At 33.4% G+C, this 56,718-nt stretch overlaps 2 protein-coding genes and 1 non-coding gene across 3 annotated transcripts in view; 2 read left to right on the forward strand and 1 right to left on the reverse strand.

Moving 5' to 3' along the window:
* Nucleotides 1-4,750, reverse strand: part of LOC111892218 (probable alpha-mannosidase At5g13980) — a 7,371-nt gene extending 2,621 nt beyond the window's left edge. The window contains exons 1-17 of the mRNA XM_023888287.3: nucleotides 4,166-4,750; nucleotides 3,944-4,027; nucleotides 3,761-3,849; nucleotides 3,442-3,616; nucleotides 2,382-2,501; nucleotides 2,213-2,296; nucleotides 2,049-2,120; nucleotides 1,835-1,948; nucleotides 1,658-1,758; nucleotides 1,484-1,577; nucleotides 1,243-1,410; nucleotides 1,050-1,133; nucleotides 888-953; nucleotides 738-794; nucleotides 415-634; nucleotides 182-321; nucleotides 28-93 (exon numbers count right to left, since the gene is read on the reverse strand). Of these exons, the coding sequence (XP_023744055.1) occupies nucleotides 28-93; nucleotides 182-321; nucleotides 415-634; nucleotides 738-794; nucleotides 888-953; nucleotides 1,050-1,133; nucleotides 1,243-1,410; nucleotides 1,484-1,577; nucleotides 1,658-1,758; nucleotides 1,835-1,948; nucleotides 2,049-2,120; nucleotides 2,213-2,296; nucleotides 2,382-2,501; nucleotides 3,442-3,616; nucleotides 3,761-3,849; nucleotides 3,944-4,027; nucleotides 4,166-4,369 (1,938 nt within the window). The 5' untranslated portion in view covers nucleotides 4,370-4,750. The remainder of the gene's footprint in view (nucleotides 1-27; nucleotides 94-181; nucleotides 322-414; nucleotides 635-737; nucleotides 795-887; nucleotides 954-1,049; nucleotides 1,134-1,242; nucleotides 1,411-1,483; nucleotides 1,578-1,657; nucleotides 1,759-1,834; nucleotides 1,949-2,048; nucleotides 2,121-2,212; nucleotides 2,297-2,381; nucleotides 2,502-3,441; nucleotides 3,617-3,760; nucleotides 3,850-3,943; nucleotides 4,028-4,165) is intronic.
* A 13,691-nt stretch (nucleotides 4,751-18,441) lies between these two features.
* On the forward strand, nucleotides 18,442-18,544 carry LOC111892344 (U6 spliceosomal RNA). Its single transcript, XR_002850511.1, has one exon. It is a non-coding gene; the product is annotated as a U6 spliceosomal RNA (small nuclear RNA).
* A 1,156-nt stretch (nucleotides 18,545-19,700) lies between these two features.
* Nucleotides 19,701-21,014, forward strand: LOC111892217 (magnesium protoporphyrin IX methyltransferase, chloroplastic). Its single transcript, XM_023888286.3, has 2 exons — nucleotides 19,701-20,328; nucleotides 20,411-21,014. The coding sequence occupies exons 1-2, from the start codon at nucleotides 19,786-19,788 to the stop codon at nucleotides 20,801-20,803; spliced, it is 936 nt and encodes a 311-aa protein (XP_023744054.1). The 5' UTR covers nucleotides 19,701-19,785; the 3' UTR covers nucleotides 20,804-21,014.
* The last annotated feature ends 35,704 nt before the right edge of the window (nucleotides 21,015-56,718 follow it).

Consider the following 56,718-nt stretch of genomic DNA (forward strand, 5'->3'; position numbering starts at 1 on the left):
TAAATGATATAAGGAAAATAAAGTTACCTGTTCTCCAGTAGTTCCATCAAATCCAGCATAAAAGCTATATGATTGCTTCATAGAGGCAGTGATCTTTCATAAACCAAAATAACACAGGTTAATGCACATTAAAAGAATAAAAAAATGTTAGTTTTAGTGACTTAATAATAAATATACTTACAGAGCTTCGACTGTTAACATATTGAGAAAGCTTTCCTTCACTTCCAGAATAGATTAACTTCAAATTTCCTGTCCCTACTTCTATCCAATCTTTTCCTGTTTCAGTATGCTTGTAAAATGCTTCATTTACAGAATTCGAAGCTGCAAAAAAATAAATTATATCACTAGATAAATTCTGTTCAAAATTCGAAAATCAATGTATATTATGTAAAATATAGTTAATTTTATTGTTACCTGGCTTTTTTGTGGTTGAAATGACGTATGTGGTAAATCCCAGAGGTGGAACAGATGCTGTAAATGCAAGTGAATACTTGGGAGTTGAGCTTGGTGATTTGCCTGTATATGCAGTGGTGTAGTAGTTTCTAAGGGCAATAGCGTCATTTACTATGGGGAGAAGTTGATACTCGATTTCTTTTCCATTGGAGTCATAGACAGCAATATTCTCGCTCACAACCTGTTAGATATTCACATATAATATGTATTTAATATTATCCCAAAAAAAAAGTGATTTAGATTTAGATGCAATCAAATATTCAAAAACCTAAAATGATACTCACTGGAAGTCTTATAACATCAGATCTCTTCCACCCCAGGGAATTGTAGACAACCACCACCTTACAACAAAAACAACAATATTCCATTCAAATTTATGTAAATATATTGTTGACTTTCATGGAGAAGATACAAATATTAAGCATCTGACTTACCAATTTTTTACCAGATGATAGATCCGTTTCAGTTGGAGGGCAATAGCTTATGTTCAGAAGTGGACACTGAAAATTGATGAAGAAAAAAAAAGAAATTATCAACCCCATTTAATCGTGTTGTGTGTGTGTAAAGACACATACTTGAGTTACATATATATATACCTGTTGAAAGTTGGTTGCTAAACTTCCACATCCAGGTGTCGATGACACCATACAAGCTATAGACTCTGCAACTACCACTTCAGTCTGCAAGAAATTAATACAATTTTATTTTTCATATATAACCAAATTAAAAAAACTCAAAACTTCTGATAAAATAAAAAAACACAAATAGTTTTCAGTTTTCAGTTTTCACCTCTTTTTGACCTATTGCCAAACGTTTTGAATAATCATTAGCCACATGTTGTTGTTCAGTTCCACTAACTCCATCATGATGTTGTGCAATCCCTAAAGCATCACCCAAAGAATCCGTAGTGGGCCCCGCTTTGTTCCTTCCCTTCATCACTTCCAATTGCCTTGCTGCCTAAATATTTATTTAAAAAAAAAATGAGACTTAAAAAACTTTAATGACTAGATTAAATCTCAAATTCACATACCAAGTAATAGCCACTTAACATTCTGACATACCCCTTCACACCTGGCCTACTAGTAAAATATCCTGTCCAGTAGGTATTTATATCGCTTGCATATCTAATAAAAAACATATACTCGTTGATTATTAAGAATTGAGATTATATTATAGAATGTAAGATTTTAAAAGTTATACTTACGGAAAATAATCATTTTCTTTAAGAGGCCATGAGTCTGTTTCAGCATATTTAGCATCGGTGTATATTGATGGAGTGGAATACAGAGCATTGACACGACCATCCTATAAGTCAAACCATAAAAATTATATAAATTTATTAAAGAAAATAATAATATTAAATTGATAAAGAGTAACTAACTTGATTCACATAATGAATTAATTTGTCCATATTTCGAAACCATGACTCTGCGTATTGATACTTGAAATCGGTCCCCATTGTCCACATTACGTGATTTGTACGTGTAATATTTGCCTGAAATTAATTATAACATAAATTTAATCTTAAAACTCAAACAGTTTGGAATTTCCTTGTAAAAAAAATTAATCAAATATAGAAGGGTTTCAAGTTCCACCTGAAACAAGGCTGCAGCCACAAAGTCATTAACACGCTCTTGGACGTTGTAGTCAAACAAGTTGATGTCATCCTTCAGTATTTAAAAATAAAAAATAAAGAAGCAATTATGTTATTTGTGTTAATAAAGATTCAAGAACCTTGAATGTTATTTTAGAAAGTTACCTGGACAATTGGGGAATCATCATTGACTTCAAAGTAGAAACCACTTGGAGGTTCATAATTTTCGGGAAAAGCACCTGCAAAAATCTGAAAACATTCATCATGTTAGAGGATAATTCTTTTTTTTTTTTTTGGTGAAAAAAGAAAAAAGAATAAAGAGTTTAAAAGTCACCTGTGAAGATGAACCAAGACTTTTAGAGGCCCTCCATATAACTTCAAGTTGTTTATCACCTTTTCGTTTAGCTCTATCTTGGTAATCAATTCGGCCAAAGAAAACAGAATCAAATCCAACCTAAATGACCATTTTACCCTTCTGTTTAGAAATGATGCTAAATAACAAATGACTCTTGATATTATGTAAATAACTAGGCGAATGCCCGCGCGTTGCGCAGAAACACCTATATAATTGAAGTCTTTACAAATATATGTTTTTTTTAATATAGCAATAACGTTGTTGTTAAATTTGATATAATAATTCATATACTAAATTGATATAATGTATTGATTATTTTGAATTATATGATAATATATACATCTATTATAACTGCATAATCTCAATCATTTGAATGACTTCTACCCGTGAGTTACACATGAATAAAATTAAATATAATATATGGTTTAATGTTATTTATAGTTGTTGTTATTGTTGATTAATTTTTTAAAATTTATTTGCTTAATATTTTAATTTCTATCATTATAATTATTTAAAACATTAAACATTGTTTTTTATTTTATTTTAAAGGTAACAATATAATCATTTATATAGACTTATTTTTAAACTAAAATTTATATTTAAGTTGACCTTATAATGTTATATTCAAATTAATAATTTAAGTATTTTATACAAATTGTTCCAAAAATGTATCTTTAAAATGATAATGGTTTACTCCCAACAATATATTAAAACTAATAAATTAAGTATAATATGTTAAAAGTTAAAAAAAATCACTTAATAAGTAGATATAAATATATTATTTTAATATTGAAATTTAGTTTATATATGATTACACTTTAGGTTTGATATTTATTTAACCTTATTAACTAACATATAATTATTATTAGAAAGAAATTGAAAAGTCATAAGAGTTTCAAATGAATGTGGTGAAAGGAAAAATGTTTCCTTTATAATATAGTATGATATGATATGATGATACAATCATATAAATGCAGTTATACTTCATCATAACATGATTGGTAGCTTAAATTCAACACAAAAGTTTTTAAAAAAATACCTCTGCCCCCAAAAGGTAAGCTTGAACTGCAGAATGTCCAAAAGGGTCAATTTGCCACCCAATTCTTGGTGTTACATTGAATTGTTGTTTGATAAATTTATGCCCAAGTGTAGTCTGATCTATCATGTCAATATAATGAGGTGCTGCTTCATCATGCATGCACCACCCCCCATTTCTGCCAAACAAAAAGCAAATTACTTATATACCCTCGTTACATCAGCCTCATAAATCCTTCACACAATATCATAAACATAAACAGACAACATGAAACACGAAACATATTCCTAGTATTAACAAAGAGTCGGCTTTTTCTGCTTACATCAACTCAAGTTGTCCTGAACTAACAAGGCGTTTCACTGTCTCTTGGATTGCCTCACTTTGGTCCCTCCACCACCGCTGGAAAAATGCCTGCAACATTCATATCAAACTCATTAATGGAAGCATATTTCTATGGTGTCTGTTTGACCTGAAAAGTCAAAATGCACAGTTTCGAATTCTTAACCTGTTCAACATAGATGAATTTCCGATTCTTGTCAACCAACAGAGATTGAACCATGGAATCAAGAACGTTTTGGACGCATGCCCCCTGTAGGATTGATAATTATACATACGAAAAAACACTTCAGATATCAAAAAATGAAACGTAATAGAAATTTGTGCGATTTCAGAAGATTAAATCAATGAAACATGATAGAAATTTGTGTGATTTGAAATGAATTGAGACCTGAATGGAGTTATTGGATCCAACATAGTATTGGTCAACGGTTTTCAACCAACCAACATCGTCGTGGGTATGGGGTACCATATGAACATTAAGCTTCCCCTTCACGACCCCCTGTGCAGTATCGTAAACCATATACTTCGATTCCACGCTCACAGCAATCGCACACAGTAGACTTAACACCACACACACTCGAAAATCCGCCATTGTCGAGGGCGAACTCAATCGCTCACAAGTCACAAACAACCCTCTTAATATATTCAATCAACAAACAAAAAACGGAATGTTTTGGATAGAAAATGCAATTAAAGGAGACCAAAATTATCCTTGTTTGACATTTAGTCGATTAAATAACATTGTAAGGTAAATGTGACAAACAAAGGTCGCTTTCATCAAAGTAGTGATACCGAAGAAGGGTTTATCATTTATGCGACGAACTTTTCGAAACGAAAGTGGGTTTTGGCTTTGTGTGTTGGAATAAAAAGATGAGGAAGAAGACGAAGACAACGTGCTTGACTCGATGGCAGTGACTGGACGGATCCTTTGCTTATCCAATAATGGAGCCTTTGGTACACCGATGCTTTTTATATACACACACTCACCTGTATATTTGCCACGTTTAAAAGACCAGATACGATGGGTGTTTAAAGACCTGGATATTCACCAAAGTGACAATAACTTTAAGATAAAGTGATGTAACAAAATATTTTTTTATATATATTTTTATTCAATGATCTTTGAGTTCGATTAAATAGAGTACTTCAAATCAATTTTCCTGTCAAAAGATATTTGAAATCTCGAACTATGTGCTGGCTTTAGATTTTTTTTATGTTATGTCGATTATTTAAAAAAGAATCCTCCTATACGCACTTGGTATTTGTGCCACGAAGTTTGAATATACAATATGACCCAATCTTATTATGTAAAGATCTCATTATATAAATTTTCGTTAAATCTTTTATATGATAATATGAATACACAATATTCATATTTAGGGTTGGGCTTTAGAAAGAACCAAACCGGATCGGAATCGAAATCTGAACCGGATTTTGCTATATTATAGGAACCGGTAATGAGAATAACAAACCCAATGATTTACTTATGAATCACCTCTGTAACCTTTCAAATCTTCACTTCATATCAGTTTAACGGCCTTCGACCACCTTCTATGTGTAATGACCTGAATTTCCCTTCATTAATGACGTTAGCTTCTGCTACTCAAATATTAATGGTTGTAAAGTTATTTTGATTCTAAATGTGTTAATTAAAATAAATTAAAAAGGATATATAAATTAATATCTAGAAGTAATTGATATTTAACAAGTATATAATTGAATTAACTGATTTTGTGGGTAAATTCGAGTAAATATAATTCAATAAAAGGTTAAAATGGAAATAAAGGGTTGAATTATCAATAAAGGAAACTTAATATGCTAATTTACCAAATGGTTAGGGTTGAAGGTGTTTAAGGCTGAAAGTAGAGGGACCAAAAATCAATTTTCGTCCATAACCCTAATAAGAAACTGATGGACGGGTTTTTCTTATTCTCATGTGTTTCTGTTGTTCAATGTTTCTTATTACGTGCGAACTATGATTCATGCTCTTCGACTGGGCTGCAACATCAACGACTGGAAGGACAAAAAAAAAGATACCATCGAGCAAGGGATGGGCGACGTGAAGCACCAAGGCAGAAGACGTGAGGAACGTAGTCGATTCCTTAGGAGATTTAAGTCCATTCAAGGTGAAGCCTTGAGAACTTTAAGTACGTTCAATACTTAAAGTGGAAAGAGTGTCTCATCAAGGCTAAAGGTGAGTTCATAGTCTTAACTCACTAAGGTGCATAATTGAAAAATGAAATATGTAAATGGTGATTTGATTCACAATAAGGTGGCCTTGTCATTACTTGTGCTTGATGATGATATTATGTTTGTGATGCAACCGTATGATATGTGTTATTACCATTTTATGAGTTATGCCCTGGAATCGGTTACTATGGCGTTATGCATGTTATGTGTTAGTTGTAATTACACGCAGTTATGATATTTAAAGAATTGGTAGTCACATGCTAATATATGTTGATAATATGATTATTTTTATTGCATGCTTCATTACTCGTTATGGTTGTATAAGTAATAGGTCTATGTTGATGTATGCTTGTTTTTGTAGGGTATAATGGTGGTATGGGTAGAACCTTGCAGGTCTAATCGGTTGAAAGAGCTTAATCCATATTGGTTGTGAGTTACACGGTCTTTCTAGATGGTCGTGTGGCACATGGTTCGCGTGCACCCCAGTGTACGAGAATTAGAGTGGTGCTAGCTTTATGGTGTGGTCGGATCAAGCATCATGTAGGACACGATAGGTGTATTGGTAGAATTGGCACTATTTGTATTGATCTTGAATGACACCATGACGTAGTTTTACTTTGCATGTCGGAGTAGCAAAATTGGAAGTCTTGGGGTTGGTGAACTCGAGTGGAAGTCATAAGCCACTTAGAGCACTAAACTGACTAAGCACACAAGTAGTAAACGAGGTTAAGTTGTTGGGTAGGTTGTCACTAAGACTCCCCGAAGTAGATAATCGGTTGAATTAAACAATATGTAATAATCGGTTGAATAAAGTTGGTGACTATGATTGGTTGAATATATAACAAAAGGTTGTTTATATAATTAAAGTTTGAATATATAATAAAAAGTTGGTTATATAATAAAAGGTTGGACATATAAAAAATGTTGGTAATTTAAATAAAGGTTGAACAAATAATGGAATGTTGTTTATAGGAAATGTGAATACTTATATGTTATGCGGTTGTGTATGTGGTAGAATTTTGGTTAAACACTTATGCATGTATGTGTTTGAACATGTTATTGAATGATTATGATATATGTTCGTTTTCTAAGTGGTATATGCTTCTTATTTTTATGCTTTATCGTAAAATGAATAATCGAGCCATTTGAGGTGTGTATGTTTTATATGCAACCTTTATGAACTCACTCATCGAGGCTGACACTTGTGTCTTTTCCCTTTTATGCCTTATGATTGGTGCAGACAACTTAGGAGTTTAGCCTTGTTGAGAAGGGTTACTTATAGGGTAGTTGGCCTAATTAAATGATACCATTTTGGACACGTTTGATGTTTTATCAAATTCAACATTTACTTTTGTACAATTTCCAGTCTCTCAAAACATGAACTGTATCTATTGAATGTTACTGTTTGTCAGATCATTAAATAAATGATGATTCATGGTAATGAGAGTGGGTTATATATATCTACGAAACTTTAACATAATTCATTTAGTATTTTTTATATTTAATTATTAATAAATAATACCCTTTTAGTTTCTAAAATCATTGATCATTAAAGTATATGATCCAAGTTGTAGAACAAATAAATGGTGACCTTTATCACATCGATTTGAATCCAAGTAGGTAAATATCGATTATTAATTATATTCCGTTATATAATTCATAGTTTTATGAGATTGCTAATAACAAAATTTAATGGACATGTTTGATCTCATCTATGCCACAGATATCTCTTGCTTAGGTGACCTTTATCACATAAGATTTCCGATCAAATCATCAAATTTGAAAAACTTCTCTAATCTGCCTATAACTTGATTATAAAAATCGTGAAAATACATCAGTCATCAAAAGATAACACCAACCAGTCACGTGAGCTTTATCACACTAGTGCATTCAAGAGACGTGTAGGTGTTCTTTAAAACGGAATGCATATATTTGAGGTTTATAAGGGCTCTTTTATGTTTTTATAACTCTAGCTTAAAAATCATATTATATCATGATTATTACATACATCCAATAAGCCAGAGTGTACTTTCAAAAAATCTTATTTGATGTAAAATCACATTTTAACAATGTTCTTTTATAAAACTCAGTTTTATATAATTGACGCGATCAAATTATAAAATTAATATATGTTATTAAGTTTTACTGCTTGAGCGCTTTAGAATATTTGTAAACCTATTAATAAAATTTCCTTTTATAAAATAAGGTTTTGAGTTTGATAAGTTTATAAAATCTCAATTTTAAACTAATATTATTTTAACGACAAAATTTACCGTTTGCTAGTTTTAAGAAATAATTTTTTTTTATTTTAAAACTATTTTACCATCTTATGTTAAAAGGTAGATTCCATTAAAACCAAGCTCCTTTATGATGTTATTTGTGTTCAAATATTATTTATCATTGAAAACTAATTTATCAACCATAACATAATAATATCAACATAAATTAAACAACACATACATGCTAAACATATGTGCATAAACCAACCATTTAGTGACAATTTTATGAATCATCACAAAAATGTCAAGTCCATTCCTAAAGAGACATTAAGGGACCAAAAAAACTTCTAGTGATATTGTTGTTGAAATTCTCACTTGCGAAAATATTCAATGTTTGCAAAAAAAAATATTGAAAACTTATTTGAAGGGTATTATTTCAGCAACATGCAATATTCCCCATAAAAGGTTCCTTAGGACCTACACCTTGTGGAATCTAATACAGTACTTCCCAACAACAACACTTAATGGTGTCCCCATAGGGGTTTCGAGACGGTGAGGCCTACTCCCGCCCCGCCCCCGAAATTAAAATGGGGGTTAACCTTGCCCCCACCCCCGTCCCCACCCCCGATTTTTTTAAAAAAAATTCCCCCAAACGGGACGGGGTCCCACGAGACTTTTTGGCATCCCTACTTCACTGGTTCATGTGAAAGGGGTGAAGGTTTGTTGGATCTCATACACACCAATGTGTGTGGACCCTTCAGATCCGCCACAAGGGATGCTAATCGCTTCTATGTGACTATCACCGATGATTACATAGGATATGGGTATATCTACTTAATCAAACATAAGTCAGAAACCTTTGAAAGGTTCAAAGAGTTTAAACAATAAGTGGAGAATCAGTTGGCAGGAAGATAAAGATGCTCTGATCCGATCGAGGTGGATAGTATCCTAGTATTGAGTTCCACGACTATCTTAAGGAATGTGGAATTATTTCACAATTGACGCCACCTAGGACACCGCAGCTTAATGGTGTGGCTAAGAGGCGCAATCGAACCTTGTTGGACATGGTTCGTTCGATGATGAGTCAAGTTTCATTAGCTATCTCATTATGGGGGTATGCCTTAGATACTGCCACCCATATCCTTAATATAGTCTCAACTAAAAAGGTTGCCAAAACACCTAACGGGATGTGGAAATGGAAGGTTCCCTCGTTAGCACATATCAAAGTTTGGGGTTGCGAGACTTTCGTAAGACGAGGGACTCACGACAAGCTCGAACCTCGAAGTGAGCGTTGTATTTTCATCGACTATCTACAAAAATCCTTTAGATGTCTCTTTTATAGATCGAGTGACAATGTTGTCTTCGTTGCGAGGAGAGGGGTTTTTCGGGAGAGAGGGAACTCATATTCCAAGAGGATAGCGAGAGGCAAATTGACCTTGAAGAGCTTTAAGAGTTAAGTAATGAATGAACCTCAAACACTAGTGTAACGCCCGTAGATCCGAGCTAGTCAATTTAGAGACGATAACCATCAAAAATGACTTTTTGATGGAAGATTATTTAGAAGGATTAATCTTAACCAAGTTGTAGTATATGTCACAAGGTTTCCGTGCATATAAAGAACGCCAAAATCCGAGTTATAACGAAGAAGTTATCACCTGTCGAAGTTTCGCGACAGAACCGACACGACCCAGCGCGACGTAAATAGTGAATTTACGTTAGAGCGATATTTATCCAAAACAATCTAAATGAGAATTGAAGATCTCATTGATATTAGTGCAACGACGGAAAGACAGACGAAAACGGAGTTCAGATGAAGGAGTTATTTCGAACGGAGTTTTCCTGTCCCGGCCTACTAAAGGTAATATATAAGTAGTATATTTATAATATATTAAAAATAAAGTCAAAATTAGCCAATGGAGCCTAAACGATAGTTGCAGAGCATAATCTCACCTACGTGTCGATATAAAGAACGTCGAAAACGGAGTTCGTATGCGAAAGTTATGAATTTCTGAAGTTCGGGGCGCGAAACCCCTAAACTGTCAGATACCACGACGTGGCAAGTCTTCTGACACCTCCGGGAGTCCCCCAGATGCAATTTGCGATGACGAATGCAGTGAGGACCAAGCCCACAACGTGGGAAAAGGTGCCACGACGTGGCAAGGGCCAGTTTTGCCCTATAAATAGATTTGAAGGGCCAACCGTTTAGGGTTGCTATTTTCTCTTCTCTCTCTCCCGTTTTACCTCGATTTACGTGCAAGAAATATCCCGAAGCCCCGAAGATCCCGAAGAGCGTTATTCCCGAGCCGAAGCTCTGCCCGCGAGGAGCCCGGTTTTTGTGAAGATCTTCCAGATCTACTGAAGAATACTACTTCTGCAAGTCATAGTGATGTCCGATCATCTTTTGATCAAGTGAGTGTATAGTCCCTTTCATAACATGATTTTAATACAAGTATTGTGTGAATGTATTAAGTATATGTTTTGGGTGAGTATGTGATCAATTTCTTCTAACATATATATATATTAAGTATTTGCTATGAAATACGTGCTATGTGTTTATATATTGTTGTTTATTTGAGATGAGTGTGGAATGGATGTTTTATATAGGTGTTAAATGAGTTAATCTGTATATGTATTTATATCTACAAATATGTTGGGTAGAACATGGGTAGATGAATTAGATGAGGTGAGATGATAATTAAGTGATGAGAAATAGGTGATGAGAGATAGGTGATGATAGAAAGGTGATGATAACTAGGTGATGATAGATAGATGATGATAAATAGGTGATGTGAGATGAAAGGAGATACCATAACCTTGACCGGCGATGTGGCAATTTGGCGATGTAGTCATCTACCAGAGTATAGATGGCGACCACGAACTATTCTAGATGACCCCGTGGAAACACCAGCAGGCTCATAACCTGTAAGTGATGAATTACGAGTTCAGGCGATGTTGTAACTACGTATTCATGCGATGATACTATAACCCTTACTATGAATTACGAGTCCAGGCAATGTTGTGGTTGCGTATTCATGCGATGATAGTCTAACCCTTACTATGAATTACTAGTCCAGACGATGTTATGACTACGTATTCATGCGATGATCCTTAGGAAAAATTCCTTAGGAACAAACATATAAGGAAATGTGATGTAAGGATATGAGAGGTAAATACGATGTAGGAGATGACCCTTAGGATAATTCATTAGGGAAGGTACTCAAGAATAAACAAAGATAATGGGGATGGGTAAATGGGTTGATTGTTTGATGATTATATATATATATATATATATATATATATATATATATATATATATATATATTATGGGTTGAAAACCCTATATGCTCACCAGGCTCCCAAGTCTGACCCACTCAGTTTTCTTTGCATTACAGGTAATGACACAAAAGTATAAGTCGGTGGACTTGACGAGAGATTTTGGAATATAGATCAGTAGTTATAAATAACTGTTGTAAGGTCTATTTTATACTGTTTATGCTTTTGGTCTGTATCGGAACATGACATCCTGAGGTTTTATTATTTAATGAAAATACGTTCTCTTTGAGAAACGTTTTGATAATTTTTTATCATATCTTGTTTTGGGAACAAATTCCGCAACCGTTTTCTTTAAACGAATACTCTGATTTATAAAACAAAGCATAAACAAATCGGTCTTTTCTGGCTGTGAAATCGGGGATGTCACAACTAGCGCTCAACCCGAGGAGGAGACTCCTGTTGAACCAGTTGACGAGTCCTTACCTCTGAGACGTTCTAATAGAGTTAGAATGACACCTGAGTTTTATGGTTTCCATATTATTACAGATGATGATACATTTATCAATGATAGCACACTGGTAATTTTGGATGAACCTAACAACTACAAGGAAGCCATGGCAGGCCCTGAGTCTACAAAATGGAAAAATGTGATAGACAACGAGATTCAGTCCATGTATGGCAATCAAGTTTGGAACTTGGTTGACAATATACCTGGTCGTAAGATGGTCGGGTGCAAATGGATCTTCAAGAAGAAGACCGACATGGATGGGAAAGTAGACATATATAAGGCGTGATTGGTTGCGAAGGGCTTTACTCAAACTCATGGAGTTGACTATGACAATACCTTCTCACAGTAGCGGAGATTAAATCTATAAGGGTTATGCTAGCCATAGTTGCATTTCATGATTATGAAATATGGAAAATAGATGTCAAAACCGCTTTCCTTAATGGGAAGTTGGCTGAAGATGTTTACATGAGTCGGCCAGAGGGTTTTGTTGATGCAAAGTACCCCAATAGAGTGTGTAAGCTTGAGAAATCCATTTATGGATTGAAACAAGCATCTCGCATATGGAATCTTTGTTTCGATGAGAAAGTCAAAGATTTTGGATTTTTGAGAAACGAGGATGAGTCATGTGTGTATGTCAAGGCTAGTGGGAGTATAGTTAGCTTTCCAGTGTTGTATTTAGATGTCATACTTCTCATAGGAAATGACATTCTAACCTTGCAGGAGGTTAAGTTCTGGCTTGGAAAGTGTTTCGCTATGAAGGACCTCAGAGAAGATGCTTACATTCTAGGGATAAGGATATTGACAGATAGGAGTAAAAGACTAATATGACGTGTTTGCTAGCCAAAACGGCGTGTTGGTTGGGGTTTTCCCGTCTGTGAGAATAAAGGAGAAACACGACATGGAAAAGGAGACACACGACGTGTTGGGTTAACATTGCTAGATTAGGTGTCTAAGCCCATAACTATAATTGGTATGTACTTGATCCGATAGTAGCATGGTCCTTTTAGGTTGCCTTCACCGGAGCAACTTGATAGGATGGATATTTGAGAAAGAGGTTATTTGTGATTTATTAATATATTATAAGTATAATATATTAATTGAAACATATTATTTAATTAGTATTGATCAATAATTAATTTGGAATTAATTTAGTGATCAAAAGAGACTGATTAAATTTGCGGGGACTGATTAAGAAAATCAGTAACACTTATAGTTTGGGCTAATAATCCATGTTGATTAGGGATGTACTAAACCTATATGAGAGTCCATGAAGGTTTAATCCAAAGGGCCTAAGAAATATGAAGATTCATGGTGAATTAGGGTTTGCATGGAAGAAACCCTAACAATGTCACACTATAAAAGTGGCCCTTTAACACCTAAAATCGGCTAAGGCATCCTAAAGGAGAACCATAACCGATTTTGTGCTTCCTAGCCTCTCTCTCATAAGCCTCGTCTTGCTTTTGGTGTTTGTGACACATTAGAGACATCACATTTAAGGTGCTAAGCTTTTGAAAGGCCAAGAACTACAAGCTACAAATAAGAGGTATTCTTCTAACTAGTTTTTATGTTGTATAACTCCAATTGCATGCTAGTTAGGGTATATGCTTTGGAAAATGAAATTGCATGTATAATTAGAGAAAATTTAGATCCAAAGCATCTAGGGTTGTATGCGCACCATATGAGTGTTATAGTACTTAAAACCCAACAAACACAAACCGTTGACCTTGACTTTTGACCCTTTCTGTTGACCAAGTTTGACCTAAAATGAGGTGTTGAGGTATTTTGAGTTGCATCTAAGGATTTGTTCTTATTAGGTGGCGGGTAGAGCTGATATTCGGAGTCGGGACCTATCTAACTATCGTACATATTCAGAGGTGAGTTTCATCACTGGGTTTAGTGGGTCTAAGGCACCAAAACTGACCCCTATTGATTATGATATGATGCTAGGAGTATGTGTGACCCTTTCAAGTGTTATGTGCTGCTATGTATACCGAGCGGGGCTCAATGTCGGGCGAGGCTCGATGACTGGTACATATGCTAGTGTTTATGATCATTATATGTGTTAGTATGATTACGTGATATATATATATATATATATATATATATATAGTTAGGTTATTTTGTTTTTACTAACTATTGTGTGCCAGAATGCACAGATCTGGACCATCGGATGGAATATAATCAAAGGTCATGATTTGAGGGTCTATGATAGTAGAATAGGATGACATGTACCATATAATCACACAAATTTCAGTATAAGGGCATTTTAGTCAATTAACCTATATTAAAAAAGGAAATTTTCGGATTTTTAGGGATGATTAATTCTTTTATTTTTTAAAAATCTGAATATTTTAAATTAATTCAAATTTAAAAATCCGATTTTATTCTGTCAGAATGATAGAATGCCAACCATAAACTAGTAAATATATTTTTTGATTTTATTATGTCATAATGATTGAATGTCAAACATAAACTAGTAAATACATTATGAAGAATACACAAATCAATTCTTGAACTAAATAATATAACAAATAATTACATTGTATGATTGTGACTCATTGAATAATAACAACATTCTGAAAAAAAAAAACAAAAAAAAACATCAAAATCTAACAAAAACACTAATCTATTCTGAAAGAATATTATTTTTAAGCAACACTTTATACATTATAGCATAACACATTATGGTATAATACACTCTTGTTCTATATGTTTTCTTCATTCTCAACATCAATGTTAGCCTCTTTAAAACCTGAATCCACAAAGAAAAGATAATCAAGTTTCAAAATTTAAACAATTCAATGCATTCTAATAGAATACAACAATAAAAATTCTTATAGATTAAACTATTCTTGCAGAATGGTTTTGAATATTCTTTACCTTCTTCATTCTGAAAGAATAGTAGCCTTCTTCAAACTAAAGCCCTCTTTATTCTAAAAGAATATTGCTCTCATTCTGAAAGAATTTTAGGTTAACATTCATTTGGTAAAGCAAACAAGTTATATTACTATAGGTGAAAATAAAAAATTATAAAGTTTGAAAACATTTAAAGCTAACGTTTGCAAACCTTTAAATATTATTCAATTAACTAAAACATTAAAAAAAAGCATGGAAGGGATTTGCTGCCATATCAGCCAAGCTAATGATGATATTCACATGCAAACAAACAATAAATCATCACAAATCAAGGAATGTGAATGGAAATATGGAATGGAGTCAGTCATTACCTTGAGAAGGTGCAGTAACATAATAAGCAAGACCACCAATTGGAACAGATTGACCAGAGTATTCAGATTCCTTCCATTTTCCCAACATAATAACCAAGAAATTCCCATTGTACTTTCTGTGCAACAACTAAAAAAGAACAACAACAACAATATAAGTAATTATTCAATTCAACAAGTAAAAAAATATATATAGAGAGAGAGCTATTGTGTGCATGATGATCATTAAATCAATGATGATCAATATCATTTGACATTACATATTTTCCCATTTAGATTCTATCATTTAATAATCTCGTATACCAAAAATTAAGAATGTTACATGTGTAAATCAAAAGGGAGGTGTGGGTGTCTTACTCGTGATACCTAATTAAAGATCTTTTAACAGCAAATACCTAGTATTCCTTTTGTGCACACAACAAAACTCAAATAAATTTATATCACATATATTGGAACTGGTAGATGAGGGTGTACGTGCGTATTTGGAGAAAACGGTGGTTATGAGGACTTTCGTGATTTAGGGTTTGATTCTTGATTGATCGATTGTAGAAGAAGAAGCAAAATCGGTGGATTAGAAAGGATGGTGAGTTCTATTTGGGGCTAATGTTCTAAATTTATCTTCGCAAGAATCAGGAATATTAATTATCTACCATAATTAACTATGCAAAGATTACAATAATACCCTTAAATGATTTATTTAATGATTTATTTTCTCCTAAATTCCTATATTCATGCACACAATAGTTGTTAGAAATATTTGAACCTATCTCTCTCTCTCTCTCTCTCTATATATATATATATATATATATATATATATATATTGTATATGTGTAGTGGGCGAGGCCTAGTGACAGGCGAGGCCTGAGGATAATAGATCTGTAAACCAGACGGGGCTCGATGTCGGACAGGGCCTGATGCCGTGCGAGGCCCGATGTAGGGAGGGGGCCCAATATGTGATTTTTTTATGTATGGTATGGGGTAATTTGGGGAACTCACTAAGCTTTACGCTTACGGTTTTCAGTTTATGTTTCAGGTACCTCCGATCCCAAGGGGAAGAGCTCGGGATGACTGCATTGCATACACCACATGGATTCCGCACTTGATATTTCACTCTGATTTTATTATATCTGATACACTTGTTTTATTTGAGATGTATGGTTGATGATTGGAATATTGTTTTACTTAAATTAAAAATGAAATTTTTGGACAATATTTTTGGGACGTTACAACACATGCAACAACACAAAGGTTCATGACTAGTTATGCAGACTAAAATGATGTATGTAAACTTCTAGTCATAAAAATAACAACTACAAAATATTTTAAAGTTTTCATAGAAAAAATGTATAAATTTTCTTGCAAAAAGAAAACCATAAATGTTTTCCAAAAACAAAGATAATATCAACTTATCAAATAATCTAACCAAGTTTGCAAAAATGGTCCTGATACCAATTGTTGGATTTTTTTTTTCAAAAATAGTCTAATTATGGTGACAAATTCGATGTAATTAGCAATGAGAACATTTTCAAATTTGAACAAATTAAAACCATTTTAACCCACCAATGATCATTTTGCAAAGCTTAGAAAGATTAAAACACAACCATAAGAAGGAAAAAATTTACAACCTTTGAAGACTTTGATTCTCATAGGTGATTGAAAGTTGACGAAGAATGTATAATAGAAATCCACGTTGGTTAGAAACACCAACAGTTCTTCAACTTGACAAGATACTAGTCTTCTTCTTGTAATAAAATAATCTCTTAATCTCTTAAGACAAAGAAACTAATTTGCCTTAAAAGAGAGTATTCAAGTATAATCTTCATAGTCATGTTCTTAACACTTTAAGAGGTAAAAACTAGAGAGAATATAAAGATGGGAAGCACCAAATTCCGTGGTTTTGTCTTATTAAAGGAAGGAAGAGATATAACTAGTTTATGTGCTCTTAACTTTATGTGATAGTTTTAACCTTTGAGACTCATGCTTTATCAAATCAACTAGTCATGCTTTCTAAGAGCATGGCGTGTTGAATAAATTAATCAAAAGCAAGTCTTCATTGTCCTCCATGCATGCTAGGCTTTAATGAATAAAAGAAATATATTTTTTATAAAAAATCTCTCATGCTTTTATAGGTTAAAATCCTTATCTAATTAGCTGAAAAACAAAAGTCATTTTAGTAAAAAAAAAAAAAAAAAGATGTACATGGCATAATGAATCATACCTTATGATATATTATGATACTTAACATTGAAAATTGATATTTACATGAAATAAATAATTTCCAATTAACTATAAGACATATATTTATTTATCAAGAATCAAATACCTATAAATAATATATTTGTATCAAGTTGTTGTTAGTGTGACCCTTTAGGATCATATATTATCCAATAATATCATTCTCTAATTTCTCTTGGGCATAACTTTTTTTTTTCAATTTTCACATCTATTTATAGACTCCAGTAGAAAATGCGTCAAGATAAGATATAATTCACGTCGTGACTAAATGGTTTGTTACGTGCCCTATGAGTCATTCTCGTCAGGGACAGTCACGTTTAGTAATGAAGCATACTCGCTTTTTAGTTTTCAGCATGCTCTTGTATCTTTTCATTCCAACTTCGTTTTTCCACCTTTTTGCTTCCTTTCGCTCCAACAACTTACAGTATCTGTAAAATCTCAAACCGTTCATCTTCAATTTGTAATCTTAATGACAAATTATAATCCATTTGATATAATTGTATTTTTTGTTTGATTTATGAAGTTTTCACATGTAAAATCACAAACTGGTCATCTTCAATTTGTAATCTTAATGACAAATTATTAATGACCACTATTTAGTGCATCCTACTTATACTTTGGTCCCCAAGTTTACGATATTGTTCACGAGATAATGACTTAGGAGGGTAATAAGGTTTCCAGCTTGTCCGTATTAGGTCACTAAGGTTTTTTTATGCGTATTAGACCAATATGGTTGCTATTACCGTTTAGAAATAGTCCTTTTACCGATTTTAACCGGTAAAAAGGACTATTTTTAAACGGTAATAACAACCATATTGGTCTAATACGCACAAAAAAAACCTTAGTGACCTAATACGGACAAACTGGAAACCTTATTACCCTCCTAAGTCATTAAGCCTAATTTTAAAGACATTGAGAATATATGACCATCAACAGTAAACTACTTCGTTTAGAACTCACGTCGTCCGATATAACCTGCTACTCCTCTATATGGTGAAGCTCTTCATCTATAGTCGTCCATTTGGGGACATCCGATAAAATTGGAACGATACAGAGAAGATTAGCATGGCCCTTGCGCAAGGATGACACACACAAATCGAGAAATGGTCCAAATTTTTTTTAACCCTTCGTCGTCTTCTCTGGAACCCTAATTCCCTTTTCAAACGCTAATAGAGTTCAATTGCAATTCTTACGTTTCAGTAGTTCATCTACTGAAGTCATAATCAAACAACATGTGGATTCTATGGTCAGATTGATCTTCTTGTTGATGTTTTCAACCATTTGTGGCAAGTAAGGGTGATCTTTCTTTCTATAAAGTCTCCTTTAAGTTTTTTACTTTTCATGTCATTAAGTTTCATGCGTTATAAACTTATGTTTATGTGTTGTATATAGTCTGTATGTGTTTGTTTATGTGCTGATTTTTTTATTCATTTTGCAACTTTAGTTTCTTAGTTCATGTTGTGGTTTTGCTTTTTATAAAATAATTGATAATAGACATCCTCTGCAACTCCCTGTTGGATTTACATTTCCATTCGTTATCAAATGTAGACAATGATGAGAGGTATCAAAGTGAGATTGTTTTTATACATATGGATGTGTTCATGTAAACATTTAAATGACAAAAAAGAAGTTATTGATAAAATGTTGCATATTTATATAATGAAGATCATCAATCATATGAGTTTTTGGACTTAGAAATTCTGGAAGGGTTGTGAGATAAGTTTAAATGGAAGCAATTATTTTCAGTCAAACAAATCAGTCACATTGATTAGTAAGCATGTTTTCTAAATAATTAGGGTTATGATTTAGGAGGGTAATAAGGTTTTCAATTTGTCCGTATTAGGTCACTAAGATTTTTTTTTGTGCGTATTAGACCAATATGGTTGTTATTACCGTTTAGAAATAGTCCTTTTTACCGGTTAAACCGGTAAAAATGACTATTTCTAAACGGTAATAACAACCATATTGGTCTAATATGCACAAAAAAAAACTTTAATGACCTAATACAAACAAACTGAAAACCTAATTACCCTCCTAAGTCATTATCCCTATTGTTCACACCCATTACGGTTTGATTAAATAAAAAAAAATTGTACGTAAACACATCAAACCAATAAATGTCAATTTACAAAAATAAAAATATTTTTTTAGAGATAAATAAGAACTTAAAAATAAAATACATATTTCACCAAATATTACACGTTAACATTTTTATTTTTCGACAAATCAAGGAGTCCACGTCACCAAGTGGCCTATCCTATCCTTTGTTTATGGATTGCGTTATCAACTCACCCACACATCCAACACTTCAGTCTTCACGTTGACTCAATTCTCCCGCCGGTCTATCGGAGTTACAAAAATGGCGTACTCCTCCGCCCTTTTCTCCCACAATGTCTCTTTCACCACCACCCAATTCTCCAATCCTAATCCTAAATCCTACAAACTAAACAATCGAAGAACCCTAACTGTATCCGCACTAGGAGCCGATACATTTGACGGAACAACACTGGCCGTCATCGGAGGCGGCTCAGTCGCAGCAATCGCCGCCGCAATTTCACTCGCAGACCCCGAGAAGCGCCGGCAGTTACAGGCGGAGGAGGTTGGCGGTGGTGATAAGGAAGTCGTGAGGGAGTATTTCACTAACGACGGGTTTCAGAGGTGGAAGAAGATATACGGAGACACCGATGATGTGAATAAGGTTCAATTAGATATACGAATTGGACACGCGAAGACGGTGGAAAATGTGATGAAAATGTTGACAGATGAAGGTTCGCTACGAGGCGTTTCTGTCTGCGATGCAGGATGTGGCACTGGATTGCTCTCTATTCCCTTGGCCAAAGAAGGCGCCATTGTTTCAGCTAGTGATATTTCATCTTCCATGGTTTCAGAAGCTCAGAAAAAGGTTAATTGCACTTCATCCTACTCAAACAACGAACTAATCTCTTAACTCCATGATTGATAATTGATACTAAATCATCCTCTAGGCAAAAGAAGAATTACAGGGGAAAGATGATCTACAGATGCCCAAATTTGAAGTGAGTGATTTGGAAAGCTTAAATGGGAAGTATGATACAGTAGTGTGTCTGGATGTATTAATCCATTACCCACAAAACAAGGCAGATGGGATGATTGCACACCTTGCATCACTTGCAGAAAACCGATTAATCCTCAGTTTTGCACCAAAAACATTGTATTATGATCTTCTGAAGAGAATTGGAGAGCTTTTTCCAGGACCTTCAAAGGCAACAAGAGCATATCTTCATTCAGAAGCTGATATAGAGCGTGCATTGCAAAAAGTTGGGTGGAAAATAAGAAAGAGGGGCCTCACTACCACACAGTTTTATTTTTCAAGGATTGTTGAAGCTGTTCCTGCTTAGTATGAAAAGAGGTACTCAGTTATGATTATGAACTCAACCTTGAAAATTGAAAATGAAATTCCAAGTTATTTTGTAATCTGCTCTCGTTTTGTTCATGTATTGTTTAACACAATGTACATTAGTGTAGATGATTGAGGAATGAGGATATCCTTATGCAACAACTCTAGAATTTGCAGTGAAAAGAGCATATGAATCTTTATGTTTATATTCATTCATAGTGAGATTTTATGTTATTTCATTTTACTAATTGCCCGCAAAATTGACGATGGATGTGTTGTAGAAATGCTATCTTTTACTTTATTTTCATGTTTTGCAAAAGATGGAACTAAGATGGACAAAACCACCTCTTGATCCCTTGCTTATGAAAAAGACATAAATGCCCTTTACATTCTTATCATCAAAAATAGTTGTAAAAACTTGTAATTTTTTTAATCTATGGTTGATCATGATCATAAAAAACAAGGTTTGATGACCTAAATCAAACTTGTTTGTGCAAAAGACCTAAATGCTATCAATATTCCATTTAAATGATACTAACTTGGGTTAGTGACTATGTATGTTAAAAGTTGATCTTGAGTTTTTGACAAGCATACGTAATAATCTTGTAGTTTGTCTGTAGAAATAATTCTTTTATTTATTATTATTGTTTATATTTTAATTTCAAATATATGCTTACAAATAAGATATAAAAGAGAAAAAGAAGTATTTATTTTAATAGTTTATGATTTGCCACAAAAGACAAAACTGCAAATTTGGTCCCTGTGGTATTCAAAAAACTTTGGATAGGGTCCAAAAAGTTTTCAACTTGCATGGGCCGTCCAAAATCAAGAATTTACTGTGATTTTGGTCCAAAATAATTTGAAAAGACGGTTTTGCCCTTTTATTTTCATTTTTGTATTTTTTATAATCATTCTAAGACTTTTTTATTTTAAAAATAAAGAGAAAAAAAGAATTACCCCCACCCCCACCGTTCTCTCTCTCTGCCCTCTCTCTCTCTCTCTTTCCCATCTTCCTCACCTCACTTCACCTGCAAATCGGAAATATCGACACCTCCTTCTTCGTCTTTTTTCTCTTCTCCCTTTCCCTCCGCCTTTTATTTGAAAAAACCCAGATTCTAGATATGAACACATAACTTTCTCAAAGTAACCTTCAAACGGATATGTAAAGTAAACACACACACACACACGTTGGGGGACAAAGACAGTAAGGAATCCGGAGGGAAAAGGGCATAAATTTGATCGAGAGGAAGCAGTTTATGGAGTAATGGACACCGATCTATGATTTGAAACACCTAGATTAGAGTAAATTGCAAAAGAGAGAAGGCCACCAAAACCCTGGAAGTAACCACCGCCAAATTCGCCAGATAAAATCACCCAATCTGGTTCACACTCGCCGGCGACCAGAAGAAATAAGCTCCAAGTGTTGATTTCACTCTTACGGTTTCTAACTAGAAATCATCAATTTCTTCTCTATCATTTTTACATGAGTTTTCCAAAATTTGATTTTATTTTCAACAAAAATCGATATTCCTTCAGCGGAATCAATAATCTGAAATCTGTGAAACTAGAAAAATGGTGATGGAGGTGGCATCCAAAATTCGATCATACTACCGCCGCCACCATCTGAATAACCTTAACCCAAGTGCAGATCTGGGAAACTCGTCTGATTTAAAACCCTATCACCAGGTGGCGTTCGATGATTTCTAGGTGGAGATGGAGGTGGTTGCAGGTGGTGATGGCGGACAATGGTGGAACTCGGAAGACTCCTAGTGCAGATATATAAAATTCCTCCTCTGATGTGTGTTATTCTTGAATATGTATGTTCATAATTTTGTGTGTGTGTGTGTGTTTTGAAGAAGAAGCCCAAAAATTCTGATGTATGAATGTGTTTTCAGAAATGCCTAGAAAATATGATGTATGTATGTGTTCTTAAAGATATGGATGTTCTTGATAATGTGTTTGTGTTCATAAGATGATCTCAAGTTCTCAAGTTCATGAAAGACCAACAGAGAGAGAGAGAGAGAGAGAGAGAGAGAGAGAGAGAGAGAGAGAGAGAGAGAGAGAGAGAGAGAGAGAGAGAGAGAGAGAGAGAGAGAGAGAGAGAGAGAGAGGAGTGGGGATATTTTTTTCTTTTTTCTTTATTTTTTAATTAAAACAACATTAGAATAGTTATAAAAAATATAAAAAAGAAAATAAAAGGGCATAATCGTCTTTTTAAGTTTTTTTGGACCAAAAACCCAGAAAAACCTTGATTTTGGACCTTCCATGCAAGTTGGAAACTTTTTGGACCCCATCCAAAGGTTTTTGAAAACCACAAGGACCAAATTTGCAGTTTTGTCGCCACAAAATAACTATTTATTTTAAACAAATGATCACCAATTTCACAATGACCTAGGTACTGCGAAATTAACTTTTTGAATTGCTCTACCAATAAAAATATTAAAAAACTACATTTTGGTATTTTGGTATTGTTCATATTGTTGCAAAACTCATTTATATATATATATATATATATATATATATATATATATATATATATATATATATATATATATATATATATATATATATATTTTTTTTTTATTTCAAAAAATCACTTACCATCCCTATGGTACGACTTTTTTGCATTTTTGTCCCTAATCGACTAGTCGACTTTTTTGCATTTTTGTCCCTAAAATACTTTTATTGATTATTTTAATTGTTTTCTTTATTCAAAAGTTATTAAAAAGAAAATGTCTAATTATATGTGGGTCACACCCAACATTTTCTACCTCATATGACCTTATTCATCTCTTTCACCAAACTCCCCCTCCTTCCTCTCCTTCCTCTTGTCCGAAACCTCCACTCACAATCTGTGATATCTTCTATGTAGTGATGTTGATTATGATGACAAATGCGAAATATGAAATGATTTAGTGAATCATACAAGAATCATGAACATGAAGAACACAAGAGTAAATAAATCTGGGTTTAGCTCTAATTAGTTTCTTAGAAAGAGTACAAGTGAGTTGCAATATTTCTCTCTCTAAACTAATGCTCTTAAAGTTCTTCCTTAGATAAAATGAGTGTCACTCACTTCCTTATCAAGGAAAGACAACACATACAAAGGAGTAAGCACACATGACATCCAAGAGTGACTTTGCACCCTAACATTCCCCCCCCCCCCCCCCCCCTTAAGAGTTAGGATTCGATGTACCGGCTTCAATATCCAACGAGCCCACGCGATCAAGGCCAACCCCCCTCGAAGTAATACTCGTCTTCAAATCCGCAAATGAATACCCAAGAAGCTTCGAATACTCATTCTTCATTCTCCCCTTTTTATAATCAAAAAATGATTATAAAACCCAATGAGGTTGAGAAGCGTCCGAGGAATAATCTTCACAAAACACCCCTTGATGTGTGCAAAAATGAAACCACGAAAAACTTGCATGGAAAAACAATCACGAAAAAGCCACGAAAAATTTCCAAATTTATGAAAATTTTCGACTTTAGGGTGAGAGTTGCAAGAATTTCAAAAATCCGGGCAAAAACTGCCAATATCAGAATTTTGTAGGGACCATTGCGCCAAAACCACTGTCATATGCAAAACACTCCCCCTATTGCGAAATTGGGTATAAAGTGTTAGTTCGCATAAACTGCAGGGACTGAACTTCAAATGCTTGCATGACTTCATGTGTACTCTCGAGCGCACATCGAGGTTGATGTTGTTGATCTCCGTTGCCATTTCCTAGTCCGCAATGTGTTCTTACCATGATGTTCTGTACCCAGAACAATCATTCAATGTACCAGAATCTCGAGTATATTATTATAATGAAGGTTTTAGTTACGTTTAGACATATTATTCTCCTTATCACTCTGACAAATTACATGCTAGTTCCAAGGTCAACATTAGACCTACATTCTTTCAATGATTAGCATTCTAGGCGGGCAACCTAAAACATGTTATAATGTATAACTTTTAGCACATAAGTCATTAATCCTAAAGTATGTTAGTGCTCCTAATAGCTGGTAAGGTATATAACCTAAGGCATGCTACAACTTAAAATTTTATTAGCACATAATATTAGTTAAGGCTTATAACCTAAAATATTCTAGTGTTTGTGTCTTTATTATTAATTTAGGTATATTACCTAACATATTCTAGACATAACTCTCACCATTCTCACTTAAACTCTAAGTTTAAGCCTAGAAATCCTCATAATTCCTAGTTCGCTTAAACTAATCTTCTGATACCAACTGTGACATACTCTAATTTTCAGAACCAAAAAGAACTTTCTTTACACTTTAAAAATCATGACACTTCATTTGTGGAAAATCTCAGTATATAAAAATCTTTCGGGTATAAGATTGCTTCAAATAAAATCCTAAGGATGTCATAATCAATACAGACACATAAGTTACAACATAAAAACCTAATGGTCCTGAACACCATTGCAAGATTTCTCTTAATTACTCAACATCCTAATCGAGTTCTAGTAGCTTAAGTCTTGATACCTGTTATGCATAAAAAATAAGTGAGTCGGGTTGGGAAACATGGTGAGATACATAGGGATTTCAATCCCATAATGTTATAATATATATATATATATATATGTGTGTGTGTGTGTGTGTATATATATATATATATATATATATATACAATTTAATGGATTAAGATGTTATGAGGCTTTCTGGGAAGATTGGATGAATGGCTTAATATGTTTAGAGCTTAATCCATTAAGTCGGGATAACTAGTTTTCAGGATGTGACGATGCTCCCTTCACATCGTGACCCCCTTCAAAATTCATATTTTACTTCAAATTTTGTACCTAGAGGATTCACATGTTACAACTCTTCCCCACCTGAAATCAGACTTTGTACTCGAAGTCCGCTGCCACTAAAAATTCGGGGTAATGCTCCATCATCTCCTCCTCGGGTTCCCAAGTCCACTCGGAACCCTTTTGGTTTTGCCATTGCACCTTCATCAGGCCCATAACCTCGTTGCGCAAGGTCTTCGTCTTCCCATCGACTATCACAATCAGGCTCTCTACATAATTCAAGCGCTCATCGACTTGAATATCGTCCAAGTGAACCACTGTGGAATCACCATCCAAACACTTCCGCAACTGAGAAACATGGAAAATGTTGTGGATTTGTCTAAGATCATCAGGCAGATACTGTTGGATTAGTGTCTAAGTCCATAACTATTTTGGTATGTACTTGACCCGATGGTGCATGGTCCTTTTGGGTTGTCTTCACCAAAGCAACTTGATTGGAGAAATAAATAAAGAGAGAGGTTATTATGATTTATTAATATGTTATAAGAATAATATATTAAAGGAGAAATCATATTTGTTTAATTAATATTGGTCAATAATTAATTAAGAATTAATTTTGTGATCAAGTGTAATTAATTAAACTAGAGGGGCTGAATTGTAATTATGTGATAGTTACAAAATAAGGTAAGGATTATCTTATATATATGGTGAACGAATTTGAGGTGTAAATCCCTTAGAATTCGACTAGGATAAGGATTTCTAGGACTTATCTTATGGTTGCTTGGTGGACAAGCAACTAGATAAGGATAAGGACTAAAACCTTAATCTTTACACCTATATAAACCCCCTAGGGCTTAGGAATTCGGCCAACCCTTCCCAAGAGGTCCTAAGGACGAATTCTAATCTCCCTCCTCTCTCTCTTTATACCTTCTCCACTTGCTTATGGTGTTTGTAAGCCATTAGAGGAGTGACACTTGTGACTCTAAGCCTTCCAAAGTCAATTCAAGGAGGAATTGGGATTGTTATTACTACATAACAATCAAGGTAATATCATAAACCTAATTATATGTTAATATTGATTTCCATATGTTAGAATTAGGGTTTATAGTCTTGGATTCAAAGCATGTACAATAGAGAAACCTAGATCCAAGCATTAGGGTTTGTATGAGCACATAGGATGTCTTATGACCAAAACCCATCAGTGGTATCAGAGCCAGGTTGGTTTCTATTGTATTGATGCTTGATGTAACTGAAAATCGTGTTTTGGCCTCACTGTTTGACCTGACTCGGCGAGTCACTCTTGGACTCGGCGAGTTCCAGAGGGTGACTCGGCGAGTCGGTGCGTCAGACAGTGCTTATCTCGGGATTTCTTGCTGTTTTTGCATTGGGATAATTACCTTATCATGTTAGATTAATATTAATCCGATTATATGATATATTTGACTATAATTTTAATCTAATTGAAGATATTTATCAATTAATAGGATAATTGTTTCCTTATAAGATAATTGATTAATTATTTTAAGTAAATTGATAAATTATTTTGCAAGAAATCATCAAATATGGATAATTATGTGATTAAATGTTAATTTGAATTATTTGTTATTTGATCCTTGTTGTTGTGAAAAGTTTCATATATTTTCCCCTTAGGTTTTATAGTTTAAATTTGAACCCAAAAGTTTTGTTTTGAAATTTAAATAGTTGAAACCCTAATGTTTTGAAAAAGGTTTCAAAACTTGCCCTCAAGTTTTGGAATTTAAATTTTGATTAAATGGTTTAATTTTGATGTATATTTAAATTCTAAACCCTAATGTGTTGAAATGTTTCAAAACTTGCCCTCAAGTTTTGGAATTTAAAAGTTGATTAAAAGTTTAATTAGGAATGTTAAATTCTAAAACTCTAATATAGTTTTGAAAAGGTTCAAATCACACCCTTATGGTTTTATTAATTAATTAAGGTGTATAATTAAAAGAGGTTTAATAAATCCATAAAAGTTTAGGTTTACAATTTAATTGAATTAAAAGTATAATTGTTAAATTATACCACCTAGTATTTTGAAAGTATAAAATACACCCTATACTATATATAACATTAAAAGTCTAACATTATATATATATGTATGAGTAAAAGTCAGTCTTACCGTTAGTAGGCCTCATTCACGAAGCTGGTCTATAAGGGGTGTTTAAGGAAATTGCCTATAAAATGGCGATTGAATGGGTATCCACTCTTACCCACCGCACTCTTGACTAGTGGAGGGTCGTTAGCCGAACGGGTAGGATAGGACGAAACCTTCCATTATGAATTATTAAAGTAACTAAATGTTTTATAAAATTCCCAATCTTAGTTACTTAGGCAAAAGTGAATTGATGCAATTCCATGAAATTACACTTTGTGCCCTTGTGAAGACGTTAGTGGAGCGTGTGTGGTTTACCGACACACTAAATGGTTCTAAGCAAAGGTAGCAAAGGGTGACTCAATGTTTGTCATAGTTCAGTGGAGCGTGTGTGGTTTACCGGCACATCGAATAGGTGACTGTAACATGTGAGGGCACCATGTAAGTTTGCATGGTTATTCACACCCGCTTTGTGATCCTCGGCATCCCAGTCATAAACAAGAGGGGCATATCGAGATTTAAACATGCCATTGAAAGTTCAATGAATCTCAAAGGATCTAGGAGTTTTCATAGATTTAAACCTTAATTTTCTTTTTCGTTTTTCGTGGTGGAAATTAGTGAATCGTCATTCACTTACCTTCAAATATTCTGCAATTAGGGTTATGGAATCCCTCTCCCGAGTTGTAGAATATTGTGTTGGGTCCTAGCCTTAGTATTTCATTTGGGTGATTTACTAAGGACTCAATCTATCAACTAACTTGAATTCGTTTTCTCTCGTATTGTAGATGTCAAAGTTTGACAACTATGGTCTTCTCAAATCCCGTGGAACAAGCATTCCACATGAAGATGATATTCCACGATTCGATCGAGGAACAAGAGATCATACTTCACTTCCTCCTCCTCCTCAAATTATTCTCCCTAACCCACAAGTTCAAAGGTTTGAAAAGTTCAAGATCACTTAAGCCCTTTTGGCAAGTAAACATAAAGAAGGAAAGTTGGTGTGTGCACACGTCCTAGGGATGAAGTCACACATTGATAGGTTAAGAATGTTGGGATCCGTTGTCTGTGAGGAAATGGATGTTGATTGGGTTCTTCAGTCACTTCTTAACTCATATAGTGAGATCGTAAGAGAGTACTATATGATGAAATACGACGTGACCCTTATAGATCTCACCTACATGCTTATTGCTGCTGAATCAGCAATGATTTGGCGCAATAGAAAAGCAAAGTTGATTGGTGAATCTGCCTTCGAGACCTCTATGGATATAGACAATGGCAACGAAAGACATGCTATGATCGAAAAGTTTGATCATAAGAGAATGGCAATGTCTGAAGTGGTTCCATGTCCTGTTCCAAAAGAGTCAATTTGCTTTTATTGCCAGGAGAAGGGGCATTGGAGACGAAGCTGCCCTATTTACCTAAGAGATCTAAGAGATGGGAGAGTCAAAACGTATGGCTTTGCTTTAGGTAAAATCCATTGACTATCTCTTTTAAGCTTCTATTCTAGATTCTTAATACATAATGTGATAAGATTACAATTGATGTTTTGTAAGATCGAAGAATAGAAAGGAGGCTTAAAGGAAGAAGTGAGCAGAATCTAACCGTGAAGGAATGGATTTTGATCGTATTTCTCGAAGATTAGATTCTTAAGCTACTACTTAGAGTTAGAGTTAAATTGCTAAGAAAGATGTATTAGCATAAGTTTTTCAATGAATTGCATTGTAAGGACAAATTTTTCCGCAATAAAATAAATTTAGATTTTAAATTTTATTTATTATCCTTACAATGGCGTGTATGAAAAATTGATGTTAAAATGTTTCTATTATTAGCAATAATGGATTTGGTTCTTATTATGTTATTTATGGAAAGTCGAGAATTTACCAAATAGGGAGAGTTTCTCATCGCCCAAGTTTCAATTGGACAGAAACTTGGAATCATGCAACTTGGTTGCACGATGAATGAGAATTTTCATATTTGAAAAAAAAAATAGACTAATTCATTGACAAAGTGTCAAGTGAAGGACTAGGAGATCGAGTACACAATGGTTATGTGTTGATCAAGTCTACCATAAGAGTAACAAAGAAATTCGTCATGATTTACTAAAGGTTTAGTAAATGTGTTTATACTTACAAGATTAAGTGTAATTCTAGATTGATTGAAAAAGGTTTAAATCAATAGTAGAACGAATAAGAAGAATCAAGTAGGCAGAAAGATAAAAGTTTCTCCATTCTAAGAAGAAGGGAGAGTAGCTTTTATGCTTTATGATAGGTCTTAATGATTAAGAACCATATCTCAATTGATCCTCTAAGTGAGTCTTAGCACAATTGTATGTCTAAGAAGAGGAATCAAGAATTGAAGAAATGGTTAAATCAAGAAGTCAATCATACTTCGTTCCAAAACAAGTCTTAAAGTTAAGATTGTGACATTGAGTGAAAAAGTATTAATAAGGTTTATGACATTCATTAAATGTGGTAAGTTGTGATGTCTTGGATAAGACAAAGACCAACTAGGACCAATTTATGAAATGTTTTGATAAAAAGTACACTAACTCTTGAATATTTGTTTGTCAAGAAATGGTTAATGACAAGAGAATCTTATATGTCAAGGAGTAAGTGGGAGTCTTAATGGTCTTGAAAGGTTTCAAGAACAAATCAAATAAACCTTATTGATCATCACTAGCACACAAGTTGAGGTTTACAACCTATCGTGTTGACATTATTTTGATTATGTGCCAATCCAATCGAGTTAATTATGCATGTGAGTTCTATGAGTTCTCATTTTGAACGCATAAAAGGCAAAGCACCTTAATCAATGAAAGGTACATTGATAGGAAAGGGTGAGCTGCTTAACTACTTGGAAGACATGGTGGGCAGCTGTGCTACCATAAAGGCAAGAAATCGAGATCAAGAAAGTTCGATCCATAAGAGTTTGAATTTGTCGTAAACTTTGGTTTCGACAAATTCACATGGATAGGAACAAATACACTGTTTAAATCTAAGTGTCATAAGATTTCCTCCTTCATGAAAATGATTGTGAGGAAATGTTTTCACTAAGACAGATTTTAAGAAGATAGTGATTGTAAAATTGCATTCTCGAATTCAATTATGGTTACGGCATCCCTTTCCATAATTTGAATTGTGAGGTTTGGCAATTAGTCTTAATTGTTTAGACACACATATGAACTATCGAAGGCAAATGTGTATAAGTTCAAGAAACCTTGATAAAAGATTATCAAAGCACTAAGTATTAGAAACATGAACTTAAGAAATTCAATAAGCATTGTTTTTCTGAAAGTTAAGATGTTTATGAATACATGTCGAAGCTAGTGGGAGCATAAGTGTTATGTTTTATAATAATCATCAAGATAGTGGGAGCATAAAAGTTATGATTGTATGATTATTAAGGAAAGTATTGCAAGGTTAGCAATATTAATTATAGAAAACAAAGAGTCATACTTTGCAAAGTCGCAATAGTTGAAGAGTTATTTTGCTATAATTAAGGGAGAGAATATTATGCTTCATTTCAAATCTAAAGGTTTAGTTTGAGAAATGTTAATAAAATTTAGTCAAAGGTACAAAGTGTGTTCTTAAAATTTCGATTATGATTACGGCATCCCTCTTCACTATTCAAATTTTGAGAACATAGCAAATAAAACATTATGCGTCGTGTCCCATACGCTTCGGGTATAGGATCGATTGCAAATGCTTTAATGTTTGACCATTCTAAAATTTTCCAAATGTCGAGCACATTTAGAGGGAAAAAGGACTAGAATCGATTTAGACTAAAATAATTAAATAACTATCAAAGGACAATCCAAGTTCGACGAGGATTGGTCGCTTGTGAGTAGTTGGAAGTATAGTATTGGAAAATATGGAAATGTTTCCATATTGGATGGACCATATCGACATCATTACAAATAGATAAGATTCTATTAAGAATGAGTTGTCATATGGAACATATGGAAGTATGTCCATATTGGGAGTTGAATATTGAGAAATCTATGACTAGATTAGAAACTTCTATGCAAAAGGATGTTCAAAGAAAGTACTTTGAGTGAGAGACATCACATCTATGGAATTGTCTTGTAACAATCTCCGATAGAAGACTTTGTAATATCATTGGCAATAGTCTTTGTGACTTTGGTGCAGTGACATTACAAAAGAAATCATTGCATAAAATGTTAGAATCTAGCATATTCTATAAGTAGCAACAATTTGATATTCTTTCACTTATGAAAAGGATTTGGAGTTGTGAAATGAGAAGGATTGGAAATGTATTCAATGAGATCTATTTCACAAAATAAGAACCATAGGTAAACATTGTGTGCATGCTAGGAGCATGGGACAAGTGTTGGAATTCAAGTAAGAAGTTGATTACCCGAAACGACAAATAATGAGTAATCAATATGGTGATAAATAAAAGGCGTTTTATTTATACTCAAAGGTTTGAGGCCATATGGGATTAGTATTATTCTTGTGTTTCACATTTGCATGTTTTGACTTCCAGAATAATTGAGTTTATTAAGAATAATCGAATTATTCAAACGGGCCACAGTCGTTCATATGTTGGAAGTAGATATGAATGAAGACTGTCGTGAATTGGTGTGTGGATTGTCTAAAAGAGTATTAGACATAAGCAAATGTTTGCTGCAACGTTCATGAGTGCTTATGAATATGATTTGAGCATTGGACTAAACCCACGCTCACTTGGATCGCTCCATGAATTGTATCACGAGTGAATGGTGAGACGATAACATCTTATATTCTTGAAACCGAGATGTGTGAGTTGTATCTTGCGAATCGGTTGCACATTGATAATATGTAAACGCACTAGTAACTTGGTGTTATAAAACATATTGTTGTGTGTGATTTGGTTAGTGAGTGCAAGCGAGCATTGTATCAAAGTTTATCCATTCCTTTTATTCAAAGTAGGATAAAAGCGATATCTTTGGGCCCCTCGATGATTTAGTGATGACAAACGTAAATGCTCGGTCGGGCTAGGGCTAATTTGATTTGTTCAATTAGTCAGTCGTCATAAATCAGAAATCGAGAAGAAGTACAAAGAGAATGATTTGAAATCATATCTCATATGATATCTAGAATGGAGGAATATATGATCCCTTATCTAAGGACACGCGTATTTGATATGATCAGAGTTGACAGCGACTTTGGAAAGCTATGATTGCAGATCAGGATCCGAAGTCATACGCAGAATAGTTGTTAGACTTATCCAAGTGGGAGACTGTTGGATTAGTGTCTAAGTCCATAACTATTTTGGTATGTACTTGATCCGATGGTGCATGGTCCTTTTGGGTTGCCTTCACCAAAGCAACTTGATTGGAGAAATAAATAGAGAGAGAGGTTATTATGATTTATTAATATGTTATAAGAATAATATATTAAAGGAGAAATCATATTTGTTTAATTAATATTGGTCAATAATTAATTAAGAATTAATTTTGTGATCAAGTGTAATTAATTAAACTAGAGGGGCTGAATTGTAATTATGTGATAGTTACAAAATAAGGTAAGGATTATCTTATATATATGGTGAACGAATTTGAGGTGTAAATCCCTTAGAATTCGACTAGGATAAGGATTTCTAGGACTTATCTTATGGTTGCTTGGTGGACAAGCAACTAGATAAGGATAAGGACTAAAACCTTAATCTTTACACCTATATAAACCCCCTAGGGCTTAGGAATTCGGCCAACCCTTCCCAAGAGGTCCTAAGGACGAATTCTAATCTCCCTCCTCTCTCTCTTTATACCTTCTCCACTTGCTTATGGTGTTTGTAAGCCATTAGAGGAGTGACACTTGTGACTCTAAGCCTTCCAAAGTCAATTCAAGGAGGAATTGGGATTGTTATTACTACATAACAATCAAGGTAATATCATAAACCTAATTATATGTTAATATTGATTTCCATATGTTAGAATTAGGGTTTATAGTCTTGGATTCAAAGCATGTACAATAGAGAAACCTAGATCCAAGCATTAGGGTTTGTATGAGCACATAGGATGTCTTATGACCAAAACCCATCAGATACAACCGATATGCTACTTTGCCCACTCGAGTGATAATCCTGAAAAGACCAATGAATCTAGGACCCAACTTGCTCCGCTTCCGGAACTGGATGACACCTTCAGAAGTACAAAATCTCCGACTTGAAACTCAAGGTCTGAACGTCACTGGTCAGTATAATTCTTCTGGAGACTCTACGCCGTCTGCAGCCAATTGTGCACCTGCTAAGTATGATCTCAGTACTCCCCATAACTCGATGCTCGACCTCGGCCCAACAAACTGGGGTCTGACGTTTCCTCTCGTAAAGTATCTCGAAGGGTGGATGATCGATACTGGCATGGTAACTATTGTTGTAGGAGAACTCGACCAATGGAAGATAAGTATCCTAACTCCCTCCAAAATCTAGCACACATGCCCTGAGCATATCCTCGAGAGTCTGAATAATCCACTCATTCTGTCCGTCCGTCTGAGGGTGGTAAGTTGTACGAAAGTGTTACTGAGTACCCAACTCCTCATGGAATTTCCTCCAAAACTTGGAGGTGAAGTGGACATCACGATCAGAAACCACTAAAACTGGTACCTTGTGCTGAACCACTACCTCCCTGATGTAGACTTCAACCAACTTCTCAACAGATATACTCTTAGCGATACGGATGGAATGAGCATTATTGGTCAGCCTATCAACAATGACCCAGATAGAATCAACCACATGCGTTATCCTTGACAACTTTGTTATTAAATACATGGTGATCTCCTCCCACTTCCACATGGGAATAGTGTGACAACCCAAAAACTTTTGTCTTATAAAGTCCAGCAAAACAATTGAGAGTCAGACTCGTTTCTACTATCTTTTAGCATTGTTAAGGATCGTTTTATGAGTTCTAATCCTAGTACGCTTAAGGATTGGGTGTAGGGTTGTGTTATCTTCAGTCCATCGAGTTGTTTTCAAGCTATACACTCCTTCAAGAGGAGTGTACGGCCGTACACCCAAGGTGGCCGTGAACTATCCCCCATAAGTATAGATCTCCTTCATTTCTCTTCATTCTTACACTTTCACCTCAAAGAACTTCCATTCTCTCTCAACTATCATCAAGATCACTTCGATTTCCCGTAAAAAACGTAAGTGATTCTTCCATCTATTAGTTGTTATCTTTCTTAAATCTAGTATCACCCTTTGATTCATCCATGAAAACAACTCTTTATGATAGAACCTCAAATCTTCATCCCATTTCACCAAGAACACCAAGAACACACACTTGTTCTTGGGCCGTGAACCCCCTAAAGACCCTCAAAAGTGTGAGTATTCCCTCTATCATCTAGTTAGACATGTTAAACACTTGATTCATAGCCTTAAAACATCATCAAACTCGAGATCATCAAGGGTGTACGGTCATACACACTTGGTGTGGCCGTACACACCTCAAGTCCCTCCAAAAATGAAAGCCTTGTCCATCCACTTGTTATGTACTTGACACACTAGTTTCCCCACGGATCAAACACCCCCTTTTGCATGTTTTACATGAGTGTACGACCGTACACTCATTTGGCCATACACCCTTTGGCCGTACACTCCCTTAAGTGGTCGTACACCCCTTGTAAACAATCGCATGTGATTGTAACACTTTCTAGCAAGTGTTTCCTAGTCCATAAGGGTGTTTCCTTGCATGTTGGTTGTGTAAAACACTAATTACATGCCTATATATGCCATTATATGTCATTTAGGACTCGTTTGTGTCTCGGGAATTCATTTGTGGAACTTCTCATACTTACACGAATCTGCAATTGAATCACCCACATAAGGTGAGTTCATACCCCTATAATCAATCTTTTAAATGTTTTAAATGCTTTTAAGGGGGGAATACAAGTTGAACACAATGACAATTGTGTAAATTTTATTTGTGACAACTATCATATTCAACAGATTTCTTATGCCTTATAAGTGATCAAAACCAGTTCAAAAACTTGTTTAAAGTTATGTTACTATATTGTTTATAAAACACTATTTTTAAAGTACAATCATAACTCATTAGATAAATGAGTCTTTTATTCAAGTCAGTATTAGTTCAAGTAAACATGCTAGTAAACTATAATAGGTATAGTTTAGGGGTTCAGTACATACTATAACGAGAAACAGAATGAACATAATATAAAGAGAAATAGGGAGGAACATACTATACACTAGAACAGAATGAACATACTATAACAAGAACAAGATATCAATAATGTGAAACCACTACTTCACGACTTAGCAATATACTTGCTACGTTGCGTTTTGTAGTCAGAGTCTCCTGGAGCGAGAGCATGAATTTGTGTATAGATCTATACGGGATTGACATCCTACGCCTTGCTGCTAGCTACAGTGGGACTTGCAAGTCTACGGGTAACAAATGTCACAACAGTTTCGGCGCCATTAGGTCGTCGTGTTAAACACGTGTCATATCAGTATGGTTACAATCATCTCACATTTTAAACCTTAATTAACAAGCTAGTTTTAAGTTAGTTAGTGATTCAGTAATTACTTATACAGTATTACTGAATACTTTCATTTTCCCATTACATTCATATGGTGATCGTCTCCCATAAAAAGTAATGCAAACTATTTTCTAATAAAGATAGTCCTAAACTTGGGAAAACTTACAAAAGACAAACAATACAGTTGAGTCTTAGTACATCCACTTAGAAAGGGGCCTATAATGTTAACTTTATGATTCCTTAGTGCATACATCAGCGATATATGTTAATCGGGTCTGATAGACAGTAGAGTGTTTGCTTTTCGCTTCATTTCCTATTCCTTGTCTGGTTGTGGGATTAGAGCAGATGCACTCAGTCTACTATCTATCCGATCTCAGTTTTATATATATATATATATATATGGTTAGGTTATTTTGTTTTTAGTAACTATTGTGTGCCAGAATGCACAGATCTGGACCATCGGATGGAATATAATCAAAGGTCATGATATGAGGGTCTATGATATGACAATAGGGTAACATGTACCATATAATCACACAAAATTCAGCATAAGGACATTTTAGTCAATTCAGACGAATTTAAAAAAGGAAAAGTCGAGATTTATGGGATAATTAATTATTTTGATTTAAAAAATCTGATTTTTTTTTCAAATTAATTCAATTTAAACGTAATTTGTAAGAATAAACCGATTTTATTCTATCAGAATGTTATTTTGTTAGAATGATATTTTGTAATTCCGTCAGAATTATATACAACTATGAACATAATATTATAAACACACATAAGACCCATAATTTTTAATGAATATAAATTTTATATAAGACGAAGTTTAATAGTTTAGAATAAGTAATTACATTCATTATTAAAGAATACAACTATGAACATAAATTACATTTATTCTTGAAATCTCTTGCAAAAAAAATATCGGCGTTCTTGAAAGAATCCTCATTCACTTTCTTGTTTCGTTTCTAGATGTCTTGTGTATGTTTGACCTCTAAGCCACTTCAAAATATGCTAGCATTCTTTGAGATTGACATTTTGTGAGATTGACATTCTGTCAGAATTGTATTGCATGTGAATGATTCTATACAAGGAGCTACAAAAAGGAGATAAACTTGAGGATGGTAAGTGATCCCTAGGTAAAACTTGAAACATATGAAAAACATAAGAAACAAAAATCATGTTAAAACTTCAGCCAATTGCAATACAACCCTTGCAAAACCATTCTTATGTGATTCTACCATAATCATTCTTATGTGATTATACCATAAATACAATTCTGGTAGAATCATTCTTATGTGATTCTCCAAGATTATTATACTCTCTACACATTATTCAAATAGAAGAATACATTAGATACAAATTATTCTTGAAGAATGAAATAACTATTCTTAAAGAATGAAACAATTGAAGATAAGAATAAACACCCAACGATGAGGAAAGAAAGTCATTCTCACAGAATTTGCTTAATTAGCTTAAATTGAAAACTAATTCATCAATTGATCAATAATTGGTCCATCTTTTGCTGCAATTAGAAGCTTGATTAGTGATATTTTAATTAAAGTAATACAACATACAATCGAATTAGTAGAATAATAGTGTATCTTTCATCATCTGTAGCAATTGAAGCTTGATTAGAATATATAGAATATTCAACACATAACATAAAACATAAGTAAAAGTAGTTAGAATAACTAGTATACAACATACATTAGAATAAGTAGAATAATTTGAAGTGAACATTTTATCAAACCAACATACATAGAATAAATAAACGCAAACCACAATGCTTAAAATATTTAAGGTATACATAACTTACAGTATCTAAAATAAATCAAAAGAAATCATTATCACATAAAAATATGTAGAATGTTTAAGGAAGAATGATGCAATGTTGGCATTATGTCGAACACTTGGTGGGTGGAAGTTACACTTTCACATTACACATAGCAAATTAACATGTCAAGATCGACATCAGATTCAACAACAAGGTAAACATCATGTGCAATTTCAGATACCAATTAGATTCAAGTTGCAAAATCATAAATCAATTTCAAAACCAATCAATCGATATATACTTAATCAGAATCATAAATCAATTTTGACTCAAAGTGAATAAGTCTCGATTCTTCAAAGATGAAACTTCCAACGAATCAGAAATTAAGGTAGAAGAAATCGATTAAGTTGAATAAGAAATAGAGGAAATATAACTAACCTTTGGGCGTCTTGAGAAATATAAGTTGTTTGAATTCGTTGCTACTGGTGGTGGTATTTTGATTATCATTCACTCCCTCAGTTTTGTAAAATTTGTTGGTTGTAGCACGGTTATGGTCGACATGTGCATCAAAACTCAACTGACGCAGCCGAAGGTCAATGGAAGGGGGAGGATATGATTTTGTTGTTGTCGATGGAAGAGGCAATAGGGAGGCAGAAGTAGAATACATATGATATGAGAGGCTAGGGTTTAATAGTTGGTCAAAGAGATTTTTATGGTAATTTCCATGAATTAAGGGATTTTATTTTAATTATCATGCTAAAGTTACATAATTACCCTTATTACATTTTTTAATTATTTAATTATTCCTAAATTCCTATTGGTGCATTCGTGCACATAATAGTTGCTATAAACATTTGAACCTAGCTCTCTCTCTCTCTCTCTATATATATATATATATATATATGTATATATATATATATATATATATATATATATATATATTCTGTATACACCAAGTAATCATATGGATTACCAGGTATGGGTCAGGTCATAGTATACAAATTCAATACATCGTTTTTCTAGTACAAAAACATACTTTTTAGATAGAACATGTAGTAGACTAAACTAGAAATTATCAGTAAAAGGGTTTAATCCATTTTATTAAACCAGTTTAACTTAAAGGACCGTTAGTGGTTAATTCTAAAATACCTTAGTTTATACATCAGGGTTATATATAATTAATATCTAATAGGCAGTTAAATGTGTGCTTTCCGCCTCATTCCCTGTTCCTTGTTTGGTTGTGGGCTTAGGGCAGATTCAAACAATTAACTATCCGTTCGATATTAGATTATATATAGCTTGTACAAACTAAGTGATTATAGAAGGAACTATTATGGTTACCATTTTTACTAAAGGAAATAAGGGTTTTTTCTTAAAGAATGTTTTCATCAAATAAAGTAATTATTACAGTTAACTCCGTAAGTACCAAATGAATATGCCAGGGTTGTATACAATGAAGATCTAACAAACAATGGGATGTGTGCTTTCTGGCCGCCTCATTCCCTGTTCCCTGTTTGGTTGTGGGCTTAGGGCAGATTCATACAATCGATTGTCTGTTTACTACTAGAAGGAATTGTATATAACTTGTATCCATTTAGTACTCATAGAAGGAATTGTAGAGTCATTTTTACTTTCATTCATCATATCACGAAATATAGGATTTTCTGGAGGAACATGCGAACTTTTCTAAAAGAACTTACAACATACTTTACATCACTAAAATACTTATGAACTCACCAGCTTAAATGTTGATCTACTCTTTCAAAATAACTTGTATTCTCAGGAAACTAGTAGACAGGTACATGCTCTAGGATTCAGAAGATGAAGTATAGTAGCTTCATGTCTTGTTTTGTTATTTACTTTTGGATTCAACCTTTTGTGAATCACTACTTTGTAAACACTATAATTAATACAATGGTTGTTTGTTACTATGATTACTATGATACATGTGTTGTGATACTAAAAATGACGTCCTCCTCCCCCGAATGTTTCCGCCGTTCCGGTTTGGGGGTGTGACAAATAGGTAACAATTGCATCTTGTCGTGGGGCCTCTGATGTTCGACCTTGACTTTTTTGGCAAGTCAAGCACCGTTCCATGAACCATGCTCTATCCCTACTCTTCATATAGGGTCGCCAATGATTAAATCATAGGTCTCTATAGATCTTCGTGACTCTCGGATGAATCAAAAACTTTGACTTGTGATCTTCCTCCAATAAGGTATGCCTAACCCCACCAGCAACTGGAACCCACACTCTGTCGCACCGAGTCAAAAACCCATGGCTATCCCTAATAAATAACATAATTTGACCCTTGATCCTCGCGTCCTTCTAATTCTCCTTCTTCAACCCCTCTACCTTAAGCCTTTTTGATTAAATCCAACAATGGTGAAATAACAATCATCCTCAAACACCGATCTACGATGTGTACTCACCGCCTTGCGACACAAGGCATCGACCACAACATTGGGCTTCCCAGGATGGTACAAAATCTCGCAGTCATAATCTTTGTTGGGTTGGACCCATTCATATGTATGTTGGGTTGGGCCCATTTGTATGTATGTTGGGATGGGCCCATTTGTATGTATGTTGGGCGGGGCCTATATGTATGTTGGGGTGAGCCCATTTGTATGGTATGTGGTATCTTGGGAAACTCGCTAAGCTATCTCGCGTTATGCGGGAAATGTCATTTATGTGTCACGATGTGACATATGTGGGTCACAACGTGACACCTGATCAAATGGAAAACCCTAATTTCGGACTGGGACCCTATTTAAAGGAACTGAGGGGCTAGGGTTTCATTCACCCTCATCCTCCATCACCTCCAAACCTACAAAAGAAATCCTTAGTCCATCTGCTTCATTTTGGGCTCATTTTGGTGCTTGTGTTTGCTTTTGAAGGAATGAGGAGGCCTAGGAAGTGTTGTTAGTGTCTTGGCAAGCTTGGGGAATCATTTTGAGCAAGTTTGGACAATTGTAAGTGTCCAAGATTTAAACTTTCTTATGCTAGGTTGTTAGCTCTAAGGTTTTGTCCCATTTTCTTCAAATATGAGTTAGTTGAAATGGTAGGATTCCATAAAGTTAGCAACTTTTATGGATCCTTGAGGTCCTTTGTATATTATGTGGTTCAGATCTAGAAATTGAATGTATATTGGACCCATGCATGTGACCTTTGGTGATTTTTCTTCATGTTTGACCTAATTGAAGCCTTAGACTCACAATGAGCATGCATGGCTAAAAATCATCGACCTTTACGTGTTATTAAACGATGGGAGGCTTTATGGAAATATTGGATGAATGGCTTAATGGGCTAAGAGTTGAATCCATTAAGTTCGGATAACCAGTTTTCATGACGTGACACACTTGATAGTCACGAAGCGACTGTTGGGTTTTAAGCATTCTAACACTCCTAAGGTGTACATGCAACCCTAAATACATTGGATCTATGTTTTTCTCTATTATACATGCAAACTTGAATATTCCAAGGTATTACCCTAGCTAGCATATAATCATATGTTACTTGCATAATAAAAGTAGATTGAATTACATACCTTTTTTTTCTTGTGGTTGATTCCTTGGAGCTTTAAGAGCCTATCACCAATAATGTGAATGCCTCAAGTGGAATCACAAATCACCAAAACAACTTGGAAGAACTTTGAGAGAATATGGAGCTCACTAAAACCGGCCACCTTTTCTTTCACACTCACTAGTGTCAATTTTGTGAGCCAAGGACCTCTTTATATATTATGGAGGATTAGGATTACATCCATGTAAACCCTAATACCCATGACCTTTCATTTACAAAGGATCCATGGGTTAAAAGCTCCATGGACTATCCATGGACTTCCATACACTCTTAGCCCATCCTAAATAAACCTTGGCCCATTCCATATATATATATATATATATATATATATATATATATATATATATATATATAAGAGTCCATATTTAATTAGCCTCTTTTGATCACTAAATTAGTTCCAAATTAATTCTTTGATCAATACTAATTAAATAATATGATTTCTTATTAATGTATTATAACTTATAATATATTAATAAATCATAAATATCATTTTCTAATAAGTCTATCCATACAAATTGTTCTGGTGAAGTGCAACCCAAATGGACCATGCCGGGTCGGGTCAAGTCATACCAATTATAGTTATGGACTAGAAACTAATCCAACAGCCTCCCACTTGGATAAGTCTAATAACTCTTATTGCAAGTACGACTTCATAACCCTACTAGCAATCGTAGCTCTTAAAGCCGCTGTCGAACTCTGAACAAATCAATGACGTGTCCATTAGATAAGTGATCATATATTCCTCCATTCTAGATATCATATGGAATGAGACATGGATTATAATCATTCTCTCTGTCCATTTGTTGTTCCCCGATTTTCGATTTATGACAACTGACTAATTAAACAAATCAAATTAGTCCAGGCTTGGCCAAGCACTTAGGGGTGTCATCACTAAATCATCGAGGGGCCCACAAATATTGCTTTTATCCTTATGAGGTAAAAGTAATGGATAAACTTCGACTCATATGCTTGTACTAACTACTTGTTCAATCATACACAAAGGCACGGTTTATAACATCAAGTTACTGATGTGTTTTCGTACAATCAATGTATAACCAACTCATAGTTAACAACTCATATCATAAGATATTATTGTCTCATGATTCACTTGTGATAAAGTCCATGAAGTGATTCAAATGAGCGTGGGTTTAATCCAATACTCGAATCTTATTCTAGGAGCACTCATGAACACTGCAGCTAAGTCTAGCCACCTAGACAAACTACAGACTCATTCATGACAATCTTGCCTCAATACCTACTTCCAATGTATGATCGACTGTGGATGGTTTGAATAACCTAGTTATTCAAGAAGTCAAAACATGCAAAGTGAAACACAAGAATAATACTAATCATATATGGCCCCAACACTTTGAGTGTAAATAAAAACCCTTTTATCTAAGCACCATATTGATTACTCATTATTCATCGTATAATGTTCTGATTTATCAACTTAATACTTGAATTAAAACAATAGTCATGCCGTGCTCCAAACATGCACGCTATGTTTACCTATGGTCCTTTCTTTTGTGAAATAGATCAATTGAACATGACTCCAATGATGCTCATTTCACAATCCCAATCCCTTTTGTAAATGTAAGAATACCAAACTCTTGTCATTTATTGTAATCTGTTAGATTCTAAACTTATATGCAATGATTCTCTTGTAATGACTATGCACAGAAGTAACAAATACTTGGCAACAGACATTACAAAGTATTCCAATGGAGATTAATTCCATGGAAACGAAGTCTCAAATTCAAAGTACATTCCTTTGAACATCCTTCTTTGCATTAAGTTTTCTGATCTTACACAAATTCAGAGAATGACTTCCACCTATGAAAACAATTCCATATTACCATTTTAACTATCACTTCTGAACAAGAGTTGTCTCTTTCCAGAATATGTCAATATGGTCTTTTCCAAAGTTTACACTATACTTACAATTTTCCATGAGCAACCAATCTTTGGTAAGCCTTAGATTATCCTCGACAATTGTTTAATCATTTTAGTCATATCCGCTTCTATTCCTTTTTCCCTCTTAATGCCCTAAGCATTTGGAAAATTTAGAATGGATGTAATCAATCCTATACTCGAAGCATATGTGACACTATTCATGCTATAAATTTTTTTATTTGACATGTTCTCACAATTCGAACTATGAAATGGGATGCCGTAATCATAATCGAATTTTGAGAACGCAACATATATAGAATTTCCTTATGTTGAACCATTCCAACATAACATTCATATATATATATATATATATATATATATATATATATATATATATATATAGAGAGAGAGAGAGAGAGAGAGAGATTTAGGTTTAAATGTTTTCAACAAATATTGTGTGCCTAAATGCACCAATGAGAATTCAAGAAATAATAAATAATTAAATAAATCAATAAAGGGTATTTTGGACCTTTTGTACTTTTAATTAAGGAAATCATTTAATTGAAATCCTACAATTATGGAAATAAAGTAAATATATTTGACCTAATCCTTCACCTTTGTTTCCTGCCTGGAACATAACCACTACAGAGAAGAAATTCAGCGACTTCCCACCGCCGATTGCAGCCCTTCCTTGCGATCGATTAAGAGTCATCGGCCATTTTCTGAATGTTTGTGTGTTTCTTTCTTCTCCGATCAACTGAGGATCGAATTCTTTCCCTCCCTGCGTGATTGTTGTCGGATAAAAGGAGCAGCCGTCGCTGCCACTTGACGGCAACACTGCTGCCTCCGTTCCATTCCTTTCCATGATTGGTGGCTGACGGAGACGGAGATAATCAACCAAGGTAAGCCTGCCGGAGATTAGATCTCCCTTCCTCACGATCTGTTCAATGCAACCCTAAATCACGTCTACATTCTTCATCTTCAATTGCCGGCTACGACTATATCTCCCTGGTGATTTTTGACGACATCCGCTCCATCTTCTATCGAATCTGGTCTCCATCTCCAAACAATTCGATTAAGAATTAACACATCAACAGTAAGTCTATTTTTCTATGTAAAAACCGAAATTAATTCAGAAAATATGTTTTTGTTATAAATTCTTCTCAAATTCATTTTTTTTGTATGTGGGTATAAGAATGTAATTTGTTAGGTATATATTAATATGCGATTTTGATTTTACCATTAGTATAGGAATTTTAATTGTTTAATCCTCGTGATGTGTAATTGGATTCTTATAATATAAAAATGATTTTGGTTTATATGATACATGAAGAAAGTGTCGATGCATATTCATCATTTTAGAAATAGTTCATACAATAAATGAAATTAACAATAATAGTTAATTTGTTTTCAACAGCGTATCAATTTAATATCAATTGTTTCAAACAAACATTATAATTGTTTTTGTTTAACGTTATGTGGAGTTGCGAAAATGTATCCTATAAACAATTACTTTATCATGTTTGTATTCTATCTTGTAGAATTTGATATTTGAAAAAGACATTGGTGAAAAAATTATTTCTTATCTTCCTCATGAATATCAAGCACCAAAGGAATAATCTTCAATTAGTAGCAGTAGCAAAATCGTCTTAGTATCTAATATGATGAGGGTAATTCTGCCAGAATGGAATCACGAATTCCAATTTTGCTAGAATGAAATCTAATATGTTGGTTTGATAAAATGTTCACTTCAAATTATTCTACTTATTCTAATGTATGTTGTATAAAATCATGCTCATGTTTATCTCCTTTTTGCAGCTCCTTGTATATAATCATTCTCATGCAATACAATTTTGACAGAATGCCAATCGCACAAAATGTCAATCTCATAGAATGCTAGCATATTTTGAAGTGGCTTAGAGGTCAAACATACACAAAATGTCAATCTCACAACAAGTATATTTGTTTAACTGGTAATGAATTTGTGATACTTTATGGTTAACTTCATAGTCTCTACTACATTCTATCAGAATTTATAGTTTTTATTTTTCTACTATATTCTGTCAAACTTTATAGTCTTTAATACATTCTGTCAGAATATATAGTTTTTATTCTATTAGAATGCATTGAATTGTTTAATTTTTGAAACTTGATTATGTTTTCTTTGTGGATTTAGGTTTTGAAGAGGCTAACATTGATGTGGAGAAGGAAGAAAACATATAGAACAAGAGTGTATTATACCAGAATGTGTTATGCTACAATGTATAAAGTGTTGCTTAAAAATCATTTCTTTCATAATGTTGTTATTATTCAATGAATCACAATCATACAATGTAATTATTTGTTATATTATTAGTTCAAGAATTGATTTTGTGTATTCTTTAAGAATGTATTTACTAGTTTATGGTTGGCATTATGTCATTTTGACAGAATAAAATCGAAAAATATATTTACTAGTTTATGGTTGGCATTCTTCTGACAGAATAAAATCGGATTTTTAAATTTGAATTAATTTAAAATATTCATATTTTTAAAAAAGAAAGGAATTAACTATCCCTAAAAATCCAAAAATTTCCTTTTTTAATATAGGTTAATTGACTAAAATGCCCTTATGCTGAAATTTGTGTGATTATATGGTATATGTTATCCTATTCTACTATCATAGACCCTCAAATCATGACCTTTGATTATATTCCATCCGATGGTCTAGATCTGTGCAGTCTGGCACACAATAGTTAGTAAAAACAAAATAACCTAACCCTATATATATATATATATATATATATATATATATATATATATATATATATCCTTGACTAAAGTTGATTAAAATCTCAATCTAAGCTTGTAGAATTGGAATGAAGTATAAAATTCTCTCCCTTAATTATAGCAAAACAACTTTTCAAACCCGAATTGAAACTTTGTTCTCTATAATTAACATTGCTAACTTGCAATACTTAACATAATAGTCATGTTTCCACTAACATGATGATTATTAGCATAACACTTATGCTCCCACTAGCTTTGACATGTATCCAGAAATCAACTGGACTTCTTGAAATCAATACTTTATTGACTTTCTTACCAAAGTTCAGATTTCTGATACAAGATTCTTGATAAGACTTTATCAAAATCATACATCTTTCCTAGACCTGACAAATGTGTCGTGTCGTGTCGGTTTCGTGTCGTGTCAAGACATTAAACGGGTTGAGAGTGCTTGACCCTAACCCGACCCGTTTAATTATCGTGCCGTGTCAACCTGTTTATTTTCGTGTCGGGTTTCACGTTAAGGTTTAAACCTTGTAAATCTATTGTATCATGTCGGGTTGAAACATTTTAAAGGTTAAAAAGTAAAAGTCATGGAGGAAAAAAATGAAAATGTGAAATGCTGGAGTTAGGAGGTGGAACCGAATATACCCCCCCCCCCCCCCCCCGGTCTCATATTATCCACTTTTGACTTTTGAAGTTTCTACTTTGACCTTAAATAGTTTTTTTTGTGTTATAAATTACTTGATAAAATTTATAACAATGAAAAAACATTTAAAACACAATCCATTGATATATTTTGCATTAAGTGTTATATATCAAAAACAAAAATATTTAAGGTCAAATCTGAAGAATAAAGAGTTTAAACAGTCAAAGTTAGACAATAAATATGGGATAGAGGTAGTAGTAAGTTTAGAAAGCAAAATGGAAAGAGTTAAGAGTTAGGAAGCAAAATGAGATAGGTAGTGAGGAGGAGTAAAATTAAGTCACTTTGAAATTTTGAGTTTTACTTTCAATTCTTGAATTTGGGCCACTACAAATGTATAATATTGAAAATATTTATAAAAATATGATATATATATATATATATATATATATATATAATATTAAACGGGTCATCTTCGAGTTAAAAGTCTTGACCTTAACCCTACCCGTTTAATTATCGTGTCGTGTCGTGTCAACCCGTGTACATAAACGGGTCGAAATCTCTAACCCTAACCCGCTAACTTCGTGTCGGGTTCATGTCGGGTTGTCGTGTTGTGCCAAATTTTGCCAGGTCTAATATTTCCTTGGATAGCTCACATGTATGCCTAAACAATTATGAAGAGGGATGTCCATTCTTACAAGTCCATGTTAGTGTGTCGGTTAACCACACACGCTCCACTAATGACTTTGAGAATGCAAATGTCACACTTGCTATCTACTTAAAACCTACTTAGTGAAAGCGTTTCCTCATCATCATTTTCATGAATCGGAGAGAAACCTTATGACACTTAGATTTTTATGGTGTATGTGCTCCTATCCATGTAATTTATCATAACCTTTATCACAAGACAAGGTTAACGACAAATCTAAACTCGTGGGCTAGTGATTAACAATACTCTTGATTAGTTGTTGAAACTATCTCAAGATCTTTTAAGACTCCCACTGACCTCTTGACATATAAAAATATAAGATACTCTTTGTCAAGAACCATTCCTCGACAAAACAAATATTCAAGGGTTAGTGCGGATTCTTATCAAGATAAACACTTCACACAATTGGTCTTAGTTGGTCTTTGTTTTATCCAAAACATCACAACTTACCAATTTCAAATGCACAAGAGTGAGAAAGCATTTTACTCCACATTTGAAAAGTGTTATAAACCTTCCTTAAGATTATGTCACTCAAGTTACAATCTTGGAGTATTACCCTAAGACTCAATTTTGGAACGAAGTATGATTTATCTTTTTGATTTAACCATTTCTACAATTCACGATTCCTCTTCTTAGCCAAACAAATGCAATAAGATGTCCTTAGAGAATAAATTGTGATATGGTTTCATAATCACTAAGATAATCATAAAACACGATACTAAAGTACTCTCCTATATTTTCAGATTGGAGAAACTATTATCTTTCTGCCTAATTTGATTCTACTCATTCGTCTTGTCATACATTGAAACTTTTCCAATGTTTTAGAATTACACTTAAACTTGTAAGCATAACCATATTTACTAAACTTTAGTAAATCATGACGAATAACCTTATCATTTTTTGTGGTGGACCTAATGAGTGCACAACCAATTGTACCTGATCTCCTAGTCCTTCACTTGACTCACATATACATGTGAACAAAGAATTAGTCTTAATTACCAAAGACGAAAATTCTCATTCATCATACAATACAAGTTGCATGATTCCAAGTTTCTATCCAACTGAAACTTGGGTGATGAGAATCTTTCCTTATTTGGTAGATTATGACACTACCACAAACGGAAGAATCAAAACCATTTCCCAATGTTGCTATTAATGAAATCATATAAGCAATAATTTTTCACAAATGCCATCAAAAGGATACTTAAAATAAATAAAATAAAAACTTTTCTTTTATTTTAAAACTTGCGGAAAAACTTATCCTTACAATGCAAATACATATGAAAACATGTTGTTATCTATTCCTAAGCAATATATCATAACTCTTAAGCAGCAGCTCAAAATTCTGATCATCGAACCATGCGATCGAAATCCATCTATTGTGATCAAAATCAACTTACTTTTTCGTTAAGCTTCCTTACTTTTCTTTGATTCTACAAAACATCAAAATGTAATTACATTACATCATGTATTAAGAATCTCCAAATAAGAACTTAATAGAGTTAGATAGTGGACTTTACCTGAAGTAGAGTCAAACCTTTTTGACTTTACCATCCGTATGATCTTTCGGGTAAAATGGTCAGCTTCGCAACCAATGTCCCTTATCTTGGAAATAGAAACATACAGACTCTTTGGAAATGGTACACGAGACTATCTCAGACTTAGCATTTCTCTTTACCATTGGGTCAAATGACTTGACCATGGCCAATCCCTTTCCATTGGGAAAAGAAAGCTTTTCTGGACTTTCAATGTTACCATTACCAATGTCCATGGAAGCATGGGAAGTAGATCTTCCAATCAAATTTGCTTCACCAGTGCTCCAAATTATTGTTGATTTTAGCAGCAACAAGCAAATATGTAAGATCATTAAGGGTCAAGTCATGGTCTGTCACATAGTAGTCCTTAAAGAACTCACTATATGACTTTGGAAGTGATTGAAGAACCCAGTCACCAGTCAACTTCCTTAAGACTTTGACACCCAACTCTCACGGCTTGCCAAAATGTGACTTAATCTCTAAGATGTAAGCACATATAAACTTTGCTTGCCAAATAGGGATTAAGTGACCTTGTACTTGTGGGCCAGGGAGAATTATTGGAGGAGGTGGAGGAAGTGAAGTATGATGTCCAGTCCTATTAATTAACAACAAAGGGATTGATCTTTCACCTTGATTACCATTTGGGATATCATCTTCTTTAGGAAAGCTCTATCCAAAAGGATGAGGAAGACCATAGTTGTCTGAACTTAGACATCTATGAGGGAGTAATTCAAGTTTCAGTTGATTTAAGTCCTTAACATAATACCCAATATGAAATATTAAGGCTAGGACCCAACAAACTATTTTATAACTTGGAAGAGGGATGTCGTAATCCAAGCTACAGAATATTTGAAGGTAGGTAAATGACGACTTAGCAATTTCCACCATGAAAAACAAAACAAATTATTAAGTTTTAATTGGATTTGAAACTCCTAAATCTTTTGAGATTCATTGAACTTTCAATGGCATGTTTAAATCTCGATTGTGCCCTCTCAAGTTTGTGACTAGGATGCCAAGGATCACAAACAAGGTGTGAATAACTATCCAAATTGACTTGGTACCCTTAATTTTACCACCCAATCGATGTGTTGGTTAACCACACGCGCTCCACCGATCTATGATAAAACTTAAGTTACCCTTTGCCACACATTGTCAGTACCATGTTAGTGTGTCGGTTAACCACACACGCTCCACTAACGACTTAACACGGGTGCAAAGTGTAATTTCATGGGTTAACATTAAATTCACATTTTACTAAGTAACTAAGATTGGGAATTTATAAGTATTTAGTTAGTTGGTATTTATCATTATACTTTTAATGAAGGGAGAATTATAGTCCTTTCCTACCCGTTCGGCTAACGACCCTCCACCAGTCAAGAAAGCGGTGGATGAGAGTGGACACCCATTAAACTGTCATTTTATAGGCAGTAACCTTATACCCCCCTTATAGACTGACTTCGTGAATGAGGCCTACTAACGGTAAGACTGACTTTGTTCTTATACATATATATAAGTATTAACTTTTAATATTATAATAGTATAAGGGTGTATTTTACATATTTAAAATACTCGGTGGTTTAATCTTATTAATTAAACTATACTCTTAATTTAATTAAACTTAAACCATGTCATTATGGAACTATTAGCTCTTTTAATTAAACACTTTAATTAATTTAATGAAGTCCATAAAGTTTGAATTTTAACTTTTAAAATTCTAGGGTTTGGAATTAAAGCATTAATGTGTGTGAGACTTTACGAATTCCAAGACTTGAGGGCAAGTTTTGAAACTATTCAAAACCTTTCATATTCATAACATATGAGTTTAATGTTTCTTTAATGGCAAGACTCTTGAAAATCCATAACTTGAGGACAAGTTATGGAGATCATAAAACAATTTATGGAAAAAAGATTCTTCAAGTTTTATAACTTATGACTTTTAATGAGTCATTTAAAAGAAAAACCTTTGGAATTCCAAAACTTGAGGACAAGTTATGGAGTCCATTAAAATCATCAAAAACTACAATTCAACCAAGAATTTTACAAGTTCTAGATTAAACTCATATGAACTAGGTAATTCAAGTCAAACAAATTTCATGCAATTAGACTTAATCATATAAACTAATAGAAAACATGAAATTTTGACAATCACCTTTCAAATGGATTAGCATGATCATCATCATATCTTAAAAAAATATTTTTATGATTCAAAACAGTTTGGAATAATGATCCTATCCATTTGGGGGGCCAAAAAACGTTTTCCTGCACTCTGCACAGCCAACTCGACGAGTCCATGAACATGACTCGTCGAGTAACACATTTTGTACATGGACTCGTCGAGTCCATCACCCAGAACGCAAAAACTTGATTTTTTCAACTTTAAACAGCAAGTAGCATCAAGTATAATTGAAAACAACCCTACTCTCTGATACCACTATTGGGTTTTGAGCATTCTAACAATCCTAAGGTGTACATGCAACCCTAAATACCTTAGATCTATCTTTTCTCTATTATACATGCAAACTTGAATATTCCAAGGTGTTACCCTAACCAACATATAATCATATGTTACTTGCATAATACAATTAGATAGAATTACATACCTTTTTTTTTCTTGTGGTTGATTCCTTGGAGCTTTAAGACCCTAGCACCAATAATGTGAATGCCTCACGTGGAACCACAAATCACCAAAACAACTTGGAAGAACATTGAGAGAATATGGAGCTCACTAAAATCGGTCACCTTTTCTTTCACACTCACTAGTGCCAATTTTGTGAGCCAAGGACCTCTTTATATATTATGGAGAATTAGGGTTACATCCATGTAAACCCTAATACTCATGACCTTTCATTTACATAGGATCCATGGGTTAAAAGCTTTATGGACTATCCATGGACTTCCATATACTCTTAGCCCATCCTAAATAAACCTTGGCCCATTCCATATATATATATATATATATATATATATATATATATATATATATATATATATATATATATATATATATATATAGGGAAGAGTTATTTGGAAAACAAAAAAAACCCTAAAAATCATAAAAATGCATAAAAAAATACTTAGAGATCACAAAACTTTTTTTTGAATTTTTTTATGAAAAAATCGCAACTTTTTTAATAAAATCGCTGAAAAAAAAATAAATAATTTTTTTTTATAAAAAAAAAGTTTTTTTTTCAAAAAAATTTCAGCGATTTTGTATTAAAAGCAGCGATTTTTTCATAAAAAAATTCAAAATTTTTTTTTGTGATCTCTAAGTATTTTTTTTATGCATTTTTATGATTTTTAGGGTTTTTTGTTTTCCATAGAACCTAAACCTATATATATATATATATATATATATATATATATATATATATATATATATATATATATATATATATAAGAGTCCATATTTAATTAGCCTCTTTTGATCACTAAATTAATTCCAAATTAATTCTTTGATCAATACTAATTAAATAATATGATTTCATATTAGTGTATTATAACTTATAATATATTAATAAATCATAAATATCATTTTCTCATAAGTCTATCCATACAAAATGTTCCGGTGAAGTGCAACCTAAATGGACCATGTCGGGTCAGGTCAAGTCATACCAATTATAGTTATGGACTTAGACACTAATCCAATAGCGACGTGACAACTTGGGTTTTCCCCGATTAACTTGTACTAATTCCGTGACGACGTGATGACCTATACATCACGACGTGATGATGGTTTGGATCGAGACTAAGTTGAACTGAGACTGAGTTGAATCGTGAATGAGTTGGGACCGGGTTGAGTACGTTTCCCAGGACATGACTATGACTTGGTCACGGCGTGAGGGCCAGCTAATGGAAGTGCTGACCGTTGACTTTGAACTTGACCATTAACCTGTTGATCTGGTCCGACTTTTGGTTAAAATGACTAGTTTTGGAGGTAAGGCTAAGGTGGGACCTTGTTTGATTGTTAGGTGTGTTGTATCATCGGTTTCGTGGCAATTATTTGTGGTTATTTGACTTTGTGAGACATACGAGTCTTCTCATTATACTGTGTAGGATACTAGATGTCTTTATGACTATTGCATTTGTATGTATGTTGGGCTAGGCCTATTTATATGTATGTTGGGCTGGGACAATCTGCATGTTGAGTTGGGCCCATTTGTATGTATGTTAGGCTAGCCCCATTTGTATGTATGTTGGGCGGGGCCCATTTGTATGTTGCGGTTGGGCCCATTTGTATGGTATGTGGTTTTTTGAGAAACTCCTAAGCTTTATGCTTACAGTTTTATGATTTAACATTTCCAGGTACTTCCAGTTCTAAAGGAAATAAAAGGGTCCAACATGACTGCACAACATTCCCCGATGATTTTCTGCATCGATGACTATTATTTTTACTCTGATATTGAAATACATTTTATCATGATTGGTTTTGATACACTTGATGTATGAATTGGACGATTTAGAAAAAAATATTAGTGATTTTGAGATGTTTCACAAATATAAAGATCATTGTGACGATATGATTTTTAAATATGTTTATATAAAATAATTAAACATAATATTTGCTAAATAATGAGAAATAAATTGGTTAATTTAATGAATAACATGTTTGAAGACGATGATTATTTTTTTGGTTAACTTCAATTAATTTGGTAATTTTATTAATTTTTTAATTTATGAATATTTGGTTATAGACAGTGTAACACAAAAAAATATTTATATGAAATTTACCAAATGGTTTTGAAATTATGTAAAATATACTCGAATTTTTTATAATATCCTTCATAATATTACTAGTTTATAACTCGTGGAAATCACAGTTATAAAATTAATTAAACTTTCATGATAAAAAACTCAAAATTATTAATTAATTATTTTTAAAAAATTATTAATTAAGAGATATTATTAGTTATATAAAATTATAATCGTTGATTTAAATAAATACGTGAAATTATATCACCTTATAATCTGTATTAGTTTTATTTTATTTTTTAATCTAATGTTATTATTTTAATGTAATTGGAGTGGAAAATTAAAAATTTGAAATGGAGAATCAATGAGTTGGAAAGTGACGTGACATTAATTAGGAAGTCTAATAGGGTGACACAAATGACAAAAAACATACTATTTTATTAGTATAAGGAGATTAAAATAATAAACATGTTGTTGAAAAAAAATAAAATAAATATATGTTGAATAATATAAATTAAATTAAGATGAGAATTGGTTTGAAAATGATGGTCCAGTGTAGGGGTGTTGATCGGGTAATTTTTTCGGGTAATTCGGGTCGGATAATTTCGGGTTTTTCATGTTAGAAAAAATACCCGTTACCCTACCCAAACTAAATTCGGGTAATTCGGGTATCGGGTCGGGTTTGGGTAATTCGGGTATTACCCGAAATATATAATTTTTTTTTTAATTTCACCTGAAAATAAATTTAATGAAATAAATACGTCGTGCTTTATTAGTCTTGTTTATATAAACAAACGAGACATAAACGAAGTTACTCAAGCTTTGAACATTAAGATTTTTTAGTCAATAATACCTGAGATATAAAGTAATTTTTTAACAACTTAATCTAATCTAATAAGAGAAAATGAGTTTGTTAGTTGCAATAAAAACTATAATCTAGAAAACAGTTAAGTTGTAAAGAATATAATGATATATAAACAATTACTTTTAATATTGTTAGTGTCATATTGTCATAATAAATAGATTCATGTTTTACAATAATGATAATTAGTTTAAGCGTGATCAAATATCTGCTATATAGTACAAGCTCTAAAATAAAAAGAATTTTTAAAATAATTCGGGTAATTCGGGTATACCCGAAACCCAAACAATGTACCATTTACCCGACCCGAAAAAAATCGGGTTACCCGATTACCCGAAAAAATTTACCCGATATCCGAAAAAATCGGGCGGGTAATTCGGGTATCAGGTATTTTCGATAGGGCTAGTCCAGGCAACACACGCGGAAGTGTTGCGTGGCGCAGCCAAAAATTGTTTTTTCATAAAAAAACAAACGGCCCATAGGTCTTTCTGTTTGATTATGTAAACAATGTAACATGCAAATCCAACCTAGTCTATTGATGGAAAAAAATAAGTCTCAAAGGAATCTAATCCCTATTATAATAAAAGAATAGTTTTAATGTCCTTTTGACATGTGTCATCCTATTAAGCCTCCTAATTAATGCATATTTTATTCTACTTTTGCCATGTGTCACCCTATTAGGCTTCTTTATTAATGCATGTCATTTATCAACCTATTAATTCTCAATTTTAAATTTTAAAATTTAAATTTCTCACTCTAATTATATTAATTTAATTACATTAGAATAAAAATTAAATTAAAATTAATACAAATTATAAAGTGATGTAATTTCACATATTTATTTAAATTAACAATTATAATTTTTTATAACTAAAAAAATATCTCCTACTTAATAATTTATTTGAAATAATTGATTGATAATTTTAAGTTCTCACTATAATAGTTTAATTAATTTTATAACCGTGGTTCCCACGGGTTATAAACTAGTGAAATTATATGAATCTTATCTGGAAAACATGGAAGTTGAAATTAGATTTTCAACATAGATTGGAGTTTGAAAGTTGTCTTTTGTTTTAATTATGTAAACAATCTAATGCAAATTTAACCTGTTATTGTTCACCCGTTGGAACCTCTTATCATCATGTAAATAAAATTTGATACACATTTCGTCAATAACAATTGGACACACTGATATTTTTATTTGGTTTAGAAATCAAAAAGTTTCATTCATATTTTAATGCTGAAACCATCGAGAACACCATAAACAAGAAATAAATCAGGGAAATCATAAGTCAAAACGAGAAAGTTTGTAAATTTTGAATTCTTTCGAAAAAAAGTCGAAGGCTTTTCCAAATTTATTTTATGTAAAACCGAAATATTATCGGTAACATGCTAAAAGGTTCAAATCGAAAAAAAATTGTAAGTTTTTTTTTTTTAAAGAAAAAAATCAAAAATATAATGTAATTTATAGGTTAACCATTTTTAATTAAATTTGTTTTTTTTATTGTGAGTATCTTCAAAAACCATTTTCGCATCATATAGTGAATTTTGTAGCGATCATCACAAAATTAGCGAATTTGTTTTCTGTTTTAGATTTAATACTGGTTGTATGTTTGGTTGGGTGATGTGATGTTGAGTGTCGAGTTCCCAAGATTGCTCGCTTTAATATTCTAATGGCGATGCGTATATCTCTGAGTATTGGTCAGGTAATGCTTGGATGATTATGAGGAGAAGACCAATAGTTGGTGGGGTGTTGCGGTCACATCTTCACTGACTTATGGAGATGCTAGATTCTTTTCGGCCTTCGGATAGGCACGACTCTTGGAGATGGGTTGTCGGGATGGAGGACTTTTTTACCATGAAGGTTGCTAGACATAGATTGGATCCCGTGACTCTCCCCGCTAGTGGTGCTGCTACTAGGTGAAATAAGTTACTTCCTATAAAAATCAATATTTTTATTTGGAAACTTTTGCTTAACTGGTTGCCGACACATTGTAATCTTGATTATAGATGTATTGAATAGCCTTCTCTTTTTATGTCCTTGTTGTGGGGAGGTGCTTGAATAAGTGGTTCATTTATGTTTGAAGCGTTC

Source organism: Lactuca sativa, chromosome 4 (genome assembly GCF_002870075.4).
Source record: "Lactuca sativa cultivar Salinas chromosome 4, Lsat_Salinas_v11, whole genome shotgun sequence".
Lineage (NCBI taxonomy): Eukaryota > Viridiplantae > Streptophyta > Magnoliopsida > Asterales > Asteraceae > Lactuca > Lactuca sativa.

Bases quoted from the DNA above. Each gene is read 5' to 3' on its own strand.
- LOC111892217 (XM_023888286.3), top strand. From the start codon at position 19,786: ATGGCGTACTCCTCCGCCCTTTTCTCCCACAATGTCTCTTTCACCACC. The intron at 20,329-20,410 runs GTTAATTGCACT...ATCATCCTCTAG, and splicing joins TTTCAGAAGCTCAGAAAAAG to GCAAAAGAAGAATTACAGGG.